Source organism: Dermacentor silvarum, chromosome 1 (assembly GCF_013339745.2).
Source record: "Dermacentor silvarum isolate Dsil-2018 chromosome 1, BIME_Dsil_1.4, whole genome shotgun sequence".
Classification (NCBI taxonomy): domain Eukaryota; kingdom Metazoa; phylum Arthropoda; class Arachnida; order Ixodida; family Ixodidae; genus Dermacentor; species Dermacentor silvarum.
This window is the reverse complement of record NC_051154.1, coordinates 246,478,690-246,550,778: the sequence shown is the minus strand read 5'-3', so window position 1 is coordinate 246,550,778 and position 72,089 is coordinate 246,478,690. Positions and strand designations below refer to the sequence as shown.

The 72,089-nt window shown below is 45.5% G+C and overlaps 1 protein-coding gene across 1 annotated transcript; it reads right to left on the bottom strand.

Moving 5' to 3' along the window:
• Positions 1-19,214: 19,214 nt before the first annotated feature.
• LOC119452118 (substance-P receptor) lies at positions 19,215-65,145 on the bottom strand. The gene is made up of 5 exons (XM_037714513.2): positions 65,009-65,145; positions 44,786-44,978; positions 41,595-41,750; positions 22,759-22,980; positions 19,215-19,490 (listed from the first exon to the last, which is right to left on the bottom strand). The coding sequence occupies exons 1-5, from the start codon at positions 65,143-65,145 to the stop codon at positions 19,215-19,217; spliced, it is 984 nt and encodes a 327-aa protein (XP_037570441.2).
• Positions 65,146-72,089: the final 6,944 nt, after the last annotated feature.

Below are 72,089 nucleotides of genomic sequence, written 5' to 3'. Positions count from 1 at the left end.
TGAAGTTGTGTGTTCAGTAGTGTATAAAATGTTTTTAGTCATTAATAACTGTCCCTTATTCCTGTTTATGCTTTATGTAATTTCGTTGTACTTCATCACTCATCACTCAATGTTCCAATTGGAACCTGTTTTGTAGTTATAAATAAATAGAAAAAACTCAGTGCCGTTCCACTCTGTGAAAGTGGATGACCAGCGCAGCTGCGTATATACGGTGATAAACAATATTGATTTAAATAAAGACACATACCACAAGAATTGTCATTTGCTACCGTCGTTATTATTTTGTCACTAAGGTGACTGTAGCTTTGTGGTCGCTATGCTAGACGGCCATGGGTTCTGTAATGATGCTTGAACGGGAATGGGCGGGAAGGCGGCGGAAGGCGTTAGCACCCTCCCGACGCCTTCCCGCCCATTCCCGCTTCTGCTCACGCCGTCGGTCTTTGTAGGCATGCTGCTCTTCCTCGGTCCGCACAATACGCGACCTGCCCATTACACGGCCGAAACGCAACTGAGATAACGCGCTTGTGCATTGCGTGGCGTCACCAGCCAAAGAGGCACACCCATTGGCAGTTAAGCTCAGCTGGGGCACACCGGCGATACGGTTTTGCTTTGTATCCAGGCTACGGTGTTTTCGGTCTACGCGCTTGGTCTACGCGCGCAGTGGTTCGCTGGAAACTAGCTTATAACAGCTCCGATGTAATAAATAAATAAAATTACAGGACCGTTTCTGCATTTCGCCGCGTCGAAATGTGGCTGCCACCACCGGGATCGAACCCATCACCACGGGTTCGCAGCCCAACGATAAGACACTGGGCTACCGTAGCGGAAGCGGAGGCAGTAAGCTCGTTTTGTACACGCAGTGTGGCAAGACTCTGGGATGTTCTTTTTTTTTGTCTAAGAGAGTTGCAATGCTCCTTGTAAGGCGTCTTTCAGCGCAGAATGCCTTTGATTAATGAAAGTGAGGGATTCGAGATAACATTTAACCACTTTTACCGACCATGTTTCTTAGCAGCGGTGGACATGACATGTCGCACAATAATCCCGAATACAATTCTCGATAAACAAAAGGCCACTGATTATCATGTTTACCTATAATTTTAGGGACCATGTTGTAAGTGCAAAATTGAAGTTATCTAGTAGTAAGACCATGACATTTTGCTGTTTTAAGAAACTCTGTGCCTTGCATTAGTTTCGAGAAGTAAGTAGACCACTCAAAATTTGGTGCGAAGTGTTCTGTCGTTCCAATTTATACGCTTCCCCATTATGGAAAAATGTCATATGAAAAACTGTTGACTTGAAACCGCAACACACTTCGCGGCACATTTTGAAATTGCATTTGTCTAAACTGGGGCTTTAGGCGCAATTTTTCCAGTAAGATATGAAGCTTTTTGTGCTGGTCTACCTAATTCTGTTATTGCAACGTGCCCCGTAATCTCAAGATAAGTAGTGAAGTTTGATTATTTGGTCATCGCATTGGTGATTATTTGATTTCCTTTAGATTAACACGCCAATTCTGAAGGGCGGCGCTGTTAAGACGCCTGGTCAGCAAAAATTACTCTGTATCAAATTTCTTATGTTTTTTTATATTCTGAGACAGTCATAGTATGACACACGTGGTATAGAGACGGTGCCTTGTACAGAGGTCAACACTCATGTCTAGAACGACGGAACGTCGCGCTCGAGACTGCACGAGCGACATCTGCAGTTTGAAATAGGCTACATCTGAGCATGCGCAGCACCAATGATGCGCCGGCATTGCATTTTTATCCTTTTTTTATCGCCGCGGCTGCAACAACTGCTTTGGCCGTAAAAAGCGCTGTCAACGATGTAGCGCCAAAACAAAAACAAACAAGCAAGTAAACAAACAAAGAAACAAACAAAAAACGCAGCGAATCGTTCTCGGCACCCGGTGCAAGCTATGCTTTAAGCTTATTCTTATTGACAATGTTATCATTGACAATGTTCGCTCACGAAACGCACAAGCAAATGCCCCCGCTTACAACTCATGTATGTTGTGCTTACATTTGACAGCGTTCTTGAGGTACCTACATGTGTTGATTTCAATAAATCTCATAAGTTCAGGATATCTAGGCAGCAATTTTCTGTATGTGCGATCGAAACCTACAATTATTCGCAATTAACGCTGGTGGGTTGACGACCAATTAAACAATGAAAGTAGGTTTGTAAAATTCACTCCTAACAGACGGCAATAAAAGCAATGCGTTATGCAAAATCCACGGTGCGATGCGTGAGATATATGTCCGACGCAATGGCGGTATGACGATACCGCGAACTGAGAATAAGCCTGCAGTATAAGTATAGTGAACTAGAGTATAAGGGCGCCGAGCCGGGCGATTCCGCGCGTTTTTCTTTTTTGGCGGCGCTACACCGTTGACAGCGCTTCTGCCGGCCAAAGCAGTTGTTGCAGCCGCGGTACGCCCCTTCTAGACACCGTAGCCGCGGCGATAAACAAGGAGAGTAAACGCGAGGCAGGCGCGTCATTGGCACCACGCATGCTCAGATGTGGCCTATTTCAAACTGTAGATGTCGCTCGTGCAGTCCCGAGCGCGACGCTCCGTTGTTCTAGACATGAGTGTTGATCTCTGTACACTTACGAACCCGCTGAAATGCGCAAAGCGGAGCGCGTGTTTCTTGAGCATCAGCTTAATGTCGCGGGTTTGATCCCGGCCGCAGCAGCTGTGTTTGAACGGGGGCAAAAATGTAAAAACGACCGTTTTCTTAAGTCCGGGTTGATGTTTTTCCTGCGTATTAGACACGGACAACAGAATCTACAAACACAGCGCTGTTGTCTATTCCTAATGCGCAGGGAAAACATCGGTTATGCACCACCAATTAGCCCAATGCTCAACCGTGGCGAATTTACATTAAGGTGCACGTTAAAGAATCCCAGGTGGCGAATATTCATCCACAGACTCCACTGCGGCTTGCCCCATAATCAGATCGTGGTTTTGTCACGTACTACTCCCGAATTTTTTTTTTTTCAATAGGTCTCGTGAGCATCCTAGCGAGAAGCAAAGGGTGCGAAGATGTATAGAAAAACTGTTATATGTCGCGAACGCCAATCGTGACCTAGCAGAGTTGCTCGTACATCTTCCGGCCCTTTGCTTTTCGCTGGTATACGCAAGAAGCACGCGCTCCGCTGCTGGCTTTTCAACGGACTCGAATAGTACGAATGGAGAGAAGGTAAATAAAACTTCACACGTGGTTGCCAGCGGCGTATATTGTTGTTTCGCACAATAAATGCGTTACCTATCAAAGTGACATACTCCCGTTGCACAACCTTAGCCCCAGACCATGTTTCCTACAATGACGCTCGTCACTGACCAAGTTCACGGCTCTAGCAAGTGCAGCAGTGTTGCAAAACTCGTTTTAGAAAACTCTCCACGCTGTCATACCAGATACCTTGCCAGCATCCTATGCATACTCCGTTTCAACCCTGCATTTGAACCGACGGTTTAAATTCAGGCTCTCATTCATTACCTGTTCCGGCACTGTAAATTAATACTACGAAGAACACAAGTAATCCTACTATACTGTTGACGGTATTATTCGTTGAAATGTTTATCCATAAATAATCCTACGATGCCATTAGTGGAAGTGTCATATTGATGGTGTTATTAACATTTATATAAGCTATGTTGTGACAACGCTTAGCAAAGCCTTCGACAGTGACTTTGCTTTGTCCATGCCTTCCGTCACGCTGACGACGATAGATAACTTTGGTGACGCAGGTCTTCATAAAAGTTCCATACAAATATACAATTTGGGATTAATTAAAGGAGCTAATTAATGATTTCAGGGAAGATCACTGATGACGCCCTACCCCACTGACCAAACAACTTTTCTTTTTCAGAAACCGGCTTCAATGGTTCACATTAAACGTACCATCCGAAAATATGAAATCCCTTTTTTCATCGTTCGCCAGAGGTTATGCAACCGAGGAGCCTAGTCATTTCGCGGGGCAGTACACAGGGACCTCTTTTCTCATAAGGCTCTGAAATGAAGCATGGTAGTTGGCGGTTGTCGCCCTAGTGAGCTTGCATGGTTTTCTTCTTTTTTTTGAAGAGATATCCGGCCTTAAAGGCTTCGCACACGCTGTGTTTTTAGTAAGTTTCACTAGTTTTCTTAATTTTCAGTCCTCGCTCTCACCTGCTGCCCCGTTCCTCATTTAGTTTTGTAACAATATCTTCCTGGTATTCCTAAACCCTTTTACAAAACTTGTGGGGATGCTAGGCTCTCTCGCGTCCCCTAATGTTAATTTTCCCGCATGACTCTCAGGTCTCCGGGAATCCCGCTTCCCCGCATAGCACGTGCGGCGGTGGAAGTCGGTGTAGTTGCACAGTACGAGAGATGGCGAGAGAGATAGGAGGGAACTAGCTTCCGCAACTTCGGCTTTGGGGCAACGTCAAGAAAATTAATTCTGTGGCTTTACGTGCCAAAACTACTATCTGATTATGAAGTACGCCGTAGTGGGGAAATCCGGATTAATTGTGACCACCTGGGGTTATTTAACGTTGACGACGATAGATAACCTTTTTTTTTTTGCACTTCGCCCCCATTGAAATGTGGCCACCGCCGTCTTGCGGCGACGTCGCACACGGTTGGTCTGTGCGCTCGTTGGCACGCTTCGAGGAACCGTCCCGTGTAAAGCCCGGCCCACATGGAGCGAACTTTCACGGCGAACTTCGTGCGGACCGCACCGGCGCGGCGAAACGCCAGCGTGCCGCCGCCGTGCTGCACCCACATGCGGCGAAAAACAGGCGGCGAAAAACAGGCGGCCGCCACAATCGCCGCCATCATTTCACTGTTGCTAGAAACAGCGTGATTCCATTCCCAGTAAAATGCAGTAAAAAATAGTTTTGTATCTGCAACTGAACCATTTCTCTTCAACTGAACATATTCGTCGCGCCTGGACAGCTGTGATCAGTCGATAACTCAACGCGATGCGCGCAGCTTTTTGTCGCCATGTTCGCTCTAGGCTCTTTGGCATTCAAATGCGGTGGCAGAAAGTCGTACGCGACCGCGCCCTGATTGGTCCGCGCTGACAGTCTTCATTTGGCGCTTTCCGCGAGTGGTTGACCGCCTGCGAACATATCGACGGCGAACAGACGCCGGCCGACGGGGGGACGCCGCGCGCTTCCGTTCGCCAGTTTTTCGCAAGAAAATTGCTGCATCTGGGTAGGGCTTAAGGGGGTAGTGTGTTCAAGAAAGGCCAGGGGCTGACGCTTCTCTTGGATACATAGCAAGGTGGCACCACTTCAGCATGGGCTGTATAGAAGTCGCCTTGTTTTCTCCGACACGCTCTGCTATGACCGCTTGTGGCGTCGGTTGCGCTTGTGAATGTTTCCAGTTGTATTTATTTATTTTATTCTAGGTCCTCCCAGGCACCCAGGCGGGGTATTGCGCGAGGGAGTTTAGGAACGGCTAAACATCTTGAAAAGGAGTGGAAGTCAACTTGTTACATCAAATCTAGAAGTAGGAAATCAAATGTTACACAGTAGTAATGGGTAAAGGTCACAATTGTTGCTTATACGTCGTTAGGCTACAGAAAATCAACAAGTGTGGAAATGCACATGCAATTCTTATATTACGCGACACATAAAAAAAGTTATCAAGAAAAACCTTCTCTTTCGTATGCAGATACCACTCCAGCAATATATGAACTTGATGTAAAGAGACCACTTCATTTCTAAAAGTCGCAAGATCCACATTGTATTGCATATAGCAAATGTAATGAATTACAAAGGCATTGATTACTAATTTACGCAGTTAATTAGCAATTGCTTAATAATTGCACTTGTAATTTAGTAAACATTTAGGTAGTTAGGTTATATAAACATATACATAAACTACAGCAACACATCCCAAACAACACAAACTTCGACGCACATGCGAGCCGCGCACAGCCAGCACACCTGGTAACTCTAGGAATGAGGAACGGACGTTGGCGGCGGCGTTGCTGTCGCCGGGGCTGGCGTCCAAGTGCCGAATCTTCCCACGCTTGCTGCCTCACGCCAATGCATGGCACATGCTGGTCCTGATCACACTACTTCCTTCTAGTTCAGTGTAGTTAGCTTACTGTATAGAACGTGCAATAAATGTCCCTTTGTTTGTTTGCACTACTGTGCACTTTGTCCTGTCATACCGTCGGGTCTGAGAGGCACAGAGAATCAATGCTCGTGTTACTCCGAAGTTAGACGGGTGAATGACCAACGTACTAAGCGACACCGGCTGAACCATTGTTATAGTTTCAAAAGGTTTGGTTAGAGAAGACCAACTCACTGGAGAGACCAGCGCGACTTACTTGGACGATGGGTAATGTCTGCCGTTAACACATACAATTGTGTTCGAAGCGGAAGCCCCTTTCAGGCCAATATAGCCTTTAGCATATCCTTCAGTTTACCATATTTAGACATTGTTTGGTGACGGAAAAGATCAATAAAATAAAATAAGATTAAACTAAATGTCGTACACTACCTGCACAGATTGGCGAAACCACTTTAAATTATCTTAAGAGGCATCATCTGGTTTATCCAATAATAAACAGTCAGAATCTCTGACACTGGAAGGTGACTGAAGTAACTTGCCTTACCTGCTGATGATTTGCTGGTACTGTTTACAAAGAAGCTATGAGGCACATTCATGCCGTAAAATGTTCTTCATAAGTTAGAAGACGGTGAATGTTTACCCCTACAATAAGAGCTCCAGAACCAGTTCAAACGTCTCTGTCGTTATAGTTGGAAATGAGGACAAAATCTGCATGATCATTATCGAAAGTACAATAATCTCCTAACCACAGATTTGGCCATAACTCTCTTTTTAAGTCGTAATTGCCTAGCAGAGATTAAAGGCACAACTTTCTCGCAGGAATCCCTGGAAATGTTAGCGAAAGGCTGTACGTTTTCGTGAACAGGCACAGCGCAGCGAGAAATTGAATGCACTCCTACACATGGAAAATGTGCTCCTCGATTACTAACCACTGGTTCTAAGCTACGGCGAGATTCAATGCTTTTGACATTTCCGGTTCTCAGAAATACTTGAGCAATACATAGACGAACACTATAATTCTTCGTTTCACGTCGGAACACGCAGCTTTCATTTATTAAAGAAGCAGAATGCGTAATTAGAGAAGCGCTTAAACGTCGATAAATGTTGTCTTTTTCCTGCTTACAGCTTAGGATTGGTGCTCAGCTCAATGAGAACGTAAACCTTTTCTTTCCTATCCGCACTAATTGGACATTTGAGAACGCTCATTTGTGATGCCATTTTTAGCTTTAGAGAAGGAAGTAATCCATATGCCGAGCTCTCTTGTTCGAAAAAAAAAACAACTCTATACTGCCTTCTATACTCCTCTACCGCCTTCGGTGTTCCATCGACGTCACACCTTCTTCGTCATTCCGTCCTCATTATGCTGTCGTCATTCAGTCGTTATTATCACACCCTTCTCATTAAAAAGAAATAAATTCTGCGGTTTCCCGGGCTAAACCTACGATCTGCAAAAATGAGACACGCCGTAGTGTCCCCACTACGGCGTGTCCCCACTACGGGACACGCCGACGAGTGTGACGACGAGTGTCTGACGACACTCGTCGTCATCACAATATCCTCATGACGTCGGCCTCACGCTGTCGCCGTCATACTATGTTCATCATTTCAGAATCGTCATTGCATTGCCGTCATGCCATCGCCGTCTAGTGCCTTCGGCTGCGCGAGTGTATGCTTAGAAAGCCGGCAAGCGCTCGAACATCGCAGAGGAGTGTAGTACAATCTATCGCCTCTACAAAAAAATTACCTGAATAGCGAAAGAATACTTCTGTCCCTGTTCTATTGTTAGCTGTGCTACCTTTGTAACGAAGTAGCCTGTATAGCGAATAAGTTCCGAGGCCCAATCATTTCGTTGAAAAGGCGTTCGGCGGTAGTTTAAAGGAGAATGCTATAAACCTTCCTTTACACTGAAGGGTCGTGGAAAAAGCGCGACCATACCCCCAAGCGTATCCGCGAGCTCGACATCGGGATTGAGAACACCTAACCTAGAGAGCAGCTAAAGCTTGAAGAATCGCGTTAGACATTCTAAGACATCCTGCGTATTCTGATTTTTATTTATGTGCGTGTGGCAAATTAAAAAAATATATATATTGTCAAGAAGTGGCCTGAAACCATTTGTGGACGTATACATAAACACAGGTCAACACTTTAGGATGCATTCGGGATGTTTTCTTAATTTGAAATTGCTTGGGGCACTGTATTCATAAAGTAATTCCTGCGCGCTTGAGCAGTTTGCAAGAAAATGAGCTTGCAAATTGTGATAGCGAACATAACTCTGTGAAGTTGGCGAGCAAAAGGCAAACAGTTCTTACGAACAAACGGTTTTGCACATTCCACCAGTCTTCAAAGTCTGTTAAGAAATTTACCAATGATGGAAGCTTCCGCGTACGGCTGGCAGGCAGTATCAGCTAGCTGGGTTTTCTGAGCTCAGATTCGATATCGAGCACACATACCACGGAGTCCAGGCAAACGCACTGAAATCTAAAGGCAACAGATGAACATCTAAGGGACCCAAAATACCAGAACGTCGTTTACCGTCGCACGTTTCTTTCATTTCAGCGACGTGTTTCCGTCTGCCACGTTCCTCTGGAGTTCTATAGAAATTAGTATTTGACGGGGCCAAAACCTCGCAAAGGGCTGCTATTATTCAGTTCTAAGCGCAAAAGCTTTGCTCTGCCAGCCGCCGCATGCTGTTAACGCTCTTCCCTGCACAGATAAAGTGGCAATAATGAAAAGGCTGCTTTGCGCACGACGCAACCTATCTAAAATACCACTCGCCGCTATCACTATTTACAGAGCTTTCAAAAGGTGCCCCGCCGGCATGATGACTAAAGCACAGGAGCTAAGAGCACTGAATGGGCCAACCGAGAACAAAAGTTGGCGAATAAAATGTTGATGTTGGCGAACGAGGACAAACGTGTCAGAAATGGGATCGTTTGAGCCGTGCTTTGTCCAAAACACAGAGGTATGAATATATTTAATGCTAAAACAGCATTTCGTCATTGAGCGCCCTCTTGTAAGGGGAAAAGTTAGTTCAGCCCGCGTCATTTTCAGCTGCGATCCAAGACACAGATAGGGGTGCCGTTTATGTCGATTTAGCCGCTGAATTTTGTACAAAGCGGTGTATTCCCAGTATCTGATCATTTAATTGAGGAAAAGCCAATATTTATTTTATTTGAAACATAGAAAAATAGAAATGTATAGAAAAATCCTAATAAAAAGTCAATATAGTTTCTCTCTAACAAACATTCCGTGCTACTTAACATTGTAAAATTGCTTTGCAAGTAACCTTAAATGTTAGCCTCTCTGAATAGGCAATAACAGAGAAACTATTTTTGACCGGGGAAGTCTTAGAACACACGCTATGTATACAGCTCTCATGTTTGCTTGCGGCCTATATACTCATGCGTTCGCTCTGCGTGCCGCATCTATGATTCATTTGTAGCATGTTTGCGGGCACTAATGTCTCATACGCACATTGCCTAGTCTCACGGTACTTTTTTAAATGTCACGCGATTTCTTTGCAGCCATGATAAATGAAAACCAGCACAGCTATCTTCACGGAAAGGAAATGCCCAACTGAAAATTTTGCCTTTTAAGCAGCACTCTAAAAGTACATTAATTATTCATTGTTTATTAATGCTCACAATGAAAATGCGTCGCGTTGCTCAAGAGGACAGTGTAGGATACGGAGTTGGGCTGCATTCTCGTAGCTCACACGTGGATTTATTAAGTCTTAGCACAAGTTAGCCTTAACACCCTGTATATTAAAGCGAGATACTCGGTGGCAATACAAACAAACCTCATGGACCAAGGTTTCTGCATAAAAAATAAATTTATGTTTGTAAGATAGATGGGAATACATATCAATGACTTTAACATTTAGCTGGGTGTCATCTATAGAAAATTCATGTAAACTAAATTACCACAACTAGTTTATTGATACTCCATCGATCTAGAGAGAACATGCCAACGTGCCGCTGACATCTGCATCTAAACTAATGCACAGAACACTCACATACATTATAAGGGTCAAGGAGGGTGCAGCGGAATTCTTCCCATTGTACTTTATTGCCGTGCAGCTCTAAGAATACCGGTAGTTGTAGTCGCTAGGGGGTTGAGCCCTTCTAAATTTTTTGTACCTGAAAGTTGCAAAAAAAAAGAGCACCGAAGTTCATCACTTCGAATGAGAAATAGTACGCACCAAGAAACTACGCGAGAAGATAAACACGTTTATTTCCGTGGCACAAATTTACATGTTACACATAACATCTGTGGCATCAGAATAATGAAACAACGTAGACTTACGAGCACCGTTCAGCTCCAAAGCTTGAAAACAATGAGTACAACCTCTCGCGAGTGTCATGAAATTTCCAAGCAGGAAAATCTTGTGCCAGTGTGCTGTCTTCAGACCCGGATTTATGTCAGCCAGTAGCGTACTAACTGGCTTATAACGGCAAGACGCACGTCACGACAGGGGAGGGAAAGAGCCATGCTTTAAAAGCAACACACATTTTCTTTCTTCACAAGCGTACACAAAATATTCAAGCAGGAACGCTATACATTCAACATTGCACGCAGCTGGGAACATGTAATCCTGTAACACTGAAGCGATCTATATTAATAAAAGCGACTACCATGAATACAGTGCATGAGGAATACATGACAACGAAATATTGATAGCTCATTTAATAAAAGGAAACAATCTTTTGAAGATAACCGAAGGGATTTGACATCACCAGTGTCAGTGGCCGGTTGCCTTGACAGATGCAGCACGCCAAAGTTTGCAAGATGATGGTATTTCTCAAGACTGTTCCACAGTCACTACCTGATCATGGCTGGCTATGGTGTTGGTTTGACGAGAATGAAAGGCCGTGCATTGGTTTCAGGTATCACACTGTTCACTTCACTTTAGCGATGTGGCATCTGATGAGATTCAAACAAGAGCCTCCATTTGTGATACCTAAGTTCCTTCATGAGCAATGTCTGTCTTACTATATGAGGTGTCTAAGGATGCAGGAATTCACTTCCCGGGAAGCGGGCATTATTAAGAGCTATATATTGGTCCTGAAAATAACGTATTATGCGCCTGAAGCTCATAAAATGCATACACATGAAAATTTAGAGCACAAAACGCTGCCTATACCTCTATCAACACGATATATGTTGCGACTACCATTCACAACATTATCCTATGATTACTTGTTCGTCCCATCTTTCCAGTAATTTTGCAGTCGTATTTTTTTTCATTTTTGAGTTCGAGAATAGCGTTAAATTATTAGGTACGGTTCATGGCCGTACCTTTAGTGTTCACTTTTGACGGTATACCATTTTTGCCTGTCGACGGCACGTGGTGAAAGTGTGAAGACCCTATGGAGCCTTATGTAGGGAGGCTCCTACGTAGAGGAACTATATCTGGGGAGCTTCCCTATGCATGGGAGCTTCCCTGTGACCTCTTATGTCGGGAAGAAATATATCCGAGAGTAAAATGATCTCACCTAACAGTAAAACACCTTGTACTGCCCTGTTACGCCTTTCATTTACGTTCATTGTGCCAACAAAGTTGGTGAAGTAGTGTGGAGTGCTGTCGAAGCATAAATAGTTCATCGACTAACAGGAAAAGTCATCTGCCGAATACGTTGAGACACCTAATTCAATGTTGGCCCCTGCTGTACTATCAGAACTACGCTAAATATGGTAGCGCTCACTTGGTGCAGGTAGTGTCTTTTACTGCGATAGCAATTATATGGACACTCCATGCGCATTTCCGCCGTCGGCGTCGGTGTGGTCGTGATGTTCCGTATAAAGTCCAAGTGCGATGACACCGTGACCGCTCGCCGTATGTTGTTGATTTTTTCTTGCTTCAAAACGTTGGAACGGCAATGGTGCTTGAAAACGTGCTTGTGAGAAATAATGTGCATACCCTCAGACGGACTAACCTTAAGTTATTGCGGGGTGCTCTTATAGCTTCTGAACCACGTACACTCTTTCGTTAACCCATATGCCTGACGGGGAAACTTCCTCTCAAGGACATGAATCGATGGTCTTGGATGCAACATGCGAACAACGAAGTTGGAACAGCAATGCGCAGAAGTGCCGTCGGAAGATCAAAGCTCTGTGTATTGGGTTAGTATGCATATAGAACATATATCAGCAGATGTACCGATATCGTGTATTACACGTTTAACATGGTTAGCAAGAAACTTTGGTGGCAATGAACGCCAATCGTGATGCAGAGAATCCGTGTCCATTTCATTTGCAAGTAAATTTGAGCATTTATTTTTACTTCGTGAATTTGACTTAAACAGGGCTGCCTATGGAGATTTGCTGAAACAACCTGTGTGTTGTCCGTTCGAAAAGACGCTACTGATATCTGTCCCAGCTGTGTCATATATGTCGAAGATGCGCTACGCCGCGTATGTAACGGGCTTTCTAAATATGAATTTTCGCTCATCGTCTAGGATTTACTTACGTGGCACAAATAGCAAATCAGATATTGTTGATGTTTCAACTTCAACCTGTGTGCCCGGTACAAATATAAAACCCCAATGCCATTTTTTCGCGGTTCCATTTCTGAAGCGGTCGCAACCTTAAAACGTCGTTAGGTACAAAATGAATCTTCACCGAAATGTGTGCTGTTACACATGACATATGAGTGAGTGAGTGAAATAACTTTTTCAGAGGTCCGGCGAGGACGCGAACTCCTCGCGCACCCGGCTAGTCTCACGTCGGGACCAGCAGGTCTAGCTAGCCCACCGGCCCGGTCGCAGGCACGCCGGACAGCCAGGATGTGCTTGTCTAGAGCGGGGCTACGCAGAAGCTAGTCCCACTCATCCTTGCTGAACTTGGGGTATCTCGACCCGCACTCCCAGAGCATGTGTGCTAGACTGGAGGTCTGCCCGCAGGACGGGCAGGCGTAGTCGCGGTAAAGGTTTGGGTAAACTTCGTGCAGAATGGCCAGACACGGATATGTGCCGGTCTGTAAAAGTCGAAGCAAACAGCAAATGGCTTCTTCGACTCTGCCCTCGGAGCACCCGGCGCACCAGATGGTAATGTCGTCGGCGTAGATGGTGTGCTTGACGCCCTCGACGCGTGCCAACCTCTCGGAAAGACCAATCATACAGATATTAAATAGTGTGGGGGAGATTACGGCGCCCTGAGGAGTGCCCCGTCCTCCGAGGGGCACATCTTCGGAGCGGAAGTCTAAAATGCGCAGCTTGGCCTTCCTGTCCATTAGAAAAGAGCTGACGTAGCTGTGTAATCTGGAACCGAGACCTAGGTCCGAATTGGTCTTGACGATGAAGGCGTGGAGCACGTTGTCGAAAGCCTTCTCGAGGTCCAGACTGAGCAGAGCCTTGACGTCTCTGGAACGGCCGTCCACGATTTGATGCTTGATTAGATTCATTGCATCCTGCGTCGAGAGCCCAGCGCGGAAGCCGATCATGTTGTACGTGTAAACGTAGTTGTCTTCGAGGTACCCGTTGAGTCTGTTGAGGACGACGCGCTCCATGACCTTGCCGACGCAGGAGGTTAGAGAAATCGGCCTGATGTTCTCGATGTTCGGGGCCTTGTCGGGCTTGGGAATGAGCACCGTGCAGGCCGACTTCCATTCTGCAGGAACCAAGCCGCTCTTCCAGGACTCGTTGATCTTGTCGGTAAGAAAGACGATCGATGGGTCGTCGAGGTTTCTCAACATTCTGTTGGTGACTCCGTCCGGACCCGGCGCAGACTTGCGGTTGAGCGCGAAGATGGCCTGTCTGACCTCGGCAACGGAGAAGTCTTCGTCCAGCTCGGGGCGAGGAGGGCCTCGGTAGTCCGGGAGTTGGGTCGCCTGATCGCCGTCGCGCCGGACGGGCAGGTACTTCTGAATGAGCTTGGAGACGAGTACATCGACCGTGTGAGACCTGGAGGCTTCGTGAAGGGCCCGGGCCAACGTATGCTTCTGATTTGACTTGGAGCCGCTTTTGTCGAGAAGGTGCTTCAGCATACCCCACGACTCGCCATTGCGCATCTGTCCGTCAATGGATGCGCAGAGCTCGCCCACTGCTGCTGGCATAGCGCTTTGCAGTGGTCATCGATGACCTTGTTGAGCTCTGAGATCTTCTTTCGGAGTGTGCGATTGAGCCTTTGACCCTTCCATCGACGGAGCAGGGCGCTTTTGGCCTCGATCAGATGGGCGAGTCTGCTGTCCATTTGCTCGACGTCGAGATCAGTTTCCGCTTACTTGGTGGCCGCGGAAGCGTCGTTGCGTTTTCATTCGCAACATTCTTCGAGGCTCGTGGGCGCCCTGGCTCTCCCGGGTTCTTCCCGAATCTTGCGAAAATGGTCCCAATCGTCGAATGTGAATTCCCTGACCCTACTCCGAGCCACCTTGAAGTGGGTCTCGAGAATGTAGTGGTCGCTGCCAAACTCTATGGCGGTGTTCTCCCAGCCCACGTCCTCGACGTTCTTGACGAAGGCGAGGTCGGGTGTCGTGTCCCGGGTGACGGAGTTGCCGACCTGCGTGGGAAAAGCTTAGTCCGTGACCAGAGTGAGGTCCATCTCGTTGGCGTCTTGCCACAGGTTGCGCCCCTTGGTAGTGTCGTAGACGTAACCCCAGAGGCCGTACGGGGCGTTGAAGTCGCCGACGACGACCAAGGGTCGAGGGCCGGCCAGGTCAGTCGCTTTCTTTAGGATGGTCTTGAACTGTTGGCGCGAGTTCCTGGGGCTATATAGATATAGAGGACGAAGACACTGTTTCTGCGCTGATTCCGCTGCGGCGCGTCGAGCAGGATCTCAACCGTGACATATTCGATTCTACCGCTCCCCAGCTTGAGGTCGTGGGTGAGATGAGTAAGCCGTTTATCGATCAAGGTACAAATGCCTCGCCCCCCCCCCCCCGGCCGGCCCGACACGGTCCTGTAGCCCTGGAGCGAGGCAGTGGAGACTAATGTTTCCTGGAGAGCAATGACCTGAGGTTTGATCGCCAAAGACCTGAAAAACTGCTGCAGCGGAGCTTTATTGTTAGAATAACCACTGCAGTCCCATTGCCAAATGCGAAAACTCTCTTTGGATCTATTCATTATTAGGCTGACCGGACGGACTACCACATAACGGGGCAGTTAGCGCTGCGCAAAGAATGGGACGTTCTGTCGGAGCGCTGGTGAGATACTTAAGTCTAGCTTCCCTCAGTAGCGGTTGAACGACGGTGGCGGGTGAAGCCATTCGCGCCTCAATGGCGTCGATGCGATCTGCGAGAGCTCCGAGGCCCCTTTTGGGGTCCAGGAGCGCAACCTAAATTTGGCGAACGCTATCGGTGAGGAAAGTGACGCTAGGGGCGACCTGTTTGAGGCTGTCTGCCAGCGCAGTGAGAGTTTGCGTAATCTCGGTCACTTCTGCGCACAACAGTCCCGATTCGCACGTTTGATTTACTATCGCCCTGCGTTTGGAGGACGTTGCAGTATCGTCTACCGGAGCTTGGATTGGAGTCTCGGAGGCCCTGACTGCCGCATCGTTACCCGAAGCATTCGAAATAAGTTTCTTGATCTCCGCCATTTCGTTAACTAGCCTATTGATCGTGTACTTGAGGTCGTCGTTCTCTTTGCGTAAACGAATGATTTCCGCGTCCCTAGCCTGCTCTGGGGGCGTGTCGTTAGGAGGTGCCGGAGCAGCCCCGGTATTGGCGCCGGGCTTGAGAGGCACCAGATCGCCCCAAACCAGGGTCGGTTGCCTCCCGCAGCGTGTGGAGGTGGACTGAGGTCCGGATGATGGCTGGGCTCTGGAACCTTGGCGGCCCCTGGAACCGGATCTGGATCTGACCCGGGATCCCGACCTGGACCTGGTCCTGGAGATGGTGCGGCTCCTGGTGCGTCCACGAGACCTGGATCTCTCCCTGGACCGGGAGCGGCTGCGGCCAGATCGGCGTTGAGGGGATGCTTGCCGGGCTTGATTCGCGTCGTTGAGGGCGCGGGAGCGTTCCCCCGTCTGCGCCTGACGAGATACGGCGTCTGGAATCTTCGCTTACACTCCTGGGGTAAGGTGGTCACCTCCGCAGAGCTTGCATTTGGGATCACACCTATGCTGAGCATCGGGGTTTGCTTCTCCGCATCCCCTGCAGATGGCTTCGTTGGGCGAAAGGCAGACGTCGGAGCGGTGCCCGAGTCTGCCGCAGCTGTAACATAAGTCCATTTGCTTGCGAAATAAAGTGCACTTGACGATAATGCCGCCGTACGAGACAAAATTGGGCACCTTGTAACTGTCGAACAGAACCACCATGGTGCCGGTGTTCTTGATTCTTTTGGCGCCGAGCGCCGTGGGGTTTCTTGGATTGACGAGCTTTTTGTCGATCGCCGCACGCCCGTCGCTGAGGGAGACGCCGCGTATGACGCGCTTGCACGTGTAGTGGGGGGCGACCTCGTAAGCGCTCACCTCAAAGCGTCGATCGGCGACGGAGATGCCCGAGATACCAACGTAGCGTGCAGCATTGTTCCTGTTGGGTGTGCTGATCACCATTATACACATTACATATATGGAATCCAGTGTAAGTAAATGCGTATCCAGTGAGAATGAAAAGTATTGCGAATAAAACGCAAAGCCGTTGATGCAATTATCATACAGCGAAAAAAAAAAGAAAACGTTACAGTACACGGCGGCGCCACTGGGTATCTAACCAAAGCTCTTTCAGGCGGAGGCTGGCTGGTAGCTGAACACGCTGAGCAAAGAGCGATGGTAGGAAACAGGAAAGGCGATTTTTTACAGCGTAAGCTGTTATGGGCTCATTTTAATAGCCGTTTCGGTTCGCGTTGTTGTCCATCTCCACCAACGCAGCCTAACTGCTATCGCCGGAAATGCGAAAAAGTACCCGTTCCCCACCGGGATCGAACCCAGGCCCGCTGAGGGGGAGTTGGATGCTTTACCACTGAGCCACGCAAGCGCTAGCTACCCTGGAGCGGAAAAACGCCCCATAAACGCGCCCTAGGCAGGCGCGCAGGTGCAGACGACGAGATGTGATTCAGACGAGGCGCGCAATCAACGCGGTCCCGAACCTCTCGCTAGTATGGTGGCGCCCTCAAGTTAAGGCACCTGCAAACGCAGCGTGCGCAGGCGCATACGAAGAGATGCTATTCAAACGAGGTGCGCAATCAACGCGATCCCGAGCCTCTGCCAGTATGGTGGCGCCATCTAGTTAAGGTGCTTGCAAACGCAGTGTGCCCGACATGTAAGTTGCCTATTGCAGTTGCATGCTGCATGTAACTGGACTTGATTAACTCAAGCAGGCTAGGTGACCATTTGTCGCCAGCCCGTTTTCAAGATTACAACAAGCAATCATGATCATCATCATCATCATCATCATCATCATCAAACCACAACAACGTACCGTGCCACGGGTCATGGGATGTGAGATGTGCGCCACGTATTCTGGATACCTCTTCGGTACACGTTATGGCGTCTCCTCGCAAGGTACGAAACGCAGCTGAAGAAGCGAATCGTAGAAGCGAATCGTAGAAGCGAATCAATTGGTGCAGGTGGTGTCTGCTATTGCGATAGCAATTATATGGATACTCCATCGACACTCCATGCGCATTATATAGACACACGTGCGCGGCTTCAACCAGGCATCATCGGGCTCAGCAGACTGCTGTGCAGAGAGCATTACAAGCCCCAGCTCGCCGTCGACGCCGGGCAGACAGTTCAGATCGTTCTCGTCAAAACGAGGCGACGAGACTTTGCCGCGAAGACCTTGTTGTGCGTGGCGCCGAAATTGGAGCTATACTCTTGAGCCGCTCCACCAGCTTACGCTGTGACTGTGCTGCGTGTGCCGCGCAGGCCTGTGACTTTCACTTACTAAAATGCAAGCTGAGAAACAGTACCTTTGCATCAGCATTAACATCTCTAAACCGCAATACGTAACCTGGAAATTCAAGCATTGCGACCAAGAAGCATATTTTTATGTCTTGTTTACGGGACTGAAATTGCAGTGTGGGCATGTATGAGACAGCATGCAGCCGCCTATCGCCTTTTACAAAAAAGAAATTATCAGTTTGCCTGCATCACCAATTCTTTTGGAATGGGTACAGGTACAGTGTTGCCATTGTGAACCCTGCCGGCTGTTTTCGAACTTCGCTGATAAGATGTAAAAAAATTATATCAACGTGCTGTTCTTTTTCAAGTAACACGTAGCACTCCCGCAGTCTATACAAGCATTCTACTACACAACTGTATTGTGTAAATGATTATAAATGGTTTTAGCTGATTTCATTCAGATTGTAAGTGTTCTAACATATTGTCACGTCTAATAATCCAGCACTGGTGGCATTTAAGGTAAATAAGATTCCACAGCACAGCATATATCACGGCACGGAAAACACACACAAGCGCGAGTGCTGCTTTTCATATCAGCCAGCGTCTGACAAATAAGTGAACAATGTGATTACAACGACAACAGTCAAACCATACGCATAACGCACACATACCGTGAGACTTCCATTGAAAGGTGTTGATAAAGAAGAGTCTCCATGCAAAATATGATAGTCAGTGCAGCGAGCAGTGCATTAACACACGAAGCAAGTTGGTAGTGCTTCAGCACCCGAGCCTGCACCATCATCTTGTTCCGCATAACCGCACCCGTTTAACACATAACGGGGTCTTCATCCTGCGATCCCGATGTTTGTTGATGATTTCAAGTGAACGTGATAAATTACTGCTTTTTAATGTACTGTCTATTTTGCCACACTCTATCCATGCGTGCAGTTCGCATTCACTATTGAATTGTGAACCGTCACGCTGGCTGCAACTCACGTGGTTATTTTCTTGGTACGCAGATTCCTCGCGCGAAATAATTTTTTCACCAAAACGCAAGACCACTGCTATTTCTGGCCCCTTGTAGACGAACTCACGCAGACTACCGAACACTCTGTCGACTTCAGATGCGTGACCATGCAACTAGAAACGCTACCGAGAAAGCGTTCAGTTCAAGCTTTCAACCAACAAAGTGCTGCAGCCGATATCGCCACGTCAAGTCTCGGAGGAATTAGACACAGGTGATTTGACGCCTTTTGTGTTTTTGTCCCGTTCCCGGGACACGAGCGGGGGTTCCTCCCTTGGCGCGAAGCCGGTGCCGCCGAGACTCCCGTCTACTGAACACGCAGTAGCTGGCAGAAAATGCCTTTCTACTCGTAGACAGGGAGGCGCAGTGTGGTGGCCTCGCCGGCAACGCAATCTCCGAGCGTCTTCAGCGCCACGACCGAGGTGGGTGAATGTGTGTAGAATCCATTGCAGCGCTGGTGGTGCTGGTGGTGATGACTCGAAGTAGTACTTGAAAGCATCATGGTGCTGCTGGGAAGGGAGCCGCCGCCACCATACGAGCTGCGTTTGCCCATTGGCCGACCGCCAGCGCGCATGGCCAGCAACGGACAACAACCTAGCACGAGTTGCCGAAGGTCCACCTGCGAAAGCACCGCATCATGTTATAAGAAACAGGAGCACAAATAAAAAATGCTTAGCCTTGCACTCGGCCGCGCAAGGCTTGAAACAGCGAAGCTGGGCGATCGTAGCCCAGCATTTTGCGGAAATGCGCGCGTACTTTTCGTCTTATTACTCATGATGATGATAATGTCTTTTCGCGCGTTTCTGACTTACGGCCGTCACTGCTCGTTGCTTAGTGTAGCTTGCAACACCGACACCGCGTTCCAATGCCGACAATGCGTTCCAGCAGACCCGCTCCGTGAATGGGTCTTTCTCTCTCTCGCTCTCATTTTCTTTATCTCTCTCCCGAGCATAACGCGCAAAACCACCTCTTCACCTCGCAGAGCATTCGCACGAGTGCATGCGAACGCGCCAGCTGTGGGCGAAGACGATGACGCTCGAACGCAATCATATGGTTCGCATAAATGCATTAATAACTTCCAACAAAGCTGAAAAAGAGGCACAAAATGCCCGAAATGAGCGTCACCTGTATCGAACAGCTATACCCGTAGCGCCATTGTAGAGCAAGGTTGTCGTCAAATGAACCAAAATCTATGCTGTGCACGAGCTATGCTGGCCCATTGTTGATGCACTAAGCGACAATTGTAAAGTGAAAAGACCAGCATGCTTTGAATTACGTTAAAAAAAATCTTAGAAGCTTGTTTGACCTTTCTAATGACGGCGCGGCTAGAGAAAAAATACGTTGGGAGGGTTGCTATAAGTTTTTTTTTTCTTTTTACTCGCGTGTATCAACGTTCTGTGCAATCGGTCTCACGCTATTCCGGTACATGGAGACACCAAACTTCGCGTCTTTGTGCCAACGCACTATAGACTTTTTCCAACGTCCGTGCCACCATTATTACCGCGAGGCTCGGATTGTCTGTTTCCAATGTCCGAACTTGGTGAAGTGCCTTTCAGAAGACATGGGAGTTGAATTTGAGAGTAAGTGACACTTATACTGCTCCATAGCATACTCAACTTGTCTCTACTTTCTTTTATTTTCTTGTCTAGCTGAAGCATCGTCATTTTGTTCGGCTTTTGGACGGCGGCTGCACGTCGCAGTGCAGCAAGGGCATGACAGCGAGACGTGCGCGGCTGTGTGGGAAGTTAGCCTCAAACGTATATAGTTGTTGTGTATAGCCTGCATATAGTTTTACATCACACGCAACGCAGGGCGCATCCTTTCTGATACCAACTTGGGACGATCCCCAAAGTGGTTCAATGTCATGCAGTATCTCCAGGTGCTAGCTGCCACTAGAGAGAGATGAAGGAAACTGAGGCGCTGTCACTTTTATAACTGAAGTATTGTTACGCCACACGGACACACGGACGCACGGGCCCGGCGTCTCAAAGTGCTGGCTTGCGCAAGAAAAGGCCTTGTAAGTCTATTTTCTCTTCGTGCTGCACTGCGTCTATAGCCTAATGCAGACGTACAGAATAGAGACATACAAACATACAGAATAGAGCATCAATCGGGTGGCTTCGATGGAAGACCATGGTTCAAATCTCTGCATCGGATGCGCGTATTTATTGCCATTTATATAAACACTACAGAATAACTATTGCTGTCGCCGTTGGCGTTACCTTGAGATTTCGTATAAGTCCAAGTGCGATGTGATCCTATCGCGTCCCGCACGCCGTATGCAGTGGGTGCAAGGGGAAGCGTGCGAGCGTGAGCAGAGAAGGGCGGTGGCTTGATGCACACCGTCTTCTCGACGCGTAAGGAGAGGGGTGGGTGTAGAAAGGAAGCGCAGCGGTACCATGTTAAAGCACGCGCCAAGGGTGGATAGGGGGAAGGCAGGTGAGCGCGCTTCTACTCCTCTCGCCTAGCCGTTCACCGCGGGCGCCACCAGAAGGGAGGCGGGCCGGTAATTTTTTTACCCTAGTGGCCCCAAACGCCCTCTTCAAAACAAACCGGCCCCCTAAGAATAGGATGTCTTCGTATTGCTGACCCCAAAAACAAATCATGGGTGGTGTGAGGACCACCCCGCCCCGAAGTCTCCAGAGAGATACTTCCTCCACCCGAGAAAGGTTGTGGGGAAGCGAGAAGACACGCGGGGAGATCAGGGCCCGCGTGTCACGCCGGAGGATGAATTTTCGGGCAATAAACAGGCAGTTTAACAATTACTAAGCGCCGCGTCCAGGAGGACAAAAACTAAACACGACCATGCATTATTTACACAGTAGATCTGTATTTCATCTACACACTTTCAATTCAGTTCCCCCACCATTAGATATTATTGTTCTCCCGGTGCATGTCGCAGAAAAAGCTCTGAGTGGTAGGGGGCGTCGAACCAAGAATAATAAACTGTGACCGCATGCTTCCGCCAGCCGGACCTAGTTAGTGCACTTGCCACTAACAACGTGGAAGTTGTCGTTAGAAGCTCGTAGAAATTTTCTAAGAAGCCTATCTACATGCGGTCTTGGGCCAGTAGACCTTATTCTGCGACCTCGTGTTGGCCTGGAAAGAATGAAAATGGCACTACGGTAAACAGTATCATTATTCTGGCCGCTACTGCTAATGGCACTTCGAATGTAATACACTACCGCGAACATTATTTTAGCGTGATCTGATTTACCGCGCCACGGGGCAAACAAGAAATGACACCTAAAGTACGCTGATCGTTCGATAGTCGCATTAGGTTTCCGACTTACGCCTGTCACGCGAAGACATTCGGTTGTCTGTATGTGTTATGTTTGTGCCCACTGCAGCGGGGGGTGCTTAAAATAGAAGTAACAAAATTAAAGGCACTTTGTATTGTCATTATTACGTTGGTTTCCCGTGTGCTATTGTAGCGAATACGAAGGTGTTTGTGAATTACTCGCTTTTTGAGAACAAAATGCAATTCGGACAGGAATATCGTCGCAACAGATCGTCCTTTAGAATCCACCATATTGTATAATAGCAAAAAATCAAAATAGTTGCTTGTGCTAATTTTTTCATAAGTTACTTTGTTCTTAAATTGTCATGTGTCGTTGTGTTTGTGTTCATGAGGTGGAAACAAGAAAGTAGTGGGCGTGGTTGTTCGCACACGCTATGTTCGTTTAAGAGCACGTGATATCAGTCGAATTCGACTTCTGTTGCGTTTTGTGGGACACTTATTACCATGAAAAATATTGCCGCGGCGAATTCAGGCAATCGACTTTCAAACACAATCCGTTTCTTTGACGGCGACTCCAGGAGAGGAGTTGTTCAGAACTCTTGGAATTGCTGTGCGCTGAGGAAATACACTCGCATCATGCACTCACCCTGAAGTTGTCACTCATGAAGCAGTAGATGATAGGATTGACGAAGCTGTTGGCCATAGAGAACCAGTGGCAGGAGAAGAAGGCCGCGATGTACAGGTACTCCTGCTCGGCAGTGTCCGGAAGCATGGCATCGCGGTCGAAGTACACGACCAGGTTCATCATGTGGATCGGCAGCCAGCAGACAGCAAACATCAGCACCACTGTAGCCAACATCTTCACTACCTGTTGGCGAAACAAATGAAAAGAGATTCGCAGAAAATTGTTTTGCCTTGGTCTCGAGCGGTGCCATTTAGTTGGCCGCTTGTATTAAGGCTTTGCCACCTATGTGGTTCCACTTTGTTCATCGACAGTGCCCTACGAAGCCACGGTGCTAAATTTTTACAGAGCTTTGATCACTGACTTGTCAGGCGAGGTACTGTATTGACAAAGTACTCAATGTTATATAGCCTTTCGTCAAAGACCAGACACCAGGCAATTGAGACAGGGAACATGATATTATACTTGGCTTCTTGCCAATGACAAACAGCTTTTCTGAAATAATATATTTGTGTACATGAACCAAGGTTTTGAATAAGTTAACTTATGCTCGTCTAAATCAGTCGCCTGCTTGGACGGATGTCATATTAGTATTAGTCAATTGCCAACAAAAACGGTGGTGCAGATAGTAGAGGGCGCACTGCCCCTTTACTCGTGCAGCGTGCGGCACATCACGTTTTTGGAAATAAGCAAGCAGCACTACTTACGAACAACAAATATGCCATCCTGTATTCATCCAGCTAAATATAGGTTTATTTAAGCAGAAGCGCACTCATGGTTGGAGGCGAGACCACAGGTCTAGACGCAGTCCGTTTGCGGGATACACATCGTTCCTAAATGGTGCTAAGGTTAGGGAGCAAGCGGGCTGTTTTTCTACGCATAGATACTGCCTTCCGACCACTAATTGGGCAATCTATAAGGCGAAATTGACGAACCTCACCTTCAAAATTAAGTGGCTCCTTCCTGCATTGGTTCATATGTTTAAGCACAGTTAGACTTAATTAAACTAATTCGAAACAAGGCCGACAACTATCGCCTACACATTTCCTCTGCCGTGAAGCTACGGGACAGTATATATCGCCATTGGCAAGACGAAAAAAGTGTGGTGAAAAATAATGAATTGATAACGGAAAATCCTGTTACTTTCTTACAGGGATTGCTGGTGATGGAATAAAAACGTGCAGGATGCGAATCTGATTCAGTATGAACTTTTTTTCTTTTCTTTACCAATGATTGAAGCAGCTATTCTCTGTTCCTATAATGAAATGCTCCACCGACGCGAGGGAACTCCACAGCGTGTATGCCGGATATAAAAATATCTGGGTACTAGGAGATTGTGTGCCTGTTTATGCAAGTGCAAGCACTATTTTGCCGAAGTTGGTCACAGTATGCCAATGTGTGCTGCTGCTATGAGCGCGCAAATGCGCTGAGCTGTAAAGACGTTCTCCGTACAACTATAACAAGAATAAGAGACGCACCTTTCATGCTTTCATATTGCTGAATTTAATACAGTCTTTTATGCAGAATCATAATTATACTTATGTTTCTGCGTGTCCAACGCGGATAAAAATTATTAGCTAAAAGAAAAGGCCATCGTAGCCCGTATCGAGCGTTTCTTTTTTTTTAAGCTTTCAGAAGGAAAGATGTGAAACTTAAATAACGTTTTTGAATCTTTCTTTCAATTCCCTCTTGCTTGCGATGTGGCAACAACGAAAAAAGCCAGACCACCCATTTTTTTTCTGCCGCTAAAAGTCAAAGCACTGCGGGACTTCAGGCGTTTTACAACTCTGGGTATTCCGGACGTAAGCGAAATACAACGCAGCCAAACTGTGGTTCTCCCTTCTTCTTGTGCGTTGTTCTTTTTTCGTTTTCTATTTTTGTGGCACTGTATCTTTCCAAAAATCAGCTACAGGCTCTTCGAGCAATCCCCCTCCCCTCACCCCCCCCCCCCACACACACACACACGCACACAGACTAGAGGGTAGAGTGCGTCTTCAACATCTAGCAAGGCTCCAAATTCACCCCGTATAGAGTGTCGCTGCCGTCTATGATGCGAATTCTCTTTCATGGCTTCCCCTTTCGCACAGATTTCGGTGGCCGGAGAGCGTTAATCCACTTTGCATCTCGCATAGACGTTTTCTTGTCTTTTGAACTTCAAAGAAAACCTAGACGGAAGCCGCATTGAGAGTGCAAGTCTCTGAGACCCAGGGAGCATTGGAAATCTGCCAGCGAGATCAAGGTTCGGCCAGGCGCGCAGTGTGCTCGGCACACCGGTCCCTTCCGGCCGCAGAAACTTGGCTCTCGACCCTCTCGCGGCGTTTGGAAAACTGGGGCAACAGTGCGCTTAGAAAAATTGAATTTGGCTGCCTGGAGCGGAAATTCGGAATGGCAACAGCGCCTTCGTGTTATGGGTATCAGCAGCTAAGTAGGGCCGCTGCTATAACAGGGAGGTTCTTCCGGTCTAGAATTACGTCTTGTCAGAATGTTAGGTATTCTAATAAGCGTGGGTTGCACCACGCCTGCAAGTGTTATTATTTGTACAGTCACCTAAAATTCGTCCTAAATCTTCTCTACTTAAAAAAAATCTTAATAAAAATACGAGAAAAGCAGATTGACGGAGTCTCGATTGAGCGTAGCAAATGACGCCCGACTCCTTTACTTCATAGTAATCGGCTCTTCCGGTTTGCCAAGAAGTTTTACGTATATAGCTTTATTCAGCTATTTACAGCAGTTCTCTTTGTTATTATTATACATTTAGTCATTCGCTGGGGCACAGCCCACACTGTTATATCGAAGGGACTCTTTCACTATATACGATAACAGACACAGTCAGTTTTGCAGTAATAATAAAGGAAGCGTGAGAACTTTCATAACTGGAGTGCGCAGTGGCTTTCAAAGTGTCTTCAGATAAGCCAACTTACCACGAACATGTATCCGATCCGGTGGATCACAAAGATCACTAAGGGCTGTGATTTCACCTAATGTTTCAGCAAGATACGGAAGAATCAGTGGATGCCCTTTCTTTGTTGCCCTGCTAAAAAAAAATGCCTGCACATATTTTCATTTTGCACACCGTGAACATGCCCAGGTGCACGGACTATTGCTTCAGAGAAAAGAGTGAGGGGGGAGGAGCAGATACAGAAAAGCGATGCAGCCAATATTAAGGCGAGTTTGTGTTGTGCGTGAACCTTTTAGACAGGCACAGGAGCCTGAAGAGGGGACATGCCGTTTCAATGTTTGTAAGGTATACTTCTGCTTTCTCTTGCGCATATTTTTATGTACACTACCTATAGAAATAAAAATGTAATCAATGTTACTGGAAATGGCATCGGAGGAGGATGAAAAAAATTGGAGGACGCTTAAGCTTCGTCTTTAAGAGTGGAACGCGATAGCGTTATCGGGCCCCATTCGCATCCAATTTTTCTTTGAGTCGGCTTCACTGCAACACACAACGTCGGAAAGCCAGTTTACAAAGACCAAGCTTACACCAATCACATTGAAGTCGGCTTCACTTTTAAACAAAAATGCATTGCTGGGAACACGGTTTCCAGGGGCAATATAAATCGTTATATATTAAAATGTGAAGGCCCTAGGACCTTTTTCTATTATTTTATAATTGTTTGCTATAGTACCGACGCGCACGCTTGTACGAAACGCATTAGGCAGACGAAGTCCCAATTTGACCTGCCTTAGATGCGAGCGCAATATGGATAACATTTTCGCAAGTAGCCTACCCGAGCGCGCCGCTGTTGGTATGGTAGAAATGCTGGAAAAGGGGTTTGTGTTTGAGTTTCCTAGTAATTGAATTATGTTTTATCGTACATTCAAATAACAGGCCGACGCCGCCGTGTCTGTAGGTTCTGGCTAAGTCGTACTTTTCCATTTTTCTGACGGATTTCAATGTGAGAAATTCAATTTCTGTTCACTAACACCTTGCGCCACGTGGAGGGCCTGCGCAATCGGGGTGGTTTGCGGTGATTTTCTCCACCACGGACGCCTACATCCAAGCCGACGCAGACGCCGGATTTTCTGCGACACAGGGCCTTTAATGCTGTCGCGTTAAAAAGTGGGAAGACACCATGATAGCCCGAGATACTGGAGGCGCACAATGTTTCATTGTGCCTTTCTCCGGCTTGCGACTTACCCTAAACACAAAGCAATCATGCGCACAACTCGCGATACACACGCGAAGTGCAATGGTCCCTGCTTCAACAAGCTTAAACTACTTAGCCGGACGCGCAAAACTGTTTTGTTGTTTATTGATTTATTTATTACTAATTTTATTTATTTGTTTATTTGTTAGTCATTATACCCTCCGGGCCAATGACATTACAGAGGGGCGTGGGGGGAAAGCCGCAACAAAATGTGAACTAAAAACAGTATCAACAACACAACCAAATACTACTGTTACACAATATTACCGAATCGCAGATCAAGGTACGCAATTAATAGTTCGTTCTAAATAATTAAGGCACATGATTCATACTTAAATAATTAGAAATACATGCAAACGATGTTCATGAATACCTGGAAAATAACTGAAAGCACACAAAGTAAAACGTCGCGCATACTTTCTTTAAAATGGTTACTTTCACTTATAAAGGCAACAGTTCCGGGAAGGGGATTGCACGCTTAGGATTCCCCTTGCACCCAGTGTATATACCGCACGCAGCGGAGCAGTCAGTTTCCCCGCGCGCCGCATTCTGTGACAGAGAGCGTCGACAGTGCCGCCATCCTACTGCAACGATAATCTCAGCTCTTATACCACTAAATGAACATAAATATAATAGATAATAAAGACAATCTTAACTCCTATCCGCGCAAGCGTGATTCGAATCTCTAGACGACATGAAAGTCCGAGCAAACATGCACCGCTCATTGAAAGATTTTCAGTGCTTTCTTTAAATTTCAAAGTTGCTAAATTTGTGTCGGGCGGATTCGTTAATATTGATAGATGGATATAGAAGGTACCAGCTCGATTTCTCTACACATTTCTCTACGCGCGTGGCATTTTTTTTTTCAGCGCACATGCTTGTAGGGAGAAATTCTCAGAACAGCCGCGTTATGCGTGTAGGTCTACGCCATCGCGTCGCTTAAGTGATGCATCAGTACAATGCAGCTCAAGCTTGCCTATTAGACACTGCACCCATAGGGTATAAAGAAATTGCTCAATCTCGAGTTCGAGAACAGAGCGCATAGTTTGATGCCTTGCGTGTGTGTTTTTGCATCGTTTGAAAGCCGACAACAACGCAAGGAATTTCTCTCCTGCAATCACGCGGAAAGAACTCTAGCCCGACGAGCCTGCAGCATGTACTCATGACGCCGCACTGTCTGCAAGCCGTAGACAACGACGCGACATTCATTCCGAACCGAGAAAACAAAGCCCTACGTTTCCAGGGAAGCAGTATTCGCTAACTTTCACCTCGCCCACACAAAATAAAGCCAGGTGAGACTGCCTTTGGGACGTCGTCCGAAGTGACCGCTACCAAAACAGCGGGTGGAACCAAACAATATCATGCCCCCATGGATCAAACCAACGCACTCCGATCACGAAATGTATACTGTAGGCAAGCGAAAAAAAAAAATAAAAACACGACCAACAGGGAGCGGTCTATGTGCAAGAGTTGTTGTGCATGAACTATAAAGCTATGTTATGAAGCTAACAGCTGCGTTGAGAAAAGCACCAATAACAATAACAATATATATATATATATATATATATATATATATATATATATATATTCTCCACACAGAGGGCTGAAACTCATTTCTATTTAACTTAACGTTCATATTTTTCGTGCTTGCCTGAGTGTCAAGCAGCGTGCACTGGCTAAGCAAGTTTGCATGAATTCATGTCGAAAATACAGTGCGAAAAGAGACAAGACGTTACAAAAAGGAGCGCAACACCAGCGATGACAAACATTTCGGAAAGATGGTGCAACACGGACGCAACGTAATGTATACTCGAATTACGGCACTGCAAGTGAATTACCGTCCCCGGCGAACATAATTCGCAAGGCCAGAATACAAACGCTAATAAATTATTTGCAACAATGGAATCCTTAGCTAGAAACTTTACGGCGCAGGAAAAGTTAAAAGGAAACGTCATAAGAGTCTAATTATGTGTCTGTATATTTGAAAACTGATCGTGTTTAAATTCAAATGACGCCCGTCAAATTACTCGTTTAATGCACGTCAATATATGCACGCGGGACAGTGAAACGCTGTTCACCGTCCAAACCCCGTAAAACGAAGCTGCCGTTGGCGCGTCTTTTTTTTCCACTAAATGAAGCCGCCGATTGTCCATTTGGGCAATACACATAGCTCTGGAACAGTTTTGTGCGTATATCTACGCACAGTTCTACGCACGCGCATTGTTCAATACACATGCTGCTGAAGTGACGGCTGAATGATTTCTGCCGCAACGGCGAGGTGGACTGCTTTATCGCGTGGTATGACCAATTGTCAAAAAACGGCGATCGATGTTACCTCATGGAAAGAGGGGGGCGTCAAGTTCAGTCTGTGAAACCCTTTCACGTCACAGGGGCGTTGGATGGCAAGCCGCGGCTCGTGACCCCGCGTGCGTAATGAGGCGAATTGAGCCAGTAATTTGATGGCAATTATTTCGATAGGCGTGGCCAGTTTAATATAGAGAAACGCAGGACTACACTTTTACGACGATTGCCTTCTACATTACAATAAGTATCTGCCGTAAAGTTTGCAGTTACAAAGGTAATTTATGCAAATAGTGTTATTAGTGAATGGATTACATTCGTCTTTTTGTAAATAATGTTCGTCTCGGCAAGTAATTACCTTTAAAAGAAGTGTTCTATATAAACACAAAACACACCGTACTATAGGTGTACATATAAATGCAATGATGCGCATTTCGCATAAGTTTTTTTTTTTCATTATCACCAGCTTGGCAATTACAGTCAGTTACAGCATCACCAGCAGGCAATTACGGCCAAAAACAGTGAGTTTTGCTGTAATAATAAAGGAAACGTGAGAACTTTCATAACTGGAGTGTGCAGTGGCTTTGAAAGTGTCTTTGGAGAAGCCAACTTACCACGAACATGTATCGATCCTTAGTGATCATTAAGATCACTAAGGGCTGTGGTTTCACCTAATGTTTCAGTAAGCTATCAGCAATAAAATCGTGTTTGCTTTGAAAGCCAGCCGCTCAAAACTGCCGACATCTACGTGTAGACGAAGCTATAACAATGCTGCATAGCCTGTAATGTTGAAAAACGCTTGCGTGCTTCAGCCCAGCTGAAGCTGTGGAGCCAGTTAGCTGGTACTAACACTCGAAATCGGAGTACGAAAGACCAAGAATGCGCTCATAATGACTCAGATGACAATCAAATTCCAAGAGAATGGAATTAGGGACTAACGCTTAGTCATAATATATATATATATATATATATATATATATATGAATCATATCAAAAGAAACCAACAAACAATGACACGAAGGACAACAAAGGCGAAAGTTCTTGCACTTACTAACTGAATTAAAGAAATGAAAAAATAATGGAAATGAAAATAGATGAAAAAACAAATGCCCGCAGGTGGGGAACGATCCCACGTCCTCGCATTACGCGTGCGATGCTCTCACCATTGAGCTACCGCGGAGCCGTTTTACCATCCACTTCCTGAGGTATTTATGTTTTACAAGTAGAACTAACCCTTGGAGTGGTAACAAGCGCCACCACTCACAAACCATGGCGGCGGATGTGGAACATCCTTTCTGGCGCAGGCATCCCGAGTACGTGATCTTTTTTTTTTTGGTGATGGCAACTGGTCAATAAACCCACACATGCTACCTGAAGGCATCAATGTTGCCGGATTTGAGCCCTCGTTATGTAATGAACGAGAAGAAAGGGAACCAAGGGGTCCGCTTATTATTAATCATACCATAAGAAGCCAACAAACAATGACACCAAGGATAATATAGGGGAAATTTCTTGTACTTACTAATTAAATTAAAGAAATGATAAATTAACACTCCCAGGGTCAGTTCTAGTTGTAAAACATAAATGCCCCAAGAAGTGGATGGGAAAACGGCTCCGTGGTAGCTCAATGGTAAGAGCATCGCAGGCGTAATACGAAGACGTGGGATCGTTCCCCACCTGCGGACAGTTGTTTTTTCATCCACCTTCATTTCCAGTAATTTATCATGTCTTTATTTCACTGAGTAAATACCAGAAATCTCCCCTATGTTGTCCTTGCTGTCGTTGTTTGTTGGCTTCTTATGATATGATTAATAAAAATCAGGCCCCTCGGTTCCGTTTCTTCTCGTTCATATATATATATATATATATATATATATATATATATATATATATATATATATATATTCTAGAAAATCACGCGTGAAGTTGGGACAGCGCTATATTTCACAGGCGACCTAAAAAAAGAAAAAAACAAAGACTTGTTCGAACTAAAGGTAAAGAGATGGTATAGCGCGGTTGTGCCAGGCACAAGACTACGTTTGTACAGTAGAAATTTACCTCATGTCATTATCCAGAGCAATAATGTACGCTATACTGACAAACAGAGCTGGAATAAAATATTTGTAAATCAGCAAGCATGTGCAGAGGCCATGCCCTAGACGTAATAACGATAAGCAATATCGCGCAGCTTTACAAAAAAATAGCAACCGCGACCAAGTGCGTTGCGCAAGGTGCACCAGTTGTATAAAACGGGGACGATTGCAACACCCAAAGAGAAAATTAAAATAGTAACACTGCAAGCCGATAAGCCACGGCTATTTGTAATGAAAGTGACTGAGCACCATACCTCACGTACCAAAGATTAAATTCATCACAAGTGCGTCACACCTTAGGGGTCTATACCCGAATGATTTAAACGTACAGACGTACTTTAGTAAATTAACCGAAGAGGTGCGATGTATCATTCGAATACCGAAGAAGGTACCGCCGCCCTCTTTGTCAAGAAAAACACTCCGATTAAGCGGACGCCATTCGACATTAGAGCTGACACATGCCGCCAATTAACGCGGCCTCTAATGTTGGCACGTATTTCATCATGGTGCCCTAGGCGCCAAGCAAGAACACTAGAGGATGGGCAATGCTGCTACACGCAGCTGAAATACTTTAAAGCCGCATAAATAAATAATTGTCAAGAACCGAAGTCGCGCATGCGCACAAAATCAGACATATAATGTCAAAGGTGCAGACAGCAGCACTATTCACGCGCCTTTTAATAGGTCTATCTCTTTAGTGACAGTGCAAATGAAAAAGAACTGACGTAGTCATCTGAGTTCTTAAAGATATGTCATGCTTCCACAAATTCTCCCGTCACCGTACTACATCTGTAGTGCGCCTGAACGAGAAACCTGCGTTGTTAAATTTAGGCAAGTAGACACAGCTCACACAATAACCAGCAAGGTGGCTGCTGGCTTTCTTCTTGATATCCTAAGCGTAGTCCCTTAATATAATATTATACACCTGCTGTTTTGGACGACATTTAGGAACCTTTGGAAGGCACGTGAATATATAGATATGTACGAACAGGCACAATTAAAATATCACAAATGACTCCGCTGACATTAACATTGAAACTGTCTTGACAAAGAGAGTTCCCCTCTCGAAACTGCTGGCATAAATAAACTTTAGGTTTTCGTTTGCCACAACGCTTCCATTGTGCCATCATTTCTTCAAATAACAACTAGCTTATTGATGTCGTACCTTCTCCTGAAATAACTATATATATATATATATATATATATATATATATATATATATATATATATATACATATATATATATATATATATATATATATATAGTCATATCTTAGGAAGCCAACAAACAATGACACCAAGGACATGCAAGGGGAAATTAGCTGGAGTTATTAATTGCATTATTAAATTGAACTGAAGTGCGTTCGTATCCCACCTGCGGCCAGTTCTTGTAGAGCGCAGCGCTTGGGCGCCCTATCCTGCGTAGAGCGTCGGCGATCCCGGCGTAACTGAGCGAACGAGCGCAGCGGATGAAAGACGGAACACGTATTGCAGCGGGGGATGAAAAAAGCGGCAACAGCGAAGAGTGCACGAGGAGGAAAGTATGCGGCGGAAAGTGGAGGATGAGGGTATGGTGAAAGTGTGAGAAGGAAAGCGTAGTGCCGCGTAAGCGGGGACGACCGCTACGAGATGGCGCCAGAGTAGTGCGCCGTCATCTGTTCACCGATGACTGCTTCGTCTTTCTTCGGTTTGACAAATATAACAGCTAGCAACGACAACGGCTAACAAATGTTAAACGTTATCCCTGGACGCACGACGAGCCTGCATGTATCAGAAGTTCGTAGTTCTATCCTTTGGCTGTTGTCACCAAATCTTCTTGCAATCTGAGTGTATGTGCGACGCGAATTGTGTTGTACTTTCTGGAAGCCACACGGGCACCAGCGATTACACTGGAACATTCGACTAGTCATGTATAAAAGCCGACGCGCTTGACCCGCAGATCAGATTTTCGACGATCGCCGCCTCTGCTACATGTCTGTTTCAAATTATTTGCCTCAATATATCGCGAAATGAAAACCCGTTTAGAGCTAAGCTCAAATTTCGCATTAGGAAGTATCGTGATTGTCGGTGAATTTTTGCCGTGCATGCAGTTTCATTGACAACTATTTATCGTTTCTTTAATTCAATTAGGAACTTCACATATTTCCCCTATGCTGTCCTTGGTGTCATTGTTTGTTGGTTTATTATGATGTGACAAATAAAAATCAGGCCCATTGGTTTCCTTTCTTCTCGTCCATTATACAGGGTGTTTCAGCGAACACTCTCAAAATTTATTTAAGGTTGCCTGTGGCAGATAGCCCGATTCTAGCTAATGCGCCGGTCTACTCGAAGAGGCGGACATTACTTGCACAAAAATTGAAATGCATAATTGAGTAATTAACAGAAATTCACTAATTAAGTTTTTAACTAATTACCTGATGACCTATATTGCAATTTAAAAATTGTAGCCGTGGAGTTCGCAAGGCGGATGCAGTTGGAACGGTTTCTCGGGATGACACCAGTTACGAGATATTAATTCCCGAACTTTGCGGAGAAATGCATTAGCGTTCCAGTTAATTTTGTTCTTCAACACATAAAGCGACGTTTTCTTAAGAACTTAGCTGGAACGCCAATGCATTTCCCCGCAAAGTTCGGGAATTAATATCTCGTAACTGGTGTCATCCCGAGAAACCGTTCCAACTGGATCCGCCTTGCGAACTCCACGGCTACAACTGTTAAATTGCAATATGGGCCATCAGGTAATTAGTTCAAAACTTAATTAGTGAATTTCTGTTATTTTTCGATTATGCATTTTAATTTCTTGTGCATGTCCGCCTCTTCGAGTAGACCAGCTCATTAATTAGAATTGTGCTATCTGCCACAGGCAACCTTTACGAATTTTTGCATGTGTTCGCTGAAACACCCTGTATAAATTTATATATATATATATATATATATATATATATATATATACATCACGGAGTATAAGAGGCCTACGTGAATATCTTGGCAAATATCTATAAAGATTCCACAGCTACCTTGGTTCTCCACAAAAAAAGCAGAAAGTTGCCAATCCGGAAAGGGGTCAGGCAAGGAGACACAATCTCTCCAATGCTATTCACTGCAAGCTTAGAAGAAGTATTCAAGCTCTTAGACTGGGAAGGCTTAGGAGCGAGGATCAACGGCGAATATCTCAACAACCTTCAGTTTGCAAATGGCATTGTTCTGTTCAGCAACAGTGGGGACGAATTACAACAAATGATTGAGGACCTTAACCGAGAAAGTGTAAGAGTTGGGTTGAAGAATAATATGCAGGAGACAAAAATAATGTTCAATAGCCTGACAAGGGAACAAGAATTCAGGATCGCCATTCAGCCTCTAGAGTCTGTAAAGGAGTACGCTTATCTAGGTCATTTACTCACAGGGGATTCTGATCTTGAAAAAGAAACTTACAGACGAATAAAATTGGGTTGGAGTGCGTGCGGTAGGCATTGCCAAATCCTGACTTGGAGCTTATACCACTGTCGTTAAAAAGAAAAGTGCACAATCATAACATTCTACCGGTGCTAACATATGGGGCAGAAACTTGGAGGTTAACAAAGAAGCCCGAGAGCAAGCCATGACCGCGCAAAGAGCGATGAAACGAAAAATGTTAGCTAATGTTAAGAGACAGGAAGAGAGCGGTGTGGATCAGATAGCAAATGGGGATAGCAGATATTCTAGCTGACATCAAGAGAAAAAAATGGAGCTGTTCAGGCCATTGTGGAAGGGTTAATAGAGATCCGAATCGTTGACTGTTGGGCCAGTTGGCGCATCATGTTATGTCGTTGAGCGAAATAAGATGAAAATTGTAATAATAATAACGGAAGTCAAAAAGGACTAATTGCTACAGGCGTCAAAAAATCAACGCAACAGAAAAATATTGCATCTCATTTATACTAGGTGTAAGTTGAAATACATAAACAATGTACACGATATCAAGCCAAACAAATACCAAGAAGAGCTAATTAGACAATAATAAGAAAGGGGGTACAAAGCAATCTAAGCAGTAACACTCAACTGTCCAATGGCGAACAGGCCGTCAGGTGACGAGTTATTCAAGTCACGAATTATCTGAAGAAAGATAGAGAACTTAAACACATTCGTTCTGAAAAAAATAAGGAGTTAGAGAAAGCAGGTGTGCATGCCGAGTGGGGCGGGAAGTAAGTAGAGATAGGTATGATGTAGAGTCGAGCCCGATCTTACGATTAAACAGTAAAAACACAATTTTCAACGGTCAATTTTGCTCCGGGGTTGTAATGAAGTAACCTGGTCAGATTTCATATTCGAAGAAACAGAAAATTGGCGACCATATGGATAGAAAGTCAATCGCACAACTATTCTTTGGTACTTTTCAGGCACGTTAAATGTTAGAATTTGTGTATGGGTCCTGTATAATGCAAGCGTACCCAATTTTAGGCTTATTTAATATTTATAAAACATTTATCGGGTTTTACATGCCAAAACCACCATCTGATTATGAGGCACGCCGTAGTGGGGGGATTCCGGAATAATTTGGACCGCCTGGGGTTCTTTAGAGTGCCCCTAAAAATAAGTACACTGGTGTTTTCTGCATTTCGCCGCCATCGAGATGCGGTCGCCGTGGCCGGGATTCTATCCCGCGACCTCGTGTTTAGCAGCCCAACAACATAACCACTAAGAAACTACGACTAGTTACTCATAAGCCAGACCCTTTACTTGCGCTGGTGCATCTTTAAGTTTGCGACGTAAAAAGCAGAGTTTGCGAAGAGCAGAGGAACATGTATTAGCAAATGGCTGCTCCAGCTTAAATTGCTTCTCAAAGTAACACCTATAGGTATTCATACTCTCCTGTCTCAGTCAGGTAATGGCCCAGATCCCATGAAATAAGACTTAATGGCCCTAAATTTTTCAGTGACGAGAAGAAGTACTTTTTTTTCAGAATTAGGTTGCGTGCCCCATTTGCGTACACCAGGCGAGAATATTATTGAGGGCTATACTAACAGCAATTTGATCGTGTGCATCAAGAATATCACTAAATAGAAAGCAGTCATCTGCAAATAAGAGATCTTCTATGGGTTATTTAATAACGGTGACTAAATCATTAACGTAAATGAGGAACAAAAGTGGCCCAAGTAAGTTACCCTGGGGCACCCGTGATTAAACTGTCAGAGTACCTGACTTTTTCGCAATAATTTCAACGATTGTTTACGTTAACTTAATTAAGCGGAAACCCACGAAACAAGAAAAATCAAGAATATCAGTCACATGTAGTATCTGGACTAATTTGTCGTGCTAAGCGTGATCAACAAGGCTTGCTGAAATCCAAAAAAGATCGCGTCGATCTGGCCAGCCATATCAAGAACGGAAGGCAGAAAATTAACTACGGAAGCCAGCTGAGTAACAGTTGAAAATTTCTTTGTAAATCCATGTTGATATGGTGATAATGTGTTATTGTTGTCTAAAAATGCTGTAATGGAGGTAGCCACAATATGCTCAAGAAGCTTTCAACAAGAACTTATAGATATAGGGCTGTACTTTAAGAGTGAGAAGTGATTTGGTTTCTTTAGTATGGGAACTACACGGGGCCAATTCCCAATCCCGGGGAAGAGAATAAGTGTTTAAATAAGTCTGAAATATAATTACAAGGAACTTGGCTAACGGTTCAGCAAAACGGCGAAGGAAGGCATTGGGTATTTCATCAGGCCATGGGGAGAACTTCGGCTTCAGTTTCAGCAGCATGTTCAACACTCCTTCATAAGATACAACATTAACATAAAAAAGACGAGTAATATTATTAGAAGCAACAGAAAACACACCTTGAAACTGAGCATTAAAATGGTCAGCAATACCCTGTGGATATGAACAGGGTATGGCTAAAGAAGCGTCAGAATTGTAGGTGATTTGGTGGTGCCGTGGGAAATTATCAAATACGTTGTAATTGGAACATTTCGGTATGCCTGTCAGCGAGCTAAGATGTTTATACACAAAGTATATCAAAACGAAACTTCGTAGGAGCAAACTGAACGCTAAGCAGGACATGGTGGGGTAACTTCGAAGTTACAAATATATCAGGGGCGTCGTAGGCGATTTTCAAATAGCTGCCGGAGCCCTAAAAACGCAGCATTGTGCATTGAATAAAATGTTTTTAATGTTGCAACAAGCAAAAGGCTCAATATTTTTGCGTGAAACTTTCCTATATAGGCTATAAAGCACGCCCTCTAATATTTAAAAGAAACTGCTTCGACTATCTTTCTGGGTTCGGAAGGGTTAATAGAGATGCGAATCATTGAATCTTGGGCCAGTTGGTGCATCATGTTATGTCGTTGAGCGAAATAAGATCCACACCGTGTTTTCTTTCTCCCTTACTTCACTCAACGACACAACATGTAAATGAGATACTTTTAACTGATCGTCGCTTACACTTCGCTCCGCTCAGATTTCACGCGCTGAGGCACTGGAGGAATCAGCGTTGACTTCGCATATTTGATAAGTTTGTTTGTCCTAGAAATGAATGACGCGCAGTCAGCTTGGTTGAAAAACGACAAAGAGAGCAAGTGAACCAGCCCTCAAGCTTCACTCAGTATGCTTCGTAGCGAAGCGTTCTACGTTCTATACGTTCCGTGCCAAGCATGAGCATTGCGCGCATGCGTGCACTAGCGCTCCCTCTAAGCGACTGGGTGTAAGTTGTTAGAATACTTATTTCTGAGCGGAGCGTTTTGTAAAAGCTCAGCTATAAAGCCCTGTATATTGAGAGCGTTAACTGTAAGTGGTGGCGGCGATGGCGTTCAACACTATATACCGGCGCTGGTACAACAGCTGCGACACGATGCGGCGCGTGGAACAAGGGTGTAGGATGGCTGAGATAAAGCTTCCAAAAAATCATAAAAACCGCTTTGCCGGAAAATCGCATCGAGAATATAACACATACCGCTCTAGGAGGCGCGGCTTCTTTGTCTCAAATTTTCATTTGCGTGAATTTGAAAATGTTTAGTTAAAAATTAAATTGTGGAGTTTTAAGCGCCAAAACCACGATGTGATTATGAAGCAAGCCGTAATGGGGGACTCGGAATTAATTTAGACCCCTTCAGGGTCTTTAACGTGCACTTAAAACACAAGCGTTTTTTCATTTAGCCCCCGTAGAAATGCGGCCGCCGTGGCCGGCATTCGAATGCGCGACCTCGTGGTTAGCAGCGTATAACTCCATAGCCGCGAAGCCACTGCGGCGGGTCACTTGAATTTGAGCTGTCATTGTGCAAGGATTGCAAAAAAGAAAACTCCTGGAGTAATATTTTACTTGGATCTGCAATAGTCAAGACAGACAGCTGTGTTCATTTTTCCCCAATCAACCAGATGAGCTTAGCAAGTAGTGCTAGTCCATTTGCAATGGCAATGCTTCGAGTATAATTGGCTGCGTGATCATCGCAGCTATGGCGTCCTACGCTCAACGCGAGAGGCAAATAGAGATTTGAATGGCGAAAGACGGGGAGGTTGAACGGAAGACAAAGATTCGGTTTGCTACCCTGCACTGAGAAAGAGATCAGGGGAGACAGAAACATGAAAAGGAAAGCGGTGAAATGAAAATAGAAGTGAGAAAAATGGACACAAACTTACACACGGGCCCACAAAAAAAAAAAACACGGGGGCTTTAGAGCCGTTCAACTAGGTCACTTGAACGAAGGAACTTCAGTGACGCCTTCGTCACCTTCTGGTGTGATGAGCATATAGAGGCCGGCATGCCAGAATCGTCTGCTCCGAAAGCAGCCCGTCGTCTAGAGCAGCTATACAAATGCTATGCTGTGTTGCAAAACCTTTCTGCTTGGACGTCGGTATTAAACGTCTGCAAAAAAAAAAAAAAAACGGATGCGAAGCAAAGCGCAACTACGCTTCATTTGCGCATTATACACTGCTGTATTATACACCAGCGTCATTGCAGAGTTCAGATAGGCTGCCATTGCAGTTGCCATTGCACGTGACGGCTCGAGGTGGTATACGAACAAAAGTGGTGGGGCTTAAGCGACTGACGGGCGTTTCACGGGAATCTGATACAAGAGGAAGATCGAGGCAAGGCCGAGCATGCCGAAAGAAAGTCATGGAACTGTCTCGCTCACACAGGAAAGAAGAAAGAATGACATAAATGAAAGAAAGCATGAACAAACAAAGCAATTATAGGAGAATACAAGGAGCGGTAAATATTATTTCACATTATAAAAAGGGCACACAACACGACCGGCATTCCAATTCCAAACCAGTATACCTATGCAATATTTCGGATGCATGAACGAACTTGTGAAGAGCTGATATTGTGGTAGCATCGCTAGCATCTAATGGAAGTCAACCTAACGACAAGAGACTGTAGATTGATCAATTTTTTAAATGTATTTGGACTCACGCATTGTACTCGTGCGCTTCGCACAACGTCGTCTCCAACACACCCACGCACAAGCACCTTAGCCAAACGTTAGGTAGGTTGTTTGCAATTGCTGCTATTTTAAGAGGCCAGAATTCCCATCCTTCACAGCTGAAGAAGACGACGAACACAGCAAAACAGAAAAACAAGAACGCGTGCCATAGTTTCCGGCTTTCGTATCTAACTCGCAATCTTGAAAGGGCAACATTCAGATGTACATCCTATATGGATGCCATGATGACATTTGCCTGCGTTCTGACTGGGCCACTTTAGCGGGAATGGAAAGTCGTCGTATGGCGCTCTGCGCCGGGCGTATATCGGGAGCACCCCTGCCGACGGCAACGATGGCGTCCACCACTCCGCGATCTCCAATGAAAATACTTTAGGGCATGATGCAGCCAGAATGAACGTGGAGTGCTTTGGCCTTGGAGGGCTCATCTCAACTGGCATTTCTTTATACATGCCGCACGCCCGAAGATGTTCACAAAAGCAATAAAAAGGTAAAAAGGATAAGGTTTTGAGCCCCGACCACAACAAACTTGTGATGCAGGATCCGTAGTATGTTTCTGAAAGCATATATCCGGACGAGAAGCTGGAGTTGTTTTGCCTACTCAAACCAGGAAGTGTGGAGTGTGAGTGGGATGCAGCTATGAAGAAAGCCGCCCACGCGTACAACACGGGGAATGCAGGTGCCTTGAGGCACACAGCTCTGACGAAATCTGGCCGTCGTACTGTGCGACTTGTCGTCCCTATTAGCAAAGAGGTAAACAATCAACTTTGTAGCTTGCTGTGTTTTGCAACCATTGAGACAAAGAGAGAGTTCTTCAAGGCCTAAAAGTATGCCTGTTTCCCATTAGAGTATGCAGGTAATCAAAAGCGGCGCCCTTATCAAAACAAGTAAAAAATCAAGCACAGGGGCATGGGAGTTCGGGTGGGGCTCGCTGTACGGGCAGAATTCTTTAGCGCAGACGCGCCAGTGGGTCCTTGTTGATGAAGTTAAGCCAAAAGCCCCCCTTCCACCTCTGGATCTGCCAGTGCTTTTTCCTATACAGCAGGCGGAAGCAATAAACTTCCTTTTTAAAACCTCTCAGTGCTGATCCCGTTCCCAGCTATAACTTACACTATAGCAATCCGCCCCATAACCTGCTTTCGTTAATTCAATGTGTTCGAACCAGAAATGCCTATGTCGACATAGCCCAGCCCGTTTACGACCGCTGTGGTGCACAAGTGTTCGCTATAACATTTTGTTATAAGTAAAGTTACCCGCAAATGCGGAGGAACCGAGAAGATGGAGGACCAGCTCTCGGCACAAGATTATAACACACACAGCAATTATTGCCAGCAATCACATTAATGATGTCCACTTAAGTAACGCACATCCAGTGGGATCTGTCATATTCATCGGTCTATCTTAAGCTTGCCGCTTGCTGCGTTGCGCGCCGCACGCGCAAAATAAAAGAAATAACAAACAAGATAACAAAAATGAGGTAAACCATAAGCACCGCGCGCAGAGGGCCACGTACCCGCTGACAGCGCTTCCCCGCGCATCGTCCTGTTCCCCGCCAAATTCTGTGAAAGCCCCCGTAAGGCGTATCTCTTTTTCGGTTTAGGCCTCTTTTGGCCTTGAAGCGTCTGCATTGAAGTTGCTACCATTGGGTTTAATCATACTGGTGTGGGCGACCGCATCGTCATTAGTACAAGGGCTCACGGATTTGATGGAAGACCTTTAACTGTTCGCACTAAGACAGAGTTCGGTTGTACTATATTCGACTGTACAAGCTCTTGCAAGTAGATGTTGAGAGATTGGCGACGCGAACAGAGGAACGGTGCAGCCATGCCACTCGCCTTCATTTTTGCTGAGAGCTGCTGCTGGTCCCTCTGGGGGTCAGCGTTTCCCGGGGAAGTGTGGCGCCACATCTTCCAGCCGATGGACGAGTAGGTGAACGTCAGTGCCAGCATGGGGGTCAGGAATGTCACCGTGAATATCACTGCCGTGTACACCTGCGGGAAAGAGAGAATCAGAGGGCGCGCAATATGTGTAGCGCTGACGAAAACCGCAAGGTAGCATACCGCGTTAAACCAATTTCGCGAATACCTTCTCACTCCCTCTATGGATAATATTCCAGAAAAAGAAAAAAAAGAAGCAACTAACGACTGCATCTCATCATGCTTTCATTCTATGCACTCTATACCTTTGCTCTGGGGCATCTGTATAAAAACAGAAGTACAGTGTGTGTTATTTGGAGTCACTTTTGTATATATATATAACCACATGGGTCACCTTTTTTTTTTGTGTGTGTGTGCCTAAATGCATGCTATCGCAACCCTAGCGTTGGTACTCGCCGCTCATTCGCGTCTCGTACGTGTCCGCTGATGGCTGGGTGATACAGAGCCTACAGCATAGTCCTGCCGAAGCATAGTCCTGCATAGTCCTGCAGTACAGATAGCATAGCGTTTGCGCGACGGAAACCGCCGGTGGAGCATTTGTCGGTCAGAGGTCTCCGATGCCGGAGCTCACGCAGTGGAAGCGGCTCGTAAGCCGGGATTCCGTAAGCTACGTTCCTGCCCAGTGAAAGCTTTTTTTTTTCTTTTTTTCTTCTTTTTTTTTCTTTTTTCTTGTCGGCGATGCTCTACCACGGCCGACTGGTCCTCAGTGCGGCTGCCGTCTAAGAGATTGCCTGTTTTTCCCGCCAGGCGGGGACCGAAGCGGTGGCGAGGACACGGATTGGGAAGCAAGCGCGTATTCTGACACGTTTACACGCACGACAGTCTGGGATGTTAGGACTACGAAGTGATTGGGCGTTCCCATTTTCACGCGCTTTCACGAACCTGCACGCCAACTTACTGGATCGCGATTGCTCAAAATACCGAATGGCACGTTTCGCGAGTGCAGTTGTAGCTGCATCATCGAAGAGGTCAGCGCTTTCATCGAGGCATCCGCCGTTCCACTGTCTCCGTCGAATGCCTTCGTGATCTCGTTGCTGTTTTCACGGCACAAGGATATGCTCGTTGAAGGGAGCAGCCCCCCCCCCCCCCCCCCCGCGGGGATTACAGTGCTGCGCTTTTGCCGCTCACAACGACTATGTACGGAACGAATCATGATTGCGGAGAACAACAAAAACAAACAAACAAACAATGCTTGAGTGCGTTTGCTAAATACTAGCAACGCCAAACTTCAAAGCAAGGGCCAGGAGTTATTCTTTAATGTGACTAATTTAAAGTTGGCCCGGGAGGTTTGCAGCAGTTATGAAAGGGTGCACATTTTCAAATCCGCGTACATCGTTTCAATCAGAACACGTTTGCCTTTCGCAAGGAGCCAACAATTTGAGAGAAAAAAAAGAAAACTGAATCACCGCTATAATTGCGGAAAAGATCTACGCACGGAAGCCATCGCCACATTCACTGGCACATATGGCATGAAAGAAGCACAATCAGAGCTCTGATGAACATTAAAAAAGAACAGCAGTAGAAAAGTGCTGCTGGTGTTCTCGTTTAATAAATGCAAGATAGGAGGAAGTCTACGGCACGTCCTTCGCTTTGGAATGCACTTTAATGGAAGATGAAAAGGACACATATATCGAAGTATGTTCTCGCTGGTGAAAATTCAATAAAGGGGCCAATGAAAAAAAATTACTGACTTCAATTATGAGGCACAAGCGTATAACTCATTATCTTTTAATCACTTGAGCGATGAGCAACTAAGAGCTGCAAACGCTTTCCCTTCGGACGCAGTTTGCGTAATACGCAATGTGTATACAAGCCGTTTTGCATTGAGGCCTGCTTATGCCAGTGCCTTCAGTACTGTTTGGACGTCGGTAATGTACAACCACAGCGATGGCGACTCCCCCTAAAATGCGCTTGAAAAAAGAGCTTCGTGGCCGAATTCTCCCCTCGATGCATTGGGAGACCGAGAATACTTTTTTATTTTTTATTTTCATCGACCGAGGACGGCTTCAGGAGTAACGCTTTGTGATGATACATTAGAATTGAATGCTTTAATTGTTCGGCCGAAATTATGATGCTAAATGAAAATCGGTTAATATAAATGCAGGCACCTGACTCATGACAATCACCACTCTGAACAAAGAGCAAAGCTGCCTTTAGCGTCGGTGTGAACGTATATCTTCTGGATCGGGAATTATGGTAACTACTCTTTCTAATGTGCGTGTCGCATCTACTTTCCGCGTGAGCACTGAGTATCGTTATTAAGTACACTCCTTTATATACACTGCGGTCGACTGTTAAAGGGAAGACGTGAGTTTAGAGCATATGTGCGATGGTTTTCTTTTTCTTTTTTTTTATTCTCCGGCAAGTATGCGATGTATACATCACCCCGTTTAGCATCGGGGGCTTGGTATTTGTATACAGCGGGCACATTTCTAGGCACCTGTGCAGTACACTGAGATAGCACCAGCCGGACCTTGCTGCCGGCAATCAAAATGGTGTCACGGGCCCTATTCTTCGGCACCAGTAATACTCAGTAAAATATCAGCGAACGAGGTTTCAACTCGGAGGTGCGTTGCAATAGTTGATAGGAAGTTGATTAGATAGTCACTCTTATATTGCACCATAGTGTACCAGGAAGTTCATTGTCAAAAAGCGCAAACGTCATACATTAGAGAGCAATACGCGTATTGTCCGATTTATAATTGGCACCGACAGTCCGTGCAATGCTTTGATGGAAGCTGTTCCTCGATTTTCATAACGGGGTTTAGAAGAACGCGCTTGATTTTGAAGTTGGCGGTCGTTCCACCGGGATTTTGACGTCTGTGGTTGTGAACGGAGGCTTAAACGCTGACTTAATTGTTTGGTTGTTCAGTGAGCCTCAATTATGTTCCATGGTTTTGTCAAAAGGACGCCTCTGCAACACAACTGCGCGGCAGCTCTTCTCCTATGCTAGCCGTCGCTTTCAGTGATGTCTGTCAGGAATGAAGCGTTTGCTCGAATGTAGGGCTATTAGTGGCTGATGTAGCAAAAGCACATGTGCCACATTTTGCTGCGTGCGCAGCCGAGCAAGTGAAAGCATCATCGCGCACCTTCCCGGCATTGACCTCCCAGTCCTCGGTGCAGTCGTAGTATGTTTCCTCGGCCCAGGTGAATTCTTTGGCGCGACCGTAGACAAGCTGCACACTGGACAGCAGGCCTGCCACCACCCAGATGGTCAGAATTATATGCGGTCCTCGACGCCGAGTCCACCGGAAGCTCAGTGGGTACATGATGGCGTAGTACCTGCGCCACATTTGAAGAAAAATAGAAGAATGCTTAGACGGTGCTATTCATTTACACCCAGTCTAGAATCGACGCTTTGTAGCCTCGTAAAACATGGCCATAGCGATGTCAGAAGTTGAGAGTGAAAAGAGGGAGGAAGGGGGAGCAGTGTATTTCTTTTACATGCGGGTGCTTGACTGGAAAGTGAAACTGACAGCGTACAAAATACTGTTCAGGTCATCGTACAGAATCGGGCAATAGGCTGGAACGCGAACCAGAAATACTTGACCGACAGAAACAAGAAATTCAAAATCGGACACATTCATGTATTCATTCAAGTTATTCCTAGCATGACAGTGTTACAGCCCTCTGTATCTGACAACTCTGGCGAGTCAGCGAAGGATTACTCTGCCTTATGTTTCTTGTCATGTTTGTATATAACTCCGTAAATAAGGAGGAACACCTGGAACATCTCAGTTGTCGCTTTAGTAACAAACTAATAATGGGAAACGCCGTTCGCCCATTGTTCCTAGGCTGCAGCCCATTTAAGCATTCTTTTTATTCCTTCTGTCACGGGATCGCGGAATAGCCTACTAGGCGACGATTAGAGTGCTGTATTGGTGGATGCATTTATATCCCTTTCATAATCACATCTTGAGTTGGAGCTGGTCTAGCGTGCAAATCTGTAGTGTTCGATGAAAAAAAAAGCCATTTTTATGCCTAGCACGTCCTATGGTTTAAGTGCATTTCTTTTCTTGCTTTTCCGGGTTTTCTTTGTGTACTACGCTTTCACGTGTTCGAATTTACATACAATCATACACAAAACGAAACGCGAACAGAAAAATATTATTCGTAACAGCTGTTCCTGGGAGTGTTTTATGTATTCGTTCCATATATCGGGTTTTTTAATCATGGCGTGGACACAAATGTACAAATTGGAGCCTCAATTAAGCCGCTGTTGCCAATGCAGGCGAAGCGGGTGACGCAGCAGAGCAGTCTACTTCCACTCGTGCTGTTCGTGTTTCAATTTATTTATTTATTTATTTATTTATTTATTTATTTATTTATTTATTTATTTATTTATTTATTTATTTATTTATTTATTTATTTATTTATTTCAAATACCCTCAATCGCCGAAGCTTTAAAGAGGGGAGTGGCGCTACAATTCAAAAGGCAATTCAAAATTCAAAGAGACGTAACGTCACTGTACAGTTGTCATAGAAGCTACAAAATAAAGAAATGGAAAAAACTGAGCAGCACTAGCTACAATAAACGGCAACGATGGCACCACAGTAAACAACAATAATCCCAAGTAAAGAGAAAGAAAAGACGAGTAAGCGATAGCAGTATGCAATGTGCATGCATATATCACATGCTCAGAGAACGTGCGCCGCGAGAACATATGCACATGATACATAGAAGAATGAAAAATAAAAATCAGGTGCCATTATACGCAAGAAAAGAATAAAATAAACATTTTCGGAGAAGCACACTGTTGGAGACATGTGGTTCCAGGCGTTTAGTTGTGAGCGGCATGAAAAAATAAAAGGTCTTCGCATTGCAGCGACGGCTTCCCACTTTATTAATTGCACGAGCATCGAGTGACACTCTTGTTTCTTGCGCAGCACTTTCGGTTCACCTCCTGAGAGGACCAGTGACGCGATTGAGAAAAAAAATGGAAAAAGATAGTACAGTACAACATTCATGGGTTTCATTATAGATATAATATCAGAGCATACGTTTAGTTAGAAGTTCAGGTAATGGAGTGTCTGGAATAATTTTAATGAATTAACTTCCGGCTTACCACCTGATAGGACCGGGGACGAAGTTCAAGATAAATCCTAAAAATATAAACACTAGTACAGTGCTACATTCATGGGTTTCATTATAGATATGATATGAGAGCATAAGTTTAGTTACAAATTGAGTTACTGAAGCGTCTGGAATAATTCGAATTAATTAGCTGAGACGAAATTCAAAATAAATAAGAAAAAAATTAAGCATAGTACAGTACAAAATCCATGGGTTTAATTACAGATATGATATCAGAGCATAAGTTTATTACAAGTTGAGTTACTGTAGTGTCCGGAATAATAAAAAAATTATTAGCTGAGACGACCGGGGACAAAATTCAAAATTAATAAGAAAAAATAAAAAAATAGTACAATACAAAGTTCGTGGGTTTCATTATAGATATGATATCAGAGCATAAGTTTAGTTACAAGTTGAGTTACTGGAGTGTCTGGAATTATTAGAAATAATTAGAAATCACTGATTACCGCACACCAATGCACAGAACACCAACGCGGTGGTGCGAGGCACCTAAGTCAAAGGTTATTGTCGCCTACCGATTTTTTTTTTGTCAACACGAGGCCAACAATAGGTGGGTGTTGAAATGAGCTCGCTGTGCAAAGGCGTGAGATCGTAAACATTACGGAAAAGGCGAAGACGGGAAAAAAACGATTCGGCGTACTGACAGCGAAGAAAATGATAAGCTAATTTTCATTATTATTTTATGGCTGTGCGGTTGTAATTAGAAAGAATAAAGCGAGTCGCGTTATTCTGGGCAAGTTGATTGGCTTGAGTAAGTTTAGCTTAATTAGGGGTGTCAGAATTAAGCTGAATATTCTCATTTTCATCAAAGTGTCTTAGAATTGAGTATCTTTAGAGAAACTGGTGCTTTAGAGAAGTTGCGCCGGAACTACCCTGATACGTGATTAGCATTACAAGTTATTGAGTCAATATGAGGTTTCCAAGTGAAGGTAGCAGTTATGATAACTCCTAAATAGTTATATGAAGATATGGCCTTTTGTGAAATATTGTATAAACTGCAAGGCGGGGAACAAATGTTCGGACGCGAAACGCGCATTAATTTACGTTTTGTATAGAGTGAAGTTCCATTTGCCAAGTTTCACCACCAAATTGCCATTTAATTAGGTTTGGTCCGTGAGGCCTGCTCATCACTCAGGTGACTGGTCTCGCGGTAAAGAACGCATTCGGCTGCATATAAATGTATTAATGAAGGCACCTGGCTAGGCAGGTCATTAATATAAATTAGAAACAGTACCGGACCTAAAACAGAACCCTGAGGAACGCCAGATGTTAGCTCTGTGAATGGTTAATATATCGAAAATTATTAGTAAGAAAACACTCGAGCTGTAGTAGTAGACTAGGGTATAAATTAAGTAGGAAAAGTTTTTATAATAATAATTTAATAATTACTATTAACAGTTTAATATTTCATAATTTACTTTGTCAAACGCCTTGAAAGGTCCAAAAACATTCAGTCTGTACGGAAAACTTTGTATAGTATAGCATGCAGTGAATGTTTGAAAAGACGTTGCGTTTCGCAGGAGAACGAACTTTCGAAACCATGACGTGCTGATGAGAAGAATCATTCGATTCAAGAAAGTTGAAAAGTCGGCAGCATAATAGATGCGCCATTATTTTGCAGACAATTCTACTTAAGGAAATGGGTCTGTAGTGTAGTGATAAACGTCTGTTACCCGATTTATATGGCGGAAGCACCTCACCGGTTTTCTATTGCTAGGGTTAAGTGCCATTGTGCAAGTATTGCTGACACATTTCTGCCAGAAAGATGGACGAATATTTTTTTTTATTTTTGAGCTGATATTCTGAGGTTCACAGAATAATGACAATTTTAACGAATCAATTATGTTCAGAATCCCAACAGGATCAATAAGAACGGGCAACATTGAGAGAAATCGGGACTTGAGGCACCAGAAGTGTTAACTTCTAAAACAGAAGAACAAAAAATGCAAGTAAATAAGTTGTTAAAAACTAAAAAAACAATCATCTGGCGAAATTGGCTCTCTAGATTCGTCACAGAGAGAAATATCACATTTATCTTCGTTGTTTACACTTGGCCACAACTTTTTGGGATTATTTAAACGCATAGTAGCTAGCTAATGTGTAATTGAAAACTGTTTTTTAGCAGCGCAAAGTGCGTTAGTATATTGTGTGGCAATAAAAAAAATTACGTATCCCAGCGAAAATGTCTTTCACGATTTAGCCACTAGAAATAGGCGCTTCTTTATTTCAAAGGTGGCTGCGAGTTCGTTAACAGCATGGTGTTCGTTCAAATATTCCTCGCAGGTATATATGTGTTCTTAGGCTCGCAATCTTTTTAGAAATACAAATTCAAATTTTCCTAGGCTGAACGCTGATCATAGTAGGCAAGTTGCTCATTGATAATATTAAAGTTATCTCCATTATAATCGCCAATGAGTTTTGATGTTGATTGACCTGGTGGGCTTGTGAAAACATTTAAATCGGAATGGAGCTTAGACCTGGTAGTAAAGAGATACTAGACAGGACTTCAGGGTGAGTCCATAGTATAATAAATCTAGTATTTTAGCAGAATAAGTGGCGCGTCTAGTTGGGTTTGCAACAAGTTGAGCGAAATGAAAACATGAGCCAAGGTCCAAGACAACCTGACATTGGGACGAGAACGGGAAGATGGCAGAATACACGCCGTCACAGCAGATGTTGGGAAAATTAAAATCGCCTAACAATATGCAGTATAACGAAGAGCTTTGGACCTCCAAATTCCTTTGCTATACTGGTCCATTCGTTGTAAAGATCGCGCAGTGCAGCGCTCGCAATAAAGCATTGAAAGCATTTTCGCCTAAAGAAAACCGTTATTTAACATGAATTCATGAGAAAATTATTGAATTACATGAATTCAAGCAAAACAGGCCTCATTGCAACGAGGTTCGTTCAGGGCGCGCTCCGCTGCGAAACGCGGGAGCTACGCAAGGTAATGCTGCGGATCATCATTTGCCGCCATATAATCACCCATGCCATAAAAACGCCTCGTTTGTTTACAGGCGCTTCATCCCTGCTAACTTTGTTAATTCTCCAGTCCTTCCCACCCTAGTAGGCTTTGAAGGCGTTGTCGGCCACCCTTTACAATTACGTCATCACGTCATCATCAACTGCGACGTATTCGTCAGCCGTCACACCCGCTGCTATGTAAGAACAGGCAGCGTACGAGTTGAGCAATTCCTTGAGAATTGCAGCATGACTTAAGACTTGCTGACACAGGCGCGCTCTTCAAATGCGTAGCTGGCGAGGACAGCTGAGTGGCGTCTGCGGATGGTCGTGGCGTTTGCGGAGGGTGTGGCGTGTATCGGTTAGAAAGATGAGGTCTGCGTCGCTTGAAGCTATTGGGGCTATTAGTGAGTTAACGTGGTCTCGCTTGTTGAGACGCTTGCATTAACGAAAATGGTCGACACTGAATGAACACCACAACCTCTCGAAATTTGCTGTGATTGCATAACATTAGGCTGGGCATGCGATGACTGTTTATTTAGGGCAATATGTGCTCGTGTGTGGATAGATAATCTACCAGGTGGTTTGCCAGATGGAGCCATCGGCACGGCTGCATGGAAGCACGAAGGGAATCTCTAAGTGATATCTCTTGAACACTGTCAGACTGGCTGTCATAGATGCCAGTGGAGTTGTTCACGAATAGTTTATCACGTCGTAGAGGGAAAACTGGGGATTCTGGAAGCGCCTTGGCCAAATCGGCCAGCAAAAAACGAGCACAGCGAGAGAAAGATAATCTTTAACGGCAACGTTACTGTTTTTTAGTTTTCTCCACTATTTCAAAATTATTTCTTTTATTTTTAATGTACTAAATTTCACAATTACAAGCCTGCATCGACCATCTTAATAGCGCCCACCCAGGCGGTGAGCCCGTTGAGTAGAATCATGCGTTATAGGCTAGGATCGATATGTTCTCGCAACAGCCCAGTAACTTTTTTTCTTCACTTTGTTGCCATGTTTCTGCGGCGTTGACCATGCTTCTATCCTCCTCTGTGTGGTGCAAACTACGATGTCACTGCTAACTATTATGAGCAACCTCATCAACTAACACTTTTGTATTGTTCACATCTTCTACAATGCCGTCAAGTACGTAATTACTGGCCTCAACGGACGCAACTACTTCATTCATTGCAACAATTTTAGTTTCCAATGGTTGCGGAGATGTTTTATTTTCAGATAGTGCCTTTAGTAAGTCGGACTTGTTCTTGCATAAAGCGCACCGACTGCCGTCTAAGGTCCTGCAAATGTTGTAGTATTCCTGCGTTGCAATCAGATTCAGCAGAGGTGGTAGGTTTGCCATCGGCACTATACGGCATGTAATAATTACTTATCAAAGATTTGCGAACCCTGCGCGAATAACGAGCCCGGCGCTGTAGCCATTGGGCCACAATCGCACGTATGATTCTATCTTGCCAACGCCAACGAGCTCTTTCAGATGATCACCGCGTGTGTCACATTACGTGTAGTCTTAGTACATGAAAGCACATGCGCGCACATCAGTTTCCTTGACGCCAAAGACGCAGGAATGAAATGAGCAAATTTATAGCGTTTGTATAACCGATTCACCAAAGCTTCACTTCACATAGATTCCAAGATGTGTGTTGCATGTGCATGATTTTTTTATGTATAATTTGTGCTGATAGTAGATTTCCTGAGTTGTTTCTTGACGCCGTTTTACTAAGGCTTATCTTAACATCTTAACAAGTCGTTTTACGAACATTCGTTTATTATGTATTTTATTTATTCTTGCGTAGCATCGCCTGTGTAGGCGTGAATATGCCTGCAGCATTTTAAATAAATGAATAAAATAAATCACGATGACGATAGTGATGAGGACGACGACTAAACAATGGTGGTAACAGTGACGATCATGAGGGCATCCGAATATTGCACAAACTGATTGTGAAGGCAGGCAAGAAATTGGGGCGTTTGTAGGAGACCAAAGCTAATTTGCTTGCACAAAGGAAACACATCATAACTGAAGAACATGAATGCGACGTGTATTCGATCACTGTGCGTATGCAATGGTGTTATATCTAACAGCTCGTACGACTGTCCGCCTTTCAAATAGAACACCGTTCGGCTCTATCTTTTTATGGAGAAAAGGGGTGCATCGCGATATATACTGATCGCCTGCCTGTCCACGAATTCCCTCACAACTCACTCAGATTCCGCATGATTATTTCTATGAAGGACTCGCGCTGTTTCGTCGCAGCCCATTTCATTCGCGCTGTTTCGTCGCAGCCCATTTCATTCCACTTAGTGTCGACATTTTTCGCGGAACTCAGTGTTGCACTGCGAACTATTTCGAAAATCCTATTTCTGGGTCCGACACCTCCAAATATTGAGTTGGCAAATGAACGGTCATTGACTGCACAATACATTACAGAGTATAGGTATTGATCAGCGTGAAGCGTGTTCTGCAGGCGCCTCGAAATTTAACGGTTGCGCTTCAGGAGCGTCACTCTGTGTTCGCACTGAAGTGCAGTGCACGCTCGAACGCTGAGGCAACGGGACACAGACAACATTAACGTAACGTTTATTAGCGCCTCCGATGTCCTTTGGTGCGCTTAAGCCCACGCTGTACAGCAAGCTGGCTTCGCGTCGAGCAGTGACACGACTCATTAACATCTAACGCCCGCGAAATGACTTCGCGACAGACATTCTTACGACTTTCTTACTTATGCGAGTGCGCTTTCCAGAAGCTTTGCCTGCTCAGGCACCAATGTTCCCACTGAAACTCGTCTAATTGCTTATACGTCCCTCGTCCGTCCTAAACTGAAATATTCAGCCACGATGTAGGATCCTGATATTAAAACTAATATTGATGCCCTACAAATAATTCAGCGTAAACCATTGAGGTTCATCTTTTCGAAGTATCGCTTAACTGACTCCCCAAGCAATCTAACGACTGAACATAAAATTCAGACGTAGCAATTCAAAAAGAAAATTCACAGACCTAAATTTCTTTTTTTACTTAATACAGGCAAATTGTCTCTTTTTCCGCAGCCTTACATACATCCACTTAGGGCCCGCAGAACAACGCATCGTCACCTAGCGTCTCTAAGACCTTACAGTGCCAGAACAACGTTTTCAAATACTCTTTCTTCCCTGGCACAATAACACAGTGGAACAGTCTGCCCATTGGTCAACTGGCCAGCATTGACTAGACTGAACACATATTTAATAAGGTTGGCTGAGTTCTTCATCTTTGATTAACCAGTTGTTGAACCTGATGCTTAATGAACCTGTTATTGTTCACGATGTTGTAATGACTTTTATTTTTGCACTACTGAAGCTGTGCTGCATCAAATGACTTCGTTGTATTGTTTGATTAATTCTGTATTTTTACCTTTCTTTTCTAACGTGCCTGACGCAATCTGTTTGTATTATACTTCGATTCTACATGTACTGCTTTATTGTGTATGTACTCTACCCCTCATTCATGGGTGTTGCAAGGCCTGCACTATTTCATAAATAAATAAACAATAAATATATCCTTCGCACGACGGTGACTGTTTTCCTAAAGAAGCAAATGCGTCTACGCTATGCAGGGTGTTATGAAACTGTAATTGCAGCTGCCCCGACTTTGGCTGTTGTAGTCCACATTTTGGTCATTGTTGTTCCTGTCTTCTATAATCTTTTATTGCTGCGCTTTCCCCGCCTTTATCTCTGAGCAGAGAAAATGCACGGCTAAACGCACGAGCAGTTGAGTCAAGAGTCCGACAAAAAGCATGTTACAAAAAGCGAGAAACCAGGGTCGCTGACCAAGTCGAAATTATTATTGACGTTTGGGAACCTACGTATACGGGGTTTTCTGTTTACAATGCAGCAGACGTAGCGGCGGGGTCAGTTTATGTGCCTAGCACGTGACGAAGAGAACGAACATAAACTTGGGGCATGGTACCGTCCGTCCGGTTGATAGTGTTAAGCGTCGCCTGTATTAGTATAGTGATTAGAGTAGAGGCCTCGTCACGTTCTTCTCCTTTGCGATAATTGTTCGTGTTGTCCCCGTTTATGGCGCGATTGCACTTGTGCAGGTGCTCCGCGAGTGCGTTGGGCACATGATGACCCCTTTCGACATCATGTTTGTGCTCTTTTCTACGTCGTCTGGCGAAATGCCTGGTTTGGCCATTGTAACAGATGTCGCAGTCCTTGCAGGGTATTCTGTCAACAACTCCTGACAATTTGTATTCTGCTAGGCTGTCCTTTACCTTCAAAATCTTGTTGCGGAGCCCGTTCGATGGGACACACAAGTCAGACTTCGGGTCCTTCGTTATTGGGTTTTGTATTTTTTTTTAATTGAGGGGTAAAATCGGGTGTTAATTCTAAAGCCGCAAACCGGGGAGAGATGGGGTTTTTGTTGTCTGGCAGCCCGAAGTTTGAAGTTTTCGCGGTAAGTTCACAGGCAATAGTCTTTTCCACATAAACGTTCTATCTAAACAAGCAAAATCACTTACAGGAGCATGTAATAAAAAGAGAGCTGCTCGCAAAAGATGTGACGAACTATATAAGTATACAAGTGATGTGATGATCTATGCAAGTCCTCATTGTCATGCAGGCATTATTATTACTTGAAACACACACACACAACCACATTAACAAAAAAACAACAAATAGAGACAAGTTTGGCGATTCCTCTTTTCATTTGTTCTTTGCGCTTTTTATTGCGGTAGCAATTATATGGACACTCAAAAGCAGATTTCTCCCGTCGCCGTCGCCGTCGCCGTGAGGTTCCGTATGACGTAAATGGAGATGAAATCGCCGCCGCGCGCCAAACGCTGTATGTGCGAGTGAAAGGGCGCGAGGGACGCGCGCTTTCACGGGGAGTGAACGCACGGCGGAGAACTAACGCGCGTTCTGCGCCGTGCTCCCTTAAGGGCTGCAGAAGTAGGCGTCTCTTTCCTCCATTACAATCACCATATATGTAGAACAAACGCGCCTTCTTCCGACGCGCGAAAGACCATGGGGGGGAGGGTGAGGGAAGGGAGGCGACGTTTAGCTGCGGCACCAAGTGCCTATTTATATCAGAGGCTCCGGCAACAGTCACCAACGCCGCACGCATTTTGTGCGAACGCGGGCAAAACGCCGACGGCGTCGACAACAGTTCTGCGTGTTGCCGGTGCTGCTGCATGTCCAAGTTTATACAGCTGAGCTACTATCATTACTCCGTATAGCTCTCTACAAATTTGCTATCGCCATTGATGCTTCGCCTTTCAGGTGAAACTGCGACAACTTTTTTTTACGAAGCAAACAAATAAGAATAGTAATGCACATGGGCATACTTTGAAAGAGGCGTGGTTCTATTTCTTATCTTACATGCCCTTGTTGATTTACATACTCATCGTGGGAGCAGGCTTCTGTGGTTCCGGGCACGGTTCTGTCAATCTAGCTTGCGTCAATACGCTTGGAGGCCAAAAAAGGGCTCAGTTCTAGTGGAGCTAGAGGACTTGAGCCAAATTTTGGCAGCTGAGAGCAGAGTTCGAGCGAAAGAAAGAGATATACACTCACAAATTTCAGGTTCTATCAGGTTTCTGGGCGGCTCACGTTCTTGTTCTTGTTCTCCATCAATGTGGCTGATACCCACTATGGCGATTGGCCAAGATTCAGGCGGTCTTGCAAGTGTTTTCAATACGTTTTTAACCAAGATGAAACCTGTTATATTAGAGCGTGTACCCGAAAGAAAGAAAAATGTAGAAATGAGGAGGAGTCCTCAAGTCCGGTGAGGGCAAACCAGCGTCTTCTTTGAATGCTTAGTATAGTTGCCTAATTATTTATTTTTGTTACTAGCAGCCAGTTACAAGTACGCTTAATTGTACAGTTTGGAAATTTACTTCGTTGATAATTTGATTTTTAAAAAGCGCGTTAAATTTTGGGTTTCCTTATCAGTACAAAATTAGCGATGTTTCATGGACGACCCTTATGTATTTTCAAGGTGATGTCAACTCAAGAATGATATTGTACTGGGCTGGTTTCTGCTGCCTATAACACAAGAAATATTTAATAATAATAATAATAATAATAATAATAATAATAATAATAATAATAATAATAATAATAATCCCTATACTAATCCTAGGTTTCGCGTTATTCGGTGATGTCTCGCCGAATAAAGCAGCTTACATTACACGGAATCGACCCGAAACATAGCGCCACTGGGCGCAGCATGTGCTCTGCATAATAAAACGTGAAATCCCGGCATAGGTATGAACATGTATTCTTGGCTCACAAGAATATCTAAAGCGCACAGGCCTCTTAATGAAAAAGCGCGTGATATTCAATGACTTCTTTCATTTCCATAAATATCCGAAATTTGGCCTACCCCAGTCTTGTGCAGCTGAGTAAGTGCCACGGGACGCTCCTGTTTATACAGCAGGTAATTTTGACCGACAGCGTAGTGCCAGTGAGTGCACCTATGGTATGCGTCACCAAACAATGAATCACGACATCGAACCTGCGCATAGAGTGTCGGCTTCATATAATGTATCCGTGAAGCTCCAGACCACGCTATGACCTAGCGTGTAATATTCAGCGTCTTTGATCTTCTGACATATGGGGCACCCGTTGTTTGCCTGCCGGGCATGTGCCACTGTAACGCGGGAAGTACAGAATCCTAATATACATTTATATATGTGATGTACTTGTCTATCCATGCACCATTGACCACCATTCTTGCGTCGACAAGGACCATACGTCTCCTTGCTCATCGTGACATCGCTACGCGGACATCATCTCAGTGTGCATTCGTTTAATTGGGTGTTTGTATTTCGGCATAGATTCTGAACGGTGTGGTGTATAAACATAAACATTGCAATAAATTAGACCTTGCACAGGATGAAAATAAACACAGTTGCACGCGTCGCATTGAAGCGCGTGACATTTAATGAGCCGCTCCACGTATCCTTCGCCTCTCAAAGATTCCAACGGGTGCTTTGGATCTGCATTTTATTGCTGCAGCAATTATATGTACACTCTGGGCGCGTTCGCACCGGCCGCCGCCGTCGCCGTAGCTGTGATGTCCCGGTATCGAAAGCGCAACCGCAGCTCGCGAGCGGAGGGTTAGAAGGTCTCCAGAGACGCGAGAGACGCGCTGAGCGTTTACCTGCAAAAAAATGAGAAAGCCAATTGACGCACTCACAGACGCTCCGCTTAAACGGCTTTGCAGTGAAGCCAGGCCAACAGTTCCACTTGCTAGCATGAGCGTTGTGCATACGAACGCTATAGCGCTCCTGCAGTGCAGCCGTGCGCGTACCACACCGTGGTGCGTACAATAGTTCGAGCAGAACGGACAGTGGACTCGAATCTACAAACGCTGACGGTTTTTCCTTCAGTCTCATCTCTTATATAATTCAAGTGCGACGCCAGCAACGCCGGTGGAGGCGCTCCTTATCCACGCCAACGTTGTGAGACGCCTAATATCTACCAGGCCGGGCGCTGTTTCAGCTGCACTGCAGCAGTTGCCTCACTCGCTGTGTAGCCTCAACATGTGGCCCACGTGTATATCTTAACGAACATCGTCCGAGGAACACGAAGGCAGCCCTACAGCTTTCTATTGTTTGAAATGTTTGGCCATTCGGGAGAAACTGCTCAATGTATTTATTTCTTCCAATTCGCATCGATAATGTAGGCCAAGCAGTCGGCCACACTGGCTAAGCAGCTAGTACTCTCAACGCTACGCCACAGGGTCAGATTTCACCGCATGCCAGCAATTTGATGACGGTTAACGTGAGAAATGCCTCTTCCTATCTGAATGTGCGCGAATGAAGAAAACACGTACCAACTATAACGACATGGCCAAATTTTCGCTAGCAATCGAGGTATAACAACATAGCAGAATTTATGTCCTGTTTCATTGTCTCAGGTGGACTTCTCGTTCGAATTCCGAGGTGATACTAATGAATCAGGAGGCACAAAGCCCCCTTTAGTTGACTCGGTGTGTGGGTATAAGTACATTTCAGGGGTACTCAATGAGCAAGCGAAACGCAGCACCCGGTCCGCTTGCTCATCGTGAAAGAGTTGGTTCTGCCCGCATGCGGCAGCTTAATTAAACGGATTCTTTTACATCGAATCCACCCACTCAAATGAATTTGCAGACCTTGACCGTAGGCAGAAAAATATAATTTGAATAAGACCGCCGGATCTGCGCAAATACGCCTTTTTAACTTTCCTTTTCTGTTGATCATCCGAGCTATGCAAACAGATACGTGTTAACAAATAAACGTCATTCTTTCATGTTCTTTCTTTTTTGGAGAGAATTGCTTCTCTTTTAATCGCTTCGCGTGCGATCTCAGAGCGCCCCGCCTGCTCATCTTCTGTACTTCTGAAACTGACTGAACGTCTTATTAAAGCAAGAAGAAAGAAAAGAAAGAACGAAGAAAGAAAGAAAGAAGAAGAAAGAAAGAAAGAAAGAAAGAAAGAAAGAAAGAAAGAAAGAAAGAAAGAAAGAAAGAAAGAAAGAGAGGAAAACGCGTCACCTCTGACATGACATAAACGGGTTAGAAGCGCTGCAACATGAGATGCCAACAGTCGTACAGAATCGAAGGCCTGGTAAGAACAGGCACACACGACTGCGTCGTCACATGGTCGATATACTGATGTGAAGACGGCTCCCTCAGGCCTTCAATGGGAAGTGGACGAACGGCTGTGTTTATGGCACTGACTGCGGCCGTCATTTGAGAGCTGCTCGCGCGGCCACTTCGATCGAGCGCCACGCACGGTGGTTGCACTGCCAATGCCGCCTGTTTGCGTGCCGCGCTCTGGCCAATTTCCGCGCGTTTGCACGCGGCATTCGTCCACGGGGAGCACTGGATAAACTGCGCTGCAGAGCGAGATCGACCTCGGAGGGGCAGTGTTGGGCTTGTATGATTTCGAAGACTGATTGTGAAAGCGCGACTGCTGTGCAGTTGCCGAACTCTGTTCGAGCAATGGTGCTTTCAAAATCGTGCGCACGCGGCGGAATGCTTTTTGCAAACTGTATTGCGGTGCAAGATTTCGTATGTAACTACACCGAATATTATATACATATATATATAGGGTGTTTTTTAGACAATAGAGATTTGTGTATAAAAAGGCGAAAGCGCGGCGAACATAGCGTTTTTGCAGGCGAGTGCTTACGTGAGGCAGGAATACTTCGCCGCTAACAACGTGAGCTTCAGCACACTAGTTAACACAAATTTATGAATTAACCTTTTTCTTTTTGTCCTACGGGACGTTGTTTAAATGGCGGAATTGGAAGTAGCTGCAATAATATATATATAGCCGGAATATCATAATTCCGTTCTATATGTGGTGAACAGCGGTTGCTTCAGTGATTGCTCCACAGTTGCGCGGTTACGTGAGAACTTAATGAAAATGAACCAGTGTGTCCTGCTAATTTTTCGATCTCGTGCTCTCGGCGCGAGAGATGCAACCATCGACAGTAGCCTACACAGCGGGTGTGTAGGACGCGGTGAATCTCAACCTGATAGAGCGTCGACCACTGTGCCATGGGGTGAGAAAATGGCAACAGAGCATTAGTTCACTACCAGAGAAGTGGATCGCGAAAGGCTGCAGCGCCAAGATTTCATGACGCCAAGTGTGGAACAATGAAGGACTTCAGTTCTGAGAGAAGTGAAGCGAGAATCGAAACGCAGATGACGCGAGTGCAACAGGAGCTTGATCTGTCAATCGCGTACGTGCAAAAGTGAGGTTCTGAAACCTTTTTTACACTGTACTCCAGGGCTGCTGTGCAGGTATACGCCCGAGTTCGGAATGTCCGCGGGCTATGGCAACGCCCTCGGATGAATGAGCTAATGGTTTCAAGGCAAAAAATTCAACCCTCGGCCCGCCTACAGTTTCATTCGCATATCTATATTCACTTTTCGGTTATCGTCACTATAAGACGTTACCTCATAGGCGGCCGAAAGAAGAACGTGTCACTTGGTCAAATCATCGGTGCCTTCTTTGGTTTGTTTATCGCTTCCCGCAGTACATTACCTGTACAAGTAAGTTGAGGAAATATTTTTCCTTTAACATAATCGAAAGACAGGGAAGGGTTCGCGTGAGAATGCGCACGTCTCCACTGTTGGCATTCGACGGTGCATTGAGAGATAATGTCCAAAAGAGGCGACACGCCCATGACACGCTCCAGAAAGGCGTGGCAAGTGGCTTGCGCTGTGTGTGTAGATGGATAGCGGGACAGTCATGATATTGAGATATTGTGATAATGCGTTGATAACCAAAAAGTCGCCTTTTTGCCCGAAAGACGAAGCATGGATTGCGATAGCACATTATTAGACAGCTTTACATCAGAGATTTATTAGCTGTATAAAGTGCTTTAAACATTCGCTTACTAACTAAATTAACAACAACGGTGTCACGCGCGCACAGGCAAACATGAACGCATCTCGCTCGTTCACCACGGACACTCGTCATCAGAATGCTGGCCTGATGAAGAACGGCATCAGCGGCGAATGAATTCCCCTTTGTCTTTCCACTCACCTATATCACTCGTAACACCGATGTGGACGTTAATTATTCAAACCTCCTTGTTAGTATATTAGCCTCTGTCGAACCACAGCTGCATTTTCATCACACCGCACCTAAACTTAAGGAACCCCGGGTTGTCTAAATTAATTCGAAACCCTCCACTACGGCGTTTCTCATAGCCCCAGTGTTACATTAGGCCGATACACCCAATGAATAAATAAAGAACTGAATGAATGAATGAATGAACCTAACGTCAGTATCTATCGATTATCACACGTGCACCCTAATGCTTCCCACTTTCCGCAACTAGGCTCTTAAGCCAGAGTGCATCAGATCTGGAGCAGATCAGTGGCCCTATAAGGTAAATCTATTCCAATTTGTTTATGCTCAAATCTCCTGAAGTCAAATTTGCGTAACCGCTGACGTAAGCATCGGGCGGTGACCTGCAGCGTTGTTTGAACCGACCAATCCAGTGTTCTCCTCGTTTATTGGAAGACAAATAGCATTGCCTATCTTGACAGGTTTTACAGCGAAACTGTTAAGGGCTAGGTTCCAGGAGATCGCGTCCGTGTACACCGGAAGTAGACAACAATCTTGTAGGCCGATCCTGGTGATAGTGCAGAAAGGGTCCAAGTGCAATGGCACGTACTCCTGTGGACTACGGGTGATGGATGTATATATATGTATATAGTTCGTGTAGTTGTCTACTAATTTGCTATCGCACTTGATGCTTCGCCTATCGAGCACAACTGCGACATTCTGTAGGATCATTTACGTACAATCAGTTGACATGTTAGCGTTATCTTTCTTATTTATATAAGGTTGCAGGTTAGCAATGCCATGCTCTACAATAAAGGGAAAAATTTTATATTTTAGGCGAAAAGCAAACGGCCGCCAACAACGTTCCCAGACCCTAAATGCAATGAGGATTCTAAAGCACCGGCAACACCTCATGATAATGAGGATAATAATGAATACTAATATTTGTTGCATATACTGCTATTTCTCAAGGTAGATTTTCAGTTTTTAATTGCTTTTTGTTCTGACAGCTTTTTACACTCCATTAAAGTTGAATAAACGCTCATTATTGCGCGAATTTTTTTCTACTTTGCGGCAGCTGCATTTTGATGCTGATAAAATTGAAAAAATGCTGCAGTACTCGGATATCTGCGATCCGGATACCTCTAATATTGCTCGCCTCATAGCCAATAGTGTTACATTAGAACTTGAAAATCCGTTAAGCAATTAAAAACCGCTGAAAAGGTCGGCGAACAGAGCTGCGAAACTCTTGGCATACCGCTTCTTGTCTCCCGCAAGATGGCCGCCGCCTACTTCACCCGAGCCCACAGGCCGGTTTAGTCGACTTCCACTCCGGCAGTTCTTCTTTAGCCTCCTTTGAGGGGACGAGCTAGCGCAGTGAAAGCAGATAACCGGTTGAGGAGGCTGGTGCTGGCGTCTGCGATTGGCCCGCTTCCCCTTGCTTAGCGTGCAGTGGCTGCTCGAAAATCGCGGCGGCGTGCAACGCAAGGTTAAAAATAGGCGCTAAGACGGATCCTCCGCGAAGTGCTCGCATAGCGATGTCGTTAACATGCCGAAAGGCCTCAAGAACGTTATACTGCCACGCAAAAATGTTTAGTATACGCTAATAAATTCATGCTACCCGGCAGCTCCGAGTAGCCAGTGTCCGAGTGATATCAGTAGGCAGACATCTTCTATTCCTTTTGGAACGGGGAAGTCTCCACCTATTCAGAAAAAAATGCAGTTTTGTTCGGCATAATAATGCATATGTAATGCATACACGTCACTTTCACATGGTGAGCTTTCGCAGTTTTGTGATGCCGCATGACAGACAGGCCAAGTGGGCTGCGCCCACTTCGCCTGTCTTTTGACCAAAGAGAAAACGTTTGAGACAACATTTGACTAATATCGGAGGGTTAATGAGAAAAAGATGTGTTGAATCGGAAATAGTTATTTTTATTTTCTTTGGTTTATTCACGCGTAATCAATGCGTAGGAGTCATGAGGGAGGTAATCAATCAGGTATAATAGAGAAATCTGCGGAGTACAATCAACCTCTCTCTATAGCTTTCATATATTATAAACAGCATTTGATTCAGTAGAGTTACCAGTAGTCATAGAGGCATTGCGTAATCAAGGAGTACAGGAGGCATACGTGAATATATTGGCAAATATCTACAAGGATTGCACAGCAACCTTGGTTCTCTACAAGAAAAGTAGAAAGATACCTATCAAGAAAGGGGTCAGGCAAGGACACACAATCTCTCCAATGCTATTCACTGCATGCTTAGAAGAAGTATTCAAGCTCTTAGACTAGGAACGGCTTAGGATTGAGGATCAACGGCGAATATCTCAGCAACTCTCGGTTTGTAGATGACATTGTCCTATTTAGCAACAATGGGGATGAATTACAGCGAATGATTGAAGATCTTAACCGATAAAGTGTAAGAGTGGGGTTGAAGATTAATTCCCAGAAGACAAAAATAATGTTCAATAGCATGGAAAAGGAACAAGAATTCAGGATCGCCAATAAGCCTCTAGAGTGTGTAAAGGAGTACGTTTATCTTGGTCAATTATTCACAGGGGACTCTGATGATGAGAAATAAATTTACAGAAGAAAAAAATTGGGTTGGAGTGCATCATTGCGAAATCCTGACTGGGAGCTTACCACTGTCGTTGAAAAAAAAAGTGTACAATCATTACATTCTACCGGTGCTAACATATGGGGCAGAAACTTGGAGGTTAACAAAGAAGCTCGAGAACAAGTCAGGGACCTTACAAAGAGCGATGGAACGAGAAATGTTAGGCCAAACGTTAAGAGACAGGAAGAGAGCGGTGTGTATCAGAGAACAAATGGGGATAGCTGATATTCTAGTTGACATTAAGCGGAAAAAAATGAAGCTGGGCAGGCCATGTAATGCGTAGAGTTACAAAATGGACAGCAAGAGAAGGGAAGCCCAGTCGATGACAGCAGAAAACTAGGTGGGCTGATGAAGTTAGGAAATTTGCAGGCGCAAGATGGAATCAGCTAGCGCAAGACAGGGATAATTGGACATCGCAGGGAGAGGCCTTCGTCCTGCAGTGGATATAAATATAGGCTGATGATGATGATGAACCAATGCGTACACGTCATATCTGATGGGAAGTTTTGGCGCTTTTCATGACGTCGCGTGAATGACAGGCGAAGTGGGGGTGGCCCAAAAATCTGACCAATCGTGAAGGGCTGATTGCAGAAATGGAATAGAAACAGTTTGGTATAGCTTTGCGTTATACCGTCCTTGCTGGGACGCTATGACGTGACGATATAACGCTATGGTCACGAGCCATGTCACGAGCCATGGCAAAGACAAAGACAGGCCGACCATTTCAGACCGCGTAGAAGAGTGTCCAATCTGCGTTCAAAAGTTGCAGGGGCATTACACAACCCAAAAGGCATAACCTTAAATTGCTTGAGGCCGTCGGGTGTGATGAATGCGGTCTTCTCGCGGTCGCGCTCATCGACGGCAATTTGCCAGGATCCCGAGTTGAGGTCTAGCGACGAGAAATATTTGGCACCATGGTGGCAGTCGAGCGCATCATCAATTCGTGGGAGAGGATACACATCCTTCTTCGTTACCCGATTGAGATGGCGATAATCGACGCAAAACCGCCAGCTGTTGTCCATCTTTTTCACAAGCACTACAGGGGGTGCCCAAGGGCTAGAGGAAGGCTCTATCACATCTTTATCAAGCATTTTATCAACCTCCTTTTGGATGACTTGGCGCCTAGAGTGAGACACTCGGTAAGGGTGCTTGTGAAGGGGGCTGGCGTCTCCAGTGTCGATGCGGTGGGCCACGACTTGTGTACGGCCTAATGGAGTGTTCTCAACATCAAATACGTCAAGGTACGAAAATAGGACACCACGGAGTGCTTCACTTTGGGACGGTAAGAGGTCGGGGGATATCATTTTGTCCAGAAGTGCCTGGGTTGGCGCCGGTATGACAGGTTGGGTCATGGGCTCAGCGTCAGCAGCGAATGCAGGAAACAGTACATTCTTCCAGAGGTGACAGTTCGGGTAGTGAAATTCCTTGAGGAAGAACATGGGTCGAAGTAGAAAAATTGAGGACTGGAAGCAGCGTTCTGTTGTTGGCAACAACCGCTATGGTATGACGAAGTACGATGTTGCGCGAGAGGATCAGGTCTGTGAGGGGAGCGACCACAAATTCACCATAAGGGACTGGTGGAAACGGTGACATAAGGACGTAGGTAGCAGCCTGCGCGGGCAGTCGTAGAAACTCCATGGAACGTAGGCGAGTGTTACTTGATGTGGCGTTATCAGGACACAATGGCAGTTCGAGCCGCAAAATGCCAGTAGAACAATCGATGAGGGCAGAGTGGGCGCTCAAGAAGTCAATACCAAGAAAGACATCATGTGGGCAAGCGTCGAGAACAGCGAAAAGAACTGAAGTGTGGTGACCGGCAACAGTAACGCGGGCAGTGCACATACCAAGAACCGGTGTTTGGGTGCTGTCAGCTACTCGCACAGTAGGAGAGACGGCAGGTGTCAACACTTTGCGTAGGCGACGTCGGAGCACAGAACTCAGAACAGATATGTGGGCGCCAGTATCAAGTGAGAGCAGTAACGGGCACACCGTCGACGAGAACACCGAGCAAATTGCGTCTGGAAGTAGGGTTCAATAGAGGTTTTGCGGTCCTTGTCGTCAATGCAGCCTCACCTCCCGGAGCTGCACTGGATAGTTTCCCGGGTGGCCAGAGGAAGCCGCAGAAGGAGAGCGATGGCGTTGAGGGGACCGCGACTGGCGACTTTGAGGGGACGGCGATCGGCTGGACCAGTGTCCTTGTGCGGCAACATCGGCGTAGGTAGATTAAGAGCGTGAAGACAGATGGTGAGGATCACGGGCCGGAAATTGGTCGTCGAGAAGAGATGTGCTATAGTACTGGCCACGATCTTGGTGGCGGTCACCGGGGAAGCTTGGTCGGTAATTCCGACGATTGCGGCAGTGGCGTGAAATGTGGCCGATGCGAGAGCAAGAAAAACAGATTGGTCGATCGTCAGGCGTCCTCCACTCAGATGGGTTTCGGTAGCGGGGTGTAAACCGTGGAGCAGAAGCGGCAGCAGCAACAATTGGGGCGGCGTGGTGTTCAGTGTGAGGACCGGAAGGGCACATGGGCGAAGGAGCATAACTGGTGGCTTGTGGAACTAGGACGCCCATATTTGCAACCTCTTGACAGACGACGGCCTGAATGAGGGATATTGTCGCCAAATGGTCGTGAGCAGGTGCCTGATAAGCGGCTGGAGCCATGGCTTCGAGCTCCTGGCGAACAATCCTGGCCAAATGGTTAGGCGTCGAGAACGGAGGGGGCGTCATGGGATCTTTGCACGAGGAGGTCGCAGCTGTGTTCGGGAGTCTGTTAAAGCGCTGAGTAATCCGCCTGCTTTTTGCTTGTTCAAACCGCCTGCATTCTGTCATGATGGAGTCAACCGTGGTGCAGTGCTTACACAGGAGTTTGTTGAAGGCATCGTCAGCTATGCCTTTCAACACGTGGCCAACCTTGTCCGCCTCTGGCAAGTCTTTGTCAATTGTGCGGCACAAGGCTAGCACGTCTTAGATGTATGCGACGTACGATTCCGTGGACGTCTGAGCTCTGTCCGCCAGCTCGTGCCGGGCTGTCATTTGTCGCGCCGGCCGATCGACCAAACAATGCGCGCATCTTCTCCTTGCAGAGGTCCCAACTCGTCAGTTCTTCTTCGTGCGTGTTATACCACACGCCAGCCGTGCCCCGTAGGTAGAAAATGACGTTGGCGAGCATTAGGGTCTCATCCCACCTGTGGTGCTTGCTGACGCGCTCGTACAATAAGAGCCAATCGTCGACGTCATTGTTGTCCGTGCCGCAAAACGTGCCGGGGTCGAGGGGTTGCGAAAGGACCACGGTTGCTGGAGCCGCGGGCGCGGGCTGCGATGACGGCGTACTGTCCTCAGCCATGGAGGCAGGAGAAACGTGGCGTCCGCTCCGAAGATCCAGGGCCGGGTGGAATAGAGCCCGCAACCTCCACCAAAAAGATGTTACGGGGAGTATTTAATTACTAGTAAACGGCTAGCGCTTGTCTAGTCAAGACTGCACAGAGCGCACAGGTTCCAGCAGGTTTCAGTCTGACAGAAGAGCCTCTGACCCAGCCCCACTACAACGTCTTTGTCTTTGCCATGGCTCGTGACAATATCCTATAAGCGTAGTGAGCGCCGACGTACGCTCCACAGGAGGCGGCCTTACTACAAGTGCACTCGCGAAAGGAGACAGCCGTCCGCCACAGTTTTCGGTGTCGTTGTTCAGTGATTCTCTGTTTTATTCACAATTTCGAAGTGAAATAAGCAACACCCGTCAGCATGTGTGTAGTTGCCGAAGCTTTAAGGCATGTCGCAGAACAATTGTTGCGTGGTGGGGTGCACAAAACCTGCAAAAACTTGCCGGCGACACGATTCTAACCATTCCTTCCCAGGTCTCATGAGTGGCAGTAATGGCTGCAATGGATCGCCGCCGATCGGCGGAAAAGTTCTTGTACTAACGATTTCCTTTGTCATATCGGTGTCTGTCACACTCGATCATGTTAACACGGGGTAAGCGACGAAGTTGGTCAGTAAATTAAAATTAAATTATGGGGTTTTACGTGCCAACACCACGAGCTGATTTTGAGGCACGCCGTTGTAGGGGGACTCCGTAGTAATTTGAACCACCTGGGGTTCTTTAACGTGCACCCAAATCTAAATACACCGCTGTTTTCGCATTTCACCCCCATCGAAATGCGGCCGTCGTGGCCGGGATTTCATCCCGCAACCTCGTGCCTAGCAGCCCAACTCCATAGCCACTAAGCACCCACGGTGGGTATACCTGATTATAAGTGCTTTTATTGTCCGAGCTTAAAAAAATAACATTCGCAAATAAAATGGCGCTTAAAATTTATTTTCTATCGAATCCCATGAGGGTATAAAATTGATGAGCGCACTTATATCTTGTATAGTGATAACTACATTAAACTCCTGCAAGAAATATTAATTGAGAATAGGTTATGAAAGGGCATGTAGACGCGAGCCCATTCGTTAAACTGAATGAATGCGTCAAAAATAATTGATACGTTCATCGTACTGCACCATAGATAGATAGATAGATAGATAGATAGATAGATAGATAGATAGATAGATAGATAGATAGATAGATAGATAGATAGATAGATAGATAGATAGATAGATAGATAGATAGATAGATAGATAGATAGATAGATAGATAGATAGATAGATAGATAGATAGATAGATAGATAGATAGATAGATAGTGTTTAGTTACAGGTTCGAGTGGGGAGGTTGGAAGAATGTGTTACCTGTTGCTCCATTTCACGTCTATTGCTTCTGCTATTGCTCAAGTTAAGGTTTGGCTGTGTCCTGGTGTATGAACGTTTATACCGGCTAGGACAGTCCGTCGTGTGCTTCTCGCAGTTCCTGCGAGCCACTTGAGCACCGTGTCCTGCTTTCGTTTCGCAGCGCACGTCGCTACTTAGGGACTGTAGCGTATGCGTGTACTTGGCCTGCAGTTTAAGAGCCTTGATCCGTACCTAGTAGCTGTGTTTCTCGACGTGACAGGCTCATCGCACCCTGCTTACATTTCTACAAGAAACTGGCATGGCTTCCCGTTTGTAAGAGACTTTGCAAGGAACGAAATATTTTTTGGTAACATTGTTTTTATATTTTTATATACATATTTTTACATCGAAATTTTTTTCCTGTTCCTGCGTGTATGTTTCTTTTCTTACTTGCTCACTGTATGTCTTGCTTTACTTTCGTCTTTGTGGCCTGTCATCTTGCTGTTTCTTTATTCTTTACTTACCTTCCCCTTATCTTCAACTTCCTTTTTCCATCCCTCCTCCTTCCTAAAGAGTAGGTGCCCCCCTCGGTGGCAGCTTCCCTATTTCCCTCTCTCTGTGTGCATGTCTCTTTTCATATCAAATAATGATAATAAGTCACATCTATATAGGCGAAAGCGCTATAGGTGTGGAGAATTCAGAAATGCTGTGAAGTTTCTTCAGAGTATTTCTTTTATTTTTTTTTCCTTCGTGAAAAGAAGAATGACGTATGATATGCAATGTTTTTTTTTCTGTTCTTTTCTTTTTTGTTCTTTACAGCGTGCAAGATAACCACTGTAAAAATACAGCCGAGCGGCAATGAGAACACAATGTCCACAGCTTGTGACACAGAAACTTACAATCTAGCTGCGAATACAAGGAAATCCCAATGGTTACGGCATATTACTAGAGCAGAATGCTACTGCTTCCTTCAAAAGTACTAACACCTTATTTTACACACTGGGCGGGAAATGGGAGCTCGGGCGCCGCGGGTGCATTCGCGCTCAAAGCAGAATGCACATAGAAAAGCTGATCCTTTCGGGTACCCGAAGGCTCGAGTCTGTTTGCTGCACCATCATTCCAAGTCCGGGACACCGCAGCTTCGTGATGTTACCTGACTCCGGCCTTTGTTCGGAAGCGCGTGCTACGTCCAGGGCCAAAAACCAGTCCGCGTGCGGCTCGAGTTTCAGTGTAGGCGCAAGAGAAGCGAGATCAGCGCGGTGGTGTTACCAGGAACCAGGGGGAGGTGCAATAGCGGATAGCGTTTCATTGTTGTATCCCGATGGCGTTTCCTGGTAGAGGGGCGCGAAGGAATATGCGTCGGCCTGGAAACATTTGAAACACAACATTCGGATGCCACCGCCGAGCCGTCACTTGCCGAGACCCGGAAGAGAACGAACAAACGCCACATCCCATAAAGATCTCACTCGCGTCGCCGCTTTCCAAATTTACTGCTACAGGCACGTCCATTCACCAATAGAATGCGGGCGCATCTGTTGTATGTTTGTTTGCTTTTTGGTTTTCTTATGTGAACTATACTTTCTTGTCACCGGCGCCACTTATCCCGATGTAAATAAGGCGGCCTATCTCCGCGTGCGTCGTGGTATGCCCCGGCGCGGGAGTTTCACGATGCGCGCACGCGCTAGCTCACAAGCCTACTCAGAAGCGTAGCTTAGCCTGCACGAAGGGACTCAGCATCGCAACTCCTTGCTGTAATTTTCATTGGGACTTTTCTTTTCATTTTCACGCTGATTAGAATGCTTTTAGAGTTGCGCTGTTATTTGAAGTTATCGAAGAAACGATAGTAGCACGTAAAACATATTTCACAGAGTCTCAAGCGGCAGTCAAACATTCGTGCAAGCTGAGTGCCACGATTACTTACTATATGTTTGTTTGTGCGCGTAGATGGAGCTCTTCAATTCCTTTAAGGATGATCGTAGCACACTCTTGGTGCGAGCACTTTCTTTTTTTTTTTCTCTCTACTCTCATAACTTATTCATGCGTATGTTCTAGCGTTGTTTTAGCCATGGAGGACTATGTGCAGAAACACCCCCCCCCCCCCTCAGGTTTTCCTATTCAGCGCGCATTGCCTACCAGCATATGGTATGTCTATCTATACAACCTTTCAATTTTTGAATAATGTCCCGCGATCGCTGACTGCACGACGTGTTAGCGGCACTGTAGCGGTGAGGGGCACTACTGAAGCGAACAGTGCAGCAGAATACATTCGAACTGGCAAGCGTAAGTAGCGCGCCCGCGTATACATTCGCCTATCCCGCCGCCCCTGCCATCTACAAGGCCGCTGACCGGGCCGTGCGGTCGATGCTCGCGTGATATTAAAATATCGCAAGGGTATACACTTTTCTTCCTTTGGATTTCTGTTTTCATTCTTGAGCATCTGACTGAATTTCAAAGCGAATTGGCATTTTGTTGCCAATCGCATTTTCTTGTTCTTCGAAACAAATCTTTGCAAACGCAGTTTCGATTGCTCAAAGATGCTGTTTCCGAGGCACTCTAATCGACATTTTCAATGAAAGGCTTTAGGCCGACGTAAAACGTTTCATCGTAACTTACAATAGCGTCATACAATGGCTTCTTCTTGCGACTATATTACACATTTTGCGAACGACCCAATAGTCAATGCATGCGTTATACTGTAGAGTAGCATAGTCGCTGTTTCATCAGCGCCGGGGGCATGGTGCGAGAAGACAGGATAACGGTAGACATTTTCTTGGTTCGGTTTATTTGGTCGTTTAGTCACACGAATAATTACTTGCACATTACTTAATTACTCACTTAAGAGCAGCACTTGCTGCGACCTGGTCTCCTGGTGCCTCCAAGCGCGCGCCAGAGAGAGAGAGAGAAAACTTTATTTATCCCATCGGAAGGGGAAAGGGGCACGAACTCCATCATGGAAAGCCTCCGGGAAGGATCCAACCAGAGCGCAACCAAGGAGATCAATCACGACGCTCGTTGAGCGGAACCAATGAGGCCAAAACGATACCACAACACATCCAGAATCGCACACGGGATTCGCCGAGTTTGAACTCGACGACAGGCGTCTACCAAAAAGAGTTACGAGCCAGGACAAAGTAAAAACTTACACAAAACTACCGAGACTGTAGTTAAGCCTTTCATGAAGTAACGCAGAGTTATGATTGCATAGGAAACAAACATAGACAAGAGATTCACGAGGCAGCCGTTAAGCATTCGCCGAACAGTTTAGAGAAAACCGAAGACGGGGGTCTGCAGTAGAAAAAGGCGCGGTCGATTGTCTGGCCGAACCCTTACCGGCGCTCAGCAGGTGGTCCCGTGCTTCCGCTCCCGACCGAGGTTCTCCCAACCTGCCTCCCCACTCGTACGAGGAAACGCATCCCGAGAGAAAAGGGAGAAAAATAAAAGGAGCACTGCTCCACAACACCGGCGACAAATATGTGTAAACACACATACAGCTAGGCGACAATACGAAAGACGCCGAGGCCGCATATACGAGTTAGGCCGAGCTATAGAGTGTCTACCGCAATGCAGCTTCGTTCTGCGACTATTAGATGGAAAAAGCGCACGGCAGTTGTTCACGAACAAAAAAAAAAAAGAATCCTGCGTACATTTTTTTTTCTTTGTGCGATTTGGCATGGATGCATTCATTGACGAAGCATATACATTGCAGCTCTTTTTTTATATATATTTGCCTACGAGTCAACCGAATGGAGCGTTAAATACTCTAATGTTGCATATATCGGGTAACTGGTTCACATTCGCTACTAATTTACTTTATTAGGTAATATTTACAGGATCAATAAATCAGGACGCTTTCGAGCATGCCTGTCACTATACATATATGATGTTTTGTAAGTAACATTCATCCCCATGCACAATATTGTTAGAACAACTTTTTTTTCTTTGTAATGTGCCAAGAAATGTCTAACGACGAAAATTTAAGGCAAAGTTAATGTAATTCCGCAGCGAATTTGCGAGCAAACAAAGCTTCGAGAAAGTGAAGTGCGAGAATACGCAAGCCCCGTTAGAAGCCGGAGGAACGAAGCTCAGCCAAAATATGTATATTCCCGTCATTTGCGTGGCGCAAGGAGAGCCGCATTCTGGCAATGCACGCTGACTTTGCAGCGCCAGATTTTGATCTAGCATTCTTAGTGCGGAACTTTACACATCATCGTGTGCGAGAGAGCTGCGTCTGCGCGATCCGCGTCCATCTGCTCGCTATCACGCGCACGCAGACAGCCGTTCGACGGGTATAGCATCGTTCCTCGCGCCCTCCCATGTTTGACGGCACGTGCCGAAGGCAGCTGACCAAGGGCTGCGCCGAGCTAGGCGCATTAGCATCTGCAAGACCCTCCACTGGTCCCTCTTAAATCAGGGCAAGGATTATAGCCTCACTCTCCGCTTTCAGCA

Excerpts from the sequence above, each read along its gene's own strand:
- LOC119452118 (XM_037714513.2), bottom strand. The coding sequence starts at position 65,145 with ATGTTGCCGCACAAGGACACTGGTCCAGCCGATCGCCGTCCCCTCAAA. Across the intron at positions 22,981-41,594 it reads AGCTCTCAGCAAAAATGAAG|GTAGTGAAGATGTTGGCTAC; the intron begins GCGAGTGGCATG and ends TTTCGCCAACAG. Across the intron at positions 19,491-22,758 it reads TCATGAGTGACAACTTCAGG|GTGGACCTTCGGCAACTCGT; the intron begins GTGAGTGCATGA and ends GTGCTTTCGCAG.